Below are 72,089 nucleotides of genomic sequence, written 5' to 3'. Positions count from 1 at the left end.
GTCCTTCCATTGCTTTGAGCAGATCTACTTTTCCACATGGGTTTAGGGAACAGCTGTTCTGTGGCTCCTATGTACATTTTTCTGAAAAAAAACTCAGAAGAGGGAGGTTAGTGGGATGAACTACAATCCCAGTCATTGCAGTTGATCTTGGGGATACAACTTGTTCTCATCTTCTCCCTCCTCTACTATCCTTTATAAATTCACCTCTCCCTCAGCTGTCTACTCAGCGAGTCTTGGTGGCTTACTTGGTAGTGTAACCCATACCTTTATTCTTGAATGGTCTGAAGCCTTGGAAATCAGACCTTTCTCAGTCTGGCATCTCTACACTTGTCCATTCACAGTTAAATTGAGGTAAGGGTACCCAATTGGATCACCTGGGTTCCACATCTAATTCCTCCTGCTGATAAGGGTCAGTTATCCTTTCTAGTATTACAACTCCTCTTCTTGCCTGCTGGTCCTTTGGCACAAAGAATCCAGAGCTCTGACTTGTAGTTCCATGAGCTCTGACTGTAGTTCAGTGGTACCTTTGCTGTGTCCCCTGGAGAGTGTACCCCCTTTGTGAAATAGGACCTACAGTCGTGCAGAGCTCAGAGTTGAGGGAACAGAAAGCATAAAATCCCCTGTTGGTACTGCTACTCCTGCCTCCACTCCTTAGTTCTCAGACCCTTGTGTTCTTATTAGTGAGGACACAACACCATACTGAGGTCTTTAATACATACACTGCATTTCTCAAGATTGTGCCTCATCATTTCAGAGTGTTGTCCCCAAGCTAGTTTTTCAGCTTTGCCTTTAGAAAGCCATTCCAGCACTCAATATGTTGTATACATTTGGTCAATTTACAGAGTCCTGAAATAGCTGTTTTTTACAACTTTGTCGAGTTTTATAATTGCCTTTGGGGAGAAGATTTGCTGAGCTCCTCACTCTACTTTTCCCACATTCTCATTCTCTCTGACAGTCCTTTTATTCCTTCCTCTACTATCTGCTAGGACAACTCAAGTATTTCCTCCTCGTTTAATAATATTGGCAATAACTTTCCCAGGCTTCTAAGATAACCCAATAACATATGTGCCTGCAACTCTGGGTCTTTGGTAAGGTGTTAAATCTTATGTCTTAAGAAAACACTTCCAAGTCAATGAATTCTTGGTTATTCAGTCTTATATCCCAGCTCCCTGGAACAAGCAGCCTCAGAATCCAATGCCAGGAATACTCCTATAGATCCCATAGATATACAGGACTAGTTTTTGCAATTATCTTAGCCTATAGTCACTTTCCTCACTTACCCATTCCAGCACGTCCTTATCTGGGTTATACTGGGATTTAACCTCAGTTATTTGTCTGATAGTCAGGAGAGCAGGTGAGGGCAGCTCCTTAGTGGAGCATCTGTTATTTTGCAAGAAAGAAACCTCTACAGCATGTTCTAGTACAGCAAAAGCACTTGCACTTAAGGAAGGGTGAACCACATCTGAAACCCCATGTGTCCAAGGCAGGGAGCAGCAGAGCTAACATCTGCAGAGACTTAATTCAGATGTTCTATTTGCATAGTTCAGTGTTTCAGGTTTTCCCCACCAGGGCCCTAACTTTTGCATAAATGATCTTATCTTGGCTGAGCATCTCTGACCCTGAACCTTAATTTTTAAATTTTAATTGTTTTTAAAATTTACTTTTCAATTACAGTTGATAAACAGTATTGTGTTAGTTTCAGGTGTACAACATAGTGATTAGACATTTAAACACCTTATAAAATGATCACCCTTATAACTCTAAGAATCTTTAACAGTTCTTTAGTTGTGTTTGCTCTTCACTGCAGGTGATAATGGCCTTTTGTGATCTACCACCTAGGTCTTGTTGTTCTCACACTTAGCTGCTATTAACTGCTTGTTATAGGTCCATAGACTCTCATTAACTCTCCTCAGGGCATCAATTGAACTTATCAGTAACCAGCTAACTCCATTGTTTTCATAGGCATTATTACACCCATAACTCTCAAATGCCTGAATCATCACACCTGCAACAGCATTTCCCTTCACTAGGATGTTTCCCAGGTCAGCACTGGAAAAGCTTTAGCAATTTTGTCACCACTATCTGCCAGAGACTGGGTCGCAAGTGAGCCAGTCCAAAATCTCCATCTTATTGCCTTTCTCAGGACACTCTTGGTACCATTTGTACTGTTCAGGTTCCCAAAAAGCAGTTTCCAAGAAGGGATTAGAAGACTTGCAGAGAGGTTTTAGGAAGAATGCCCATAAGGGAAAAGGTGAAGTTTGCTGGAGGAGGCTGGGAGAGCTGAAAGATCACTGATGCAGATTGACCCGTGTGAAGGAGATGGAGAAGGAAGAATGGGTGAAAAAACCTTTGACTAAGTACAGTTCTTAGGAAGTTTGGGAAGGCCAATGGGGGCAGGGGTCCTTGAAACAAGGCTGGCTGTCAGAGGAGTCCTGCATTTCCCAGCATTGGGCCTGCATTAGTATCCCTGCCTTGTTCAGTCACTGCCTAGGGGAAGCTCATGGAAAATGTGGCTTCAGTGCAAATACGGCAATAGATTTCTGAGCACAGAGAGAGACAAATGCCAGATGATTTCACTTATATGTGGAATCTAAAAAACGAAGTAAACAGAAAAATTCTGATTTTTTTTTTTTTCATTATCTATCAGAGGAATGCAGGTGGCTGGCCACCTACACAATTGAAATTACTTTAGCAAGACCTGGTCTATGTAAAATCACTGTTTTAAATCAAAAGAAAGCAAAGTAATTCTCATGATAATTTTGTTTTAACTTTGTGTATCAGTGACATATTTGTTAATCATATGGTGATTCCCATAGAGGAATAGAAGTGAAAATCAAATATACCTAAAAAAATCAGAAATAACATTTTAAATAAATAGAAAGGAACGGAGACTAGATTGCTCAGTCTGTATAAATAAATACAAATTAAATTCCTGCTGAAAGCCTGGCTTCTTTATTTCATCTGCTGCCTGACCCTACTCAAAGCACCTCCCTCCAAAATTGCCGAGAATCTAAATTCCTGACTCAGGATGACACTTGGAATTTGTTTGGTTGAAAAAAGAGTGGCCACACTTTTCTGATTAAATGATTCATTTATTGTTTCAAGGTGTGATATGGAAGGGGATTACAGGCAATTTTGGAGTGGATTTTATAATTCCACATTTTCTAAATTCCATTTGGCATTTCTTTTAGTGATGCCATATGCGATATCTTCCTTTTTCTTGGTTTTCATCGCTTTGATAGCACTCTCATTTTTCTTTACAACTGCGGAAAAAAACAGAAATTATTGTTAGTATAAATTGAATAAAAGAGCAATAGGTGATAAACTATCTCACTCACTCATTCCTTAAATCTGACAGTTTGAGTTGACTGTCCCTCCCCCTTCCCTTCCCTCACTTTCTGTCCCTTCACTGTACAAGATGAGGTGGCTCAGCCGACGAGAGCTGAAAAATGCCCGAGGTTTGTGCCACCTATAGAAAGGGAGAGTGGTGTGCTAAAACTGGCACGGGCTCTGAAAAGTAAGTAGAGTAAAATGTTTAATTTTAGCATCTAGATGATGGGCGTGCTTAATGCACAGTTCTTTCCATTTCCATGTACATTTGAAAACTTTCATGGTAGGGGAAAAAGAGAAGTGGCCCTGGCCGGTGTGGCTCAGTTGGCTGGAGCACTGTCCTGTCCACCAATAAGTGCAGGGGTAAAGTTTGTGCACAGGCAGAGGGTTGGCCTTGACCTAGAAAGTTCGTCTGTAACAACTGGAGAGAAGGCAGAGGATAGGAGTGCAGGTGCAGGTACACGGGAAGGCGTGTGGGTGGGAATTCGTACAAGTTCTCCTCTGACCCCTTGTGTTTTCTCAGTGAAAGAAGACGCAAGACCGTCACCTGAGTGTGAGGCTGTGGGAAAATACATTAGGAATTTGAGAGGAGAGGAGAATACATGAGATCGTCTTCTAGGAGCGTGGGAGAGAAATGGACTGGGGAAATGGAATACTCCATTGCTGAGGAAACAAGTCCTAGAAATTGAACTGCTGCATCAAAAGCATGTACGTGTTTGTTTCTTTTTTTGATGAATATTGATAATTTACCACTATAACAGTTGGATGCATTTATATTTCTACAAGTAACATATAGCAGTCCCCTTGCATTCACAGTTTCAGTTATCCGTGGTCAACCATGGTCTGAAATTACTAAATGGGAAATTCCAGAAATAAACAATTTATATGTTTTCAATTGTGTGCCATTCTGAGTAGCATGATGAAATCTCACACCCTGCCATTCTGTCCAGCCCAGGATGTGAATCCTCCCTTGTCCAGCATCTATACCGTCTACTGTCTGTTAGTCCCTTAGCAGTCATCTCTGTTATCAGATCAGTTAGGAAGGAGGATTTTGTGTGTCCCAACCACAAAAATGAACTAAAAGGAAGCAGCAATCCCTAAAGAGAATGTTCAGTTTAAGGGCAACAAAGATTATAGTATTTAATTTTTAAGCAAATGCTCATCTAATCATAATAGACAGTGATGATAACCAATACAGAGGCCAAGACAGAATTTTGAAATAATTGTAATCTTACTGAGTGTAAGTATTAACATTGATTTACCTGAGACTCTTAGTGAATATCCACTATCTTGATATCTTCCATTTTTTTCATTTGGTCCTCTTGGTAATCCATTAAATTTTATTGGCACTGCAAGATATTTGTGAATATTTACTGGTTTGAACATTTTAAGAGGGAAATATAATTACCTAGGATACAATTTTACTTTCCCAATGGCTAATGTTACTTTTTAAGCCTATTAATTCTCCAGAGAATTTTCACTTACCGGCATCAGTCCAAGGTAAATAAAGTTGGCATTCCACAAGAAACACAAAAATAAGAAGGCAAAAAAGCCTTGAAATGTTGCCCATTATTTAAATACTTTTAGTCCTTCTGTCCTATGGACCAAAATAAAAGGTGAACTGTAGTCCAGTTATCTGCCCTTTCTCTGTCCTCTGAACTGAGCTGCTCCGCTCCCCTTGGGATTCTGAAGCGGAGCCACTGCTGTGAGGTCAGCACACATGGAACCAGGCCGGCCAATGGGGCGACTAAGAGGGCGGAGGGCGGGCCGGGGGTGCTTAGCGCCCCTGAGGCTTGGTTGCTGCCCTCAGGGAGGCGGCAGTTGAGCAGCAGAATCAGACTGGTACCAGTTACAATGCAGGGTGACACCCAGCACAACAAGCACACAGAGGAGGCAGTAGACTGTGGACAGGAAGGTTTCCCTGAGCAAAAGTCCTGGATTGCACGCCCACTCCCTCACTTACTAGTTGTTGATCTTGATTAAGCGACTTCTCTGAGCCTCAGTTTCCTCATCTGTGAAATGGGAGTAAAGCATAGTACCTCTTTCCCAGGGTTATTGTGCTTAAGTAAGATGATTAGTGTCTTACTAATTAGTAAGATAATTAGTGCTCTTGGCTGTGGCTGTTATACAGGGTGTCCGAAAAAATGAATACACACTTTAACAGCTGATAGCTCAATTTTGAAAATGAACTGTGTGTTAATAAACACTGCCTTTATAGTTATTCCAAGTGTGTGTATACATTTTGTGGATGCCGTACATATGATAATATCTGCATCCACAGTACATCAACCACTCAGCACACCTCTGAGCTCCGGTGTGCTACTCAGAGGCCGAAGCCTACGTGGCTGCCTCCCAGCGTTTCCTTTATATAAGGAGACAAGCTGGGTAACCCTGAAATGTGCAAATGGGAGTGAAACGTGGGTGGCATTCCAGGAGGCTGTTGGCCCTTGACCTGTCCTTGCCCCATCCAGAAGTCCTCGTGGGGCACAGGCCGCTTCCCGCGGCCCCTCTCCCACAGCCTCTCAGCAAACAGTGAGCCCGAAGGCCTTCGATCCCCCACACGCCGGGGGGGGGGGGGGCGGCGTCTGCCTGCCCCGTGGAGGAGCCCCAGAGGCCGCTACCTTCACGGGTGCGGGGTGGGTGACCGGCCTGGAGTCCACCTGCCACCCCCAGGCAGCTGACCACGCAGGCTGTCACTTCAGTCCTGTAACACCTCATTCCTGTCCTCCTCTCATCACTGACCCTGAACGACCTGTGTGAGGCCTTGGTCCTCCCTCTTCCTCTGCCCTGAATTCTCAGGACGACGTCCCGATTCATGTGTCCACATCGGCTTCTCGTGGCCCCTAGGTTGACCCTGCCCTTCGGCCTCTGACCTGGTTTTGGCCTGCCGGCCTCCCCATGGACACGGATGCTTTAATCAGGGTGTAAGTCAGGACCCGTCAGAGAAACAAAGCTGGTAGGAGACGCAGTAAATATGTATATCATATGTATGATGTTGAATATATGTCTTCTACATACCTGTCTTTGTACATTTACATATATGCGATGCCATGTACAATGACAGTGTTTGGCTCACACGACTGTGGAGCTGGGTGAGGCAAGGCTGAGCCCTGCGGAGCGCGTCGGCAGCTGCGAACTCTGGGCAAGCGCTGGCCCTGCAGCCCACAGGCAAAGTCTTCTTCAGAGAAACCGGTTCTGCTCATAAATCACACCCTGCGATTCACCTGCTTAAGATCCCTCAGTAGCTTCCCATTGCAACGAGATGCCAAAGTTTATCAGCAGTTTTAATAGGGCCCTATGTGACCTAACCTTTGTCTACCTTCATATAAAATTACTATTTTATTTTATTTTTAAATGTATTTTTCAGTTACAGTTGACTTTGGTCTTGTCTCCTATTGTTCATCTGTTTGTCTCTGGACATGCCCGGCTCATGCATCCTCAGGACCTTTGCACTGGACATTTTATCGGCCCAGGAAACGCCTCCCCGTAGTTTCTTTCTTTCCTCCTGGGCATTTTGGGTCTCACTTCCAATGTTGGTCTCTGAGTGGCCTTTCCTGACACCCAAAGACGCTCTGTCGTGTTATTGCTCCGTCCCTCTTTGCGGAACTCATCGCTCTCTTACACTCTTACTATTTGTTTGCTCCCTGGCGCTGCTTTGACCTCCCCGTTTCCCCTGTGAGCTCTTTCAGGGCCTGGGCCTAGTCTGTCCTGGTCACTGTTGCCCCACAGCGCCTAGTGCAGCGCTTGGCTTTCCCCTCTCCTTTTTAAAAGATTATCTTGATCGTTGAAAGTGTTACTGATGTGCCCTTCCCCGCACTGACCCTCGTACCCGCACCCACCCCTCCTCCGTGCTTTGCTACAGAGTTTCCAGAAGCACGTTCGAGCATCAGGAGAAACACCACCAGTCTTCCCTGTGCTCTTCAGGCAAAGTCTGGATGATTGTGATGAGTGTGCAGGACCACCTTCTGGAGGACTGGAGGGTCTCCAGGGGCAAATAATGAAAGCAGGGGAAAGTTCTGGAAATCTTACATCTTATGAGGAACAGGTCAGGGCATTTCGGTGTTTAGTCTGTAGAACAGGCTGAAGAGACCCGCCTCAGGCTCGTCACTGGTTCTCATAATTCTCTTGCTCTCCTGCTTCCTCCTTAGTTCCTTGTCATTACTGCTTCTAGTTGGGTTGGAAATAACCTCCAGTTCTGGGTCTTCTCTTCTTATAACAAACGCCTTTGAATTCAGATGGAAATGACACTTTTCTCCAAATTCTCAGCAGAAGAGTGCAGCTTCCTAGGTGACCTTCTGTGATTTGATTTATGCTGGGCTGGCACTGGCAGGTTCCCATGCTAGAGGCTGTGTTCTGACAGAGGCAAATGGCTGGAAAATTCAATTGACTTTCCTTTTATGCAAAGAAAAGTACTGTAGTTAAATGCATTCTGCTCTTAGATTTCCCAAGCATTAGGTTGCAAACATCACATCTCCCCTTTTATCACTTGGTTTTAATCAAGTTAGAGGCATGGAAACATCAACAGCTCAGGATACAGCCTCCGTGGAATGTGCTTCCAATCCTGCCAGTCCTTCCCAGATTCTGGCTCCTATTTTCCTGCTGAGACAGGTCCTGAGGATCGTACCTTGCTGCTGGCGTGGCCAGCGTGGCTCTGTGGTAGAGTCGGTGAGTGCACCTGCTGTGGCTCCTCGGTGCTGTTCTCCTTGTCTCCCAAATGGGGAACCCAAGGATCAGCTGCAGAGTCCCAGGAGTCTCACACAAACAGTACCGTTGACGGCCTGCCTCCAGAGGCCCGGATTTCTTTCTTGAGGGTCCTTCTTAAACAGTTAATTTTACTTCAGATATTGTGTTTAAATTGGATTACATTTAAATCAGGGAATAATTTAGGTCAAGGAAATAGTGGCACTCTAGAACACAATAGAGAACTGTAATTTTCCCTTCCCCTACTGTCCTTGCCCAGAGTCAATATTACAATTTAGCTAGCATTATAAAAGACATTGAAAAGTTGGGCCTGGGAAGTTATTTTTGTTATTTAAAGAGAGTTCCTCATTAATCATTCACTAAATGGTTTTGGCAGCTATTGAAGATTGTTGCCTAGATGCATTGTTTTGCTGAGGGTTACAAAATGGTGATTTTTAAAAATTCACTAATTCCTTCCCTATTTATTACCAGGAAATTTTCTTTAAAAAGGGAGATTCCCCTTATTAGCTACTTGATTATGTTGAAATATAGTCTGCAGAGGAAAGTTAAGACAAATGCTTGAATATTTCTCTTTACCTCCAATTTTCAGGATAAGGGATCAGCTCCCATATCTGTATTCCCACAGGATAACAATAAACCACAGGGAGAAAATGACAGATGACAGGAGCAATGAGTTGTACTATTTTGGAGGAACTGTTTCCATATTATATCTAGTTGGTTTTATAATTGGAAGTTGTACCTTAAGGAAGGAAGCAAGATGAAAAATCCCACGCCTCACCAGAATGAAGGAGGTGGGTGAGAAACTGCCATCTGGCAGCCCCTCACAAGATAGGGAGGTGATAGGAAACAGTATTCACAATATTGATTGTCTCACTCTGTTTCAGGGAAAATCACAGGACATTTCACCAAGACTTACATGAGCTTGCTGTTGAACCTTGACTATGGGACCTACGTGGACATGTGCCAGGTTGTTAGGACACCTAAGCAGAGGCATTCTCCTATAAACAGGAACAAATACTGAAAACTAAGGGAATCTTTTAACTATATTGATGCACAGTAATGAGACATACTTTTTTTTTTTATTACAGTCAAATTATATTAATATGTAATGGGTCAGTTTTCAAATTGTGTTCTTTAGAAATGCTCCGGTAATGGTAAATCAGAATTTTACCACTAGATGGCGTATGACATTCATCATCCAATTGGTCAGCATGGAAAAAGCTCTTTCTGAGATTACAAACCTAATTGTCATTATTTCCAAAATGTACATGAATTTTATTATTTATTTAATTTTTTTATTGATCTTAGAGAGAGGAAGGGAGGGAGAGAGGGAGGGTAGGGGGAGAGAGAGAGAGAGGAAAAGAGAGAGAAGCATCGATGTGAGAAAGATTGATCAGTTGCCTCTTGCGCACACCGTTACTGAGGATGGAACCTGCAACCTGGCTATGTACCCTGACTGGGAATCAAGCCTGCCACCTTTTGGTTCATGGGATGAAGCTCCAATCAACTGAGCCACATTGGCCAGGGCAAAATGTATATGAATTTTAACTTTAAATATAATTATTGTACAATAATTGTTTTTATTAAAGTATGTTCCTTATTGTCTGGATTTTATATCAAAGAATATCACAGTAAACCACTGTGTATACTTAACCAAGATTTACCAATTATTAGCATATTGCCACATTTGTTTTATATATCTATGATTTTTTTCTAAAGCATTTCAGAGTGATTTGTAGACATTATGGCACTTCACCTCTCAGTACTTCAACATGTGTCTCATGAGAACAAGTTCATCATCTTATATTATCATACCTAAAAACTATTACATTGATCTAGTATTATCCAATACCTAATCTATATTCAAATGTTCCAATTGTTCCCGTAATGTTTTTTATAGCTGTTTTACTTTCTATTCAGGATCCAGTCAAAGATCACATATTATATTTGGTATCATCTATTTTTTGTCATATCTTTTTTTAAAATATCTTTTTATTGATTTCAGAGAGAAGAGGGACAGATAGAAATATCAATGATGAGAGTCATTAATTGGCTGCTTCCTGCACGCCCCAACTGGGGCTTAAATCCACAACCCAGGCATGTGTCCTGACCAGGAATTGAACCATGATCTCTGGGTTCATGGGTGGATGCTCAACCACTGAGCCACACTGTCTGAGCTTGCCATATCTTTATTTTTTTTTAAAATATATCTTTATTGATTTCAGAGAGAGGAAAGGAGGGGGAGAGAGAGATAGAAACATCAATGATGAGAGAGTCATTGATCGGCCGCAGCCTGCAACCCGGGCATGTGCCCTGACCAGGAATCAAACCCCAATCTCCTGGATCCTAGGTCCATGCTCAACTGCTGAGCCACGCCCTGCCGGGCTGCCCTATCTTTTTAATCTTCTTTAACCTAGAACAGTTTCCTTGCCCCCCTTTTTGAAATATGACAATTTTATCCAAATATACAAATGCATATATATATATTTACATATTAAAATTTAATATGTAATTCTTTACTTCCTCCACCCACTGGGAGTCCAATATTTTTAGGCAGACAATATAATAATCTTAATTATAAATGTTACAAAAACTGGTGAAATTTTTTAAAAAAGTATGTCTAAATTCAGCAATTCTGTATGTCATATACAATCAAAATCCACATTGAAATTTTAGGGGTAGTTGTTAGATTATGAACTTTTAGAAAGGAAACAAATTGTGTTTTGTTCATTTTTATAATCTCTGTGTCCAGTACAGTATTTTGAATGTGGTAAGACTCAAAATGTGTTTGTGGGCTGAATGAATTGTTCTCTCTCTCTTTTTTATTACAGTGACATATACATAACATGAGATTTATAATTTTAACTATCTTAAGTGTACAGTTTAATGGCATTAAGTACATTTACATTTTTGTATAATGTTCTCTTATAATAACCTAAGGGATATATATTAATTGCAGAAAAGTTATTAAATAATCAAAATGAAAAATGATTTAAACTCCCTTAAAATTCTACCATCCATAGAAAACCCAGACATAATCACTCTTAACATTTTGGTATATACCCTTCCAGATTTCTTTATGTACATTTATTCATATCCAAATAAGTTATACAACTGATTATATTATACATATTGTATAGTAACCTGCTCTGATTTCCTTAATATATAGTCAATATTTTCCATGTTTATAATTATAGATAAATGTGTTTTTTTATTATATGGTTGTATTTCATCCACTGTTTTTCTTGTCATATACCTCCAGTAGCCATGCTGGTGGTTGGAGATCTTGGTCACAGGACTAAGAATACAGATGAATCCCATGCATTCTTTTGTTCTCTTTGAGCACAGTGGGTAACAACACTAGTTTAGGGCCTGGATTTTTAGTTGTGGGGCTATGTGTAATTGGGGGATTGCAGAAGGGGTTGGGCATCTTTTGCTGAGGCTTATCTTTAGGTCAGGGTTCTAATGACAACATTGCAGCAAGGGAAGGGACAAGAACAATGTATGTCATTTGAATGGAATGTCATTTGAAACCAAAATCTTCTGGAGAATTGTTATTGAATGCCTGACTTGCTTTATTACTTACCTGGGGAAAACACATATTGAACAACAAAATGGTAATGTTCCTTATCAGAGACTAGACCTTGTTTGATGGGCAGTAGGACCAGTGTAGAAAAAACACACTGATGAGACTGTTGCTAGGAGACGGGAGAGCCAAAAGCCCATGGCATTGTAGGGGTTCCACTGGAAATCAAGGCAATTTATGTGTGATTTGGATGAGAGGTTTAGCTATTAAAATCTATCTTTGATGAGCATGTACTTTTTAGTGTGTAATACTTAATATGATTTTATGTTTTTGGAGGAATTTTGAGGCTAATCCCAAGGCACTTCATCTCTTTCCATAGAGATTATCCCTTCTTCAGAGCACAACCCATTTTCCAGTGGCTGCAGCAGCTTTTCCCCCACCTTTTCAGTGTGACAACCTCAGTGCTGGTGCAGAGGCAGAGCACAAGCTGCTGGTGAGTAGCTGATAAATCTTTTGTAAAATAGAGATCCAAAATATGCTTTCTAAAGCAAGTGACATGTTTTAATGGAATGGCATACTACAGAACTGTGTAGGAATTTCTGATTCTAATCAGTGACATTGGGAAAATGAGTTAATTTAATTCTAAATATTTCACAGTCAATTTTCTAGTTTAAAGCTTATATCTTAAACGGTGAGTGAGTTGTTGGAAGAAAATATGGAATCTTCCCCCTTGTGATTCTAGTAAGGTATTTCTCAAAATAAGACTTGATGAAGATGTCACAAAAATGAGAAATTGCATTTAGAGAGGTAGTTCTGCTTTATGATGCTTGTATTAGACGTGATAAAATGGGTTGCGATTCAAGATGTTCTCAGATCTTATTTTGTTTCAGAGTGTGGAGAGAGCAGGAGAAAAAAATGTTATTTTACAATGGGGAAAAGGATACCATTCCTTTTTTTAAAACTTTACGAAAATTATGTGACTGAATATCTGTACAGGAGAGAAAATAAGAAGAGCAGCCAGTAATATTCAGATTAATTACTTTGTGTGAAAGATGAATGTGTGTTGTTGAATGGGGAAGATCACAATTTGGTTTTAGGATAAAAAATCATGAAAAAGAAATAAAGAACATTGTGACTGGGCCTTTATTTTGAAAATGATTTGTTTATATTTCTGGGGATCAAGTTGTACAGTAAAGACAGAATATCCTCAGTGTGCCTTTCTTTGAAAAGGGATGTGAGAAGGATGGCAGAGCTTCCTATCAACAAAGCTTTTCTGTATGTTTCTGAAATGTGCCTGAAAATGTACAAGCTTTTGTGTCTCCTTTTACCTGGAAATTGCTTTTGTAGCTCTATTTCTGCAAGAAAAAAGAAAACAATAGTTAAAGTGGTAGTTTTTCGTTTCTTTGAAATTCAGATTGTTTTGACATGTCAACAGAAAGAAAGGAGAAAAAAGATAGGTAAATTTTTGAGTTAGATAACAAAGCAACAATCCAGTAAGAAAAATAAGAATGAAAAAGCTTAAAGAAAATCCACAAGATGGACCATTTTTTCAGGCTGAAAATGTCTGCTGGTAGCATGTTTTTCAGGGGGAAAGGGGGAGAGTGTGTTGAAGGCAAAGGGAGGCAGTGTTGAACAGAGCACTGCGGCAAAGAGAATGACTGACGCATCCAGGGACATGTGACCATTCTCTGGTGTAGTGAAGAAAATTTTCCAGGAGTCCATCTTGTATAAGAAATTCTGTACCTAGTAACATGCGATTAATACCATAATTTGTATGTAGTGCATAGTGAGTTTGTTTTGCTTGATCCTCTGTCAGTGTACATTGGTACATTTAGTCTTTGCTTTTTATTGTCTTCATTCCAAGAGTTTGTTTTCTGTGCTCCCAGTGCTTTTATGACACTCATTAAAGTATCTTGTACAAAATGCTGTGTTTCCCCTTTAATCATAAAAATATCATATAGTTATTGCAGAAAATTTGGAAAAATCTAAAGATGACTATAAAAATTACCTATAATTTCAAAACCTAGAGATAATTACTATTAATTACTGTCAGTGTGTCTTCTTTGAATACATGCAAATGCATAGAAAAATATATTTATATACAAAATGAAAATCATATGTACATGTAGTTTTCAACCTGCTTTAATCTTAAAACAACATATTGGAAGAAATTCCCCATATTTTTAAATATTCCACAAGAATGTGATGTTTTGTGGAGGCATAATTTTCAATCATATAGGTGTCCCATTAATTGTCCAATTATTGTTTGTTTTATATGTGTAATTTTTACAGTTATAAGTTAAGGATTATCTTTCCATATAAATCTCTGTGTACTTTTCTGTTTTTCCCCGTAGGATAAATTTGTAGATGTGGAATTTCTGGATCAAATGGTATGAACCAGTTTGTTTCTTCCCCTGTCCCCAACCACATACATATCACCTAATTTATTTGTCATATGTGATAAAAACATTATTTTCCAGTTGTTTTTTGCCTATGGATTTTTTGTATCACTTATGGTGGGGTTATTTTTGCATGTTACAGTTTTACATTTTTAAATATCCGCAACTATCAAATTGTAGTTTTGTGATTTATTCTTTCCTCTGATGCGTACATTCACCTGTGTTTTTCCCCTAACCATTTCATTGCTTCATTTTCTACAATTAACTCTAATCATGTGGAATTTTTCTGAAGTAGGATCTAATTTTGTTCTTGTCTTTTTTCAAATAGGTCACCAATTGTTTCAGCATCATTCATTGAATAATCCAGCCTTCTTCCATTGATTTGAAATGGCAACAACTGTTCTCTCATTAGGTAGGGTGTAGCCTTCCACAGGTCAGCCATTTTCTCTCTACCTAAGATGGTTACATTCCACAATAGCACTCCTACCTTCTTGCAGCTTTGGAAAGGGTTCTAAAGGGTCATGTTCATGTTTATGCTCTTCAAGAATTCTAGGCACATGCAGTTTTAAGCAGGGTTTTCACACAGGATTTTAAAATTAACTATTTAAAATTTTTATTTTTATCAGATGTTTTTTTACAAATTAAAGTTGAGGAATCTGAATATATAAAATCACTGTTCCAGATGTGCTATTCCTCTTAGACACACCTGAATTCTAATTTTGTGTTCAAAAGAATATCCCTGAGGTTAGTGTTACTCCTAAGGTTCTTCCTTCAACCTCTTTTTCTACTCCTTAGGTACTCAGAGAATTAAAGCTGTCTGGACTCAGTTCCTGAAATTTTCTAGAATGGTATAAGAGGGAAATGTAAGAAGTGTATGAGGAGCAGTATTCTGATCTAGGGATTTAAAGGGGATAGGGTGAGTCCCAATCCATGACACCACTGTCACCATGTCTTATAGATAGGAACACACTCCTATGGTTCATTTCTTCACTGCAGGTGGAAGGCTTAAGTATAGAACATTGAATCTTTTAGTGGAAGATGGGTTAAATGTTGCTCACAAAAATATTTGACTATTAAAATCACATGCCATTCACTGTTGACCACCCCCATCTCCAACACAGCCTTCTTCCTATATTATCTGAACTGGCCTATAACCTTTACTGATTCTAAACGAAAACAAAGGAGCAGGGGTGGGAAGATGGCTTGCCCACCCTTATTACAACAGGCTCCTTTAGCTCATAGCCACGGCCCCAGTCCTTTCTTGACTTGCCGCATTAGGCTGTGATTTGTTTGTGACTAGAGGCTGGTTTCCCTGGCAACGGCAGCATGCCAGCACTTGCGCATTCCCTCCTCTGCAGTGGCAGAATGCAACTGTGAAAGCAAAGGCCGGGTCTTGAGGGCCAGAGTCACTGAAGGAGTTATTCTGCAGTCATGATGTCAGCTTTTCTGGGCTAAACTGCCATCATTATTGTACATAAAGCATTGTATTTTTAAAATTTAATTCAATTTTATTCCTCCCCCCATTGAGCCACTTCCTTTTTCTTCTCCAAAATTACCTGCTCTCAGTATGTCCACCAGTGACCACAAAGTCTTCCCAAAGTTTGAGGTTACTGAAGCCCTCAGGGGGCCAAGGAGATTCATAGTAATGCCAGCACAGGAAACAAACTGCCTGGTTTCAAACCTCCTCCAATTACAATTAATTTGTGTGTACCTCAGTTTCCTCAGATGTAAAATGGGGATAATAATAGCACCTTTAGAACAGTGTTTGGTAATAATAACCACTGTGTAAGTGTTGGCCATTATTATTTATTGATATTGAAGGAGACTTGCCTTGAAACACTTTCACACAAACTCACCCTATAGCACACAGACTCTTCCCATGGCACACAGATGCCAGGGCAAAAACACTTGGCCCATAGCGTACACACATTTCCTGTATTGCTCAGACCCAGAGGCACACATATTTTCCCCAAGGCAAAAAGACTCACCTAAGGGACACAGAATCGCCCTACCATAAAGACTCTACTCATGAAACATAGAGAATCCCGACATCACAGACTGTCCCCATATCACAAGGCCCTTCCCCTGGCACACAAAGTTTCTCTAGAGCACATAGACTGACCCCATAGAACATAGATTCTCTCAAAATCGTGCATATTCTCAAAGCAAAAACACTCACTCCACAGCACACAGACAAGCACTACAGCACACAAATATTCCCTATAGCACACAAACTCTCATTACAAAACATAGACTCTGCCCATGACAAATAGACTTCCTACAGTACAAAGATTGTCCTCACATCGCACAGATTCTCCCCACAGCTGAAAGATTCTCTCCACACAACACAGTGTGTCCCACAAACCTAAGAGCCGCACAGCCCACACCTATAGAAACACTCCTTAAACACGAACTGTCTTCACAGGACACAGGGCCCTCCCTATGGCACACAGGCCCTCCTCACTTCAGTTAGACTGGCTTCAAGATGCACAGCCTTCCCCCAAGATGCAGACTTGCCCTACAGCTTGAGGACTAACCGCATGGCACACAGATTAAACCCATAGCACAGAGACTCTCCACAGCACTCGGACAAGCTCATCCCAGAGCAGAGAGATGCAACAGTATATCTTATAGCACATATATCCTCTCATGATGTACAGGGTTGCATCACAACACACAGACTTTTCCTTCAGTGCATCAATTCACTTCTCAACAAACATAGTTATCATACAATGCACATACTAGCTCCATGGTGCACTTGCCCAACAACATCTAAGCCTTCATCAACCATACAGTTACCACATAATACACACTGTGGCCCTGTAGCAACAAAACATACCCCAAATTCTTCAGGCAAACTGCAATAAATAGGCACACCTCACAATGCACAGCATTATATCACAGCATTCAAATTGGCCCTTCAATGTGCAGACTTGTTTGACAACAGACACACTCATGCCACAGTAACACCAAATCTTTCTCCAAAGTGTTCAGATATTCCCCTGAGGACACAGTCACAGACGTGATCCACAATACTCTCACCTCACAACATAGATGCAACCAATCCCATACATACATACAAACACACTCCACAGCACAACACTCCACCCCTGTAATGCACAGAATTGTGTCACAACACACACTTGCCATACAATTAAACTTCACAAAAACCACACTCCTTATGGTGATTATACAGTGTAAACACATGCTCCAAAATACCTACAAGCATTTGCTCTAGCACTCCTACATTCACCTCAAAGCAAATAGACTGTCCCTGCTCACACTGCTGCCCATAAACAAAATAGGCTGAGCCATGCACAGAACTCCACCAAAATGCATAGATTCTTCCATCAATATGCATACTTGCTCCACAACACACACAAACACCACTGAACACTGAGACTCACTCTAAATATACAGACAAACCCTTTGGGAAATTGACTTTACCTGCCCCAAAACATAGTCACCCCCACAACACTTAAAATTCACAGGCATGCCTGTTAATGCATAGATTTCTTCTGCAATGCACTGAACTGCATCATGACACAGACTTACGATAAAATGGGATACAATGCAATAAACATTACCGTGCAGTGCAAAGAGCTCCATCATAGTTTGCAGACATGCTTTACCATACTGTTGAGCTACAACTCTGGCCTACAACAGATACACAGCTTGTGTAATGGTTAAGGGCAAGGCCTCTGGACCTGTACTACTGGGTTTGAATCCATGTTCCATCCCTTTCTAATTGCATCTCCTTGGGTAAGTATATTTCTCTGTTGTCTAGTTTGCTCATCTGTAAAACAATGATAACAACATTATCTACTCAAAAGGGTTGTTTGTGAATATTAAATGAATTAAGGTATGTTATGTATTTAGTACAGTGCCTGGCACATAAGAACTATTACAATGTTAATATATTACTATCACCCACCACCACCATTACTACTAAGGTTAAAAGGCCCTTCCTCAAATACCTAGAATCATGTGACAGCACAAAGATTCATCACATGATACAAAGACTAGCCCTAGAACATCTAGAGCAACATACAGACACCTCACCATAACACCCACATACCTACAGAACACAAACAGAACCCTAAACAAAATGTCACTCACAATACACCAAACTGTATCACAATTAATAAATTTGCTATAAAAAGCGCAGGCTTGCTCCATAACACCCAGCCACATCCCACCAGACACAGGCTAACAACACAACACAACACAACACAACACACATGCACCCTATAATTCAGCAGTAAGCCCTATATTATATAAACACATCTTACTACACACTAATTTTTGTCACACAATGTGTGGGTATATCTACTATTTACAAACATGCTCCTAAATTCATGCTCCTGAATTTATAACACTTACACCATGATACTGACTCATCCTGCAACACACAAGCTCACCCAATAATTCAGTGGTGCTCTATGATGTGGACTTACCACAATACACAAACTCACCCAAAGGCATATAGATATGCTCTACAGTACATCGGCTTGCTGCAAAACAGCTTAGCATACACAGACATACTCTGTACATTGCATGGGACTACATTATAATAGACTAAACCCTCAACCTAAGGCCTTTCCCCATAAACTAAGGTTTGCCTCAGGAATAGGAAGAATACTCCATGACGCATTACATCTCCCAAGACACCTAGAGGTATGTTAATATGCACAGAGAAGCTTCACAGTGTTCAACATTACATAACGTGCACTCTCACTCCACAGTGTACAAATTCATCCCTCTCTCAAATGCTCATTGGCCTCCAATGCATAGACATGCCCCACAACACAAAAACACTTTCCATGAGCACAAACAGTCTCAAAATACACCGATGTACTCCGCACCTACACACATACACACCTTCTACCCTACAACAAAGGCATTCTACAATGTACCCCTCAATGTAGCAATTAGCCTCAGAATACCTGGAGACCCCTACAACATATACACATTTCCCATAGCCAACATGGTTCCCCAATGACTCACAGAATTGCTTCACAATCTACAAACTTCTTCTATGAAGTACAGATCTAGGCAACAATACCCAGACTCATTCCATAAGGCACAGAGACATGTCATAGTCCAGGGACTAGACTCACAACAAGGAAACATACCTTTCAAAATACTCTTGTAAACACACAAAATTCTATGACAGCTCACAAAATCACATCACCACCCATCTTTTCTTTAAAGCAGAGGCTAGACACGCAACTTACAGTGTTGGCCGCAATAGAAAGTCTTGCCACACAGTTCAAATATTAGCATCTCAACTTCCAAACTTGATATAAAACAATGTCCTTTCAATAAGATCCACCCTGCAATTCACAGATAAGCCCCACAATACTTGGATAAATTTGACAATCCCTAGGTACGCTGCACCCCAATACATGCCACAACATCTAGACATAACCCATGAGGCCCAGAGACATGCCCAAAGACATGCACAGCACACCCCAAAACAAAGGGGAAGTACAGATTGTGCTTAAAAGCTTACACTTAGGATTCAGGTTGCCTGGGTTCCAATCCCACATGTATCATTTACTAATTATGTGACCTTGCAAAGTTTCCTTAACCTTTCTTTGCCTTATTTTCCTCAGCTATAAATTGGGAGTAATAATGGTACTTATTAGAGTTGCTAAGAGGAATAGATGAGTGAATGTCTTACGAAGTATTTAGAACAGTGCCTGGTATAGAATTGTTGTCATCCATGTTAACTGATCTTGTTGTTGTCGTTTCTATGCGTGGAACGGGACCATGATGGTAAGACTCAACCTAAAATAATTAGAATTTACCCCCAACACATAGAGTATACCCCCATAAAGCACAGAATCACACCACAGCTTACACTCTCACAAGCCTTCCCTTACAATTTCCATGTAGACTACACTTAGCTCATAACATCCAGAAGCATGTACCACTTGCCTGTACATTATAGGGCATGCTGAAGTGTTTTCTATCTATATAATGTATAGACAGTGTCTGCAGCACCTAGAGTCATCACAGAACACCTGTGCACACATTGCAATGAATAAACATACCTGCGATACAGAACCATCCGTGCAAAGATTCATTCCATTCAACTAAACGCACCCTATCCTATATATCATGCTCGACAATACACATACCACATATCACATAGGCCACACAACACAAAGAACTTATTTTAAGTTCCCTAGAAACAATCCACAACACATACACGTCTTCAACACATAGGATTGTATCACACCATCGTTATGAAAACCCACAAAAATTACCTGTATACCCCAAATTACCCACAGTGCCCCATAATTCAGGTAATCTACCCATAGGATCCAGATTTGCTCCACAGCACACATACTATTCCCATAGCACATGAATTGGCCCAGTCCCCATAAATATGATCTTTAATGTACAGAGTCATCCAACAAAGCAGACACACCCAACAGCACATATACTGGGCATACAACACACGTATCACCTCCATACAGTGAAGACTTACTTAACCCAAAACATCTAAAATCAACCCAGTAAAAACCTTCATTTCACAATGCCAAGACTTGTCTAAGAAAATACAAGAAAAACCTTGTTATGCACAGACCTGATATAAAACACTTCAGCATGCCTTATAATGTATAGACCCAACTGCACAGTACAGGCTCCTCCCACAAAGTAGAGAATGGCATCACAATACCTGGACATACTTTACAATGGACAGGCATCCCCACAACCCAAAGCCCCCAAGGGAACAGAATTACATCACAATACAAAGGCCCCAAATCCTTCAGTTGTCCTCAAATAGTTCCCAAATAGATATGCAAAACCCATCGCACTCAAATACAGCCTATAACCACAGACTTATAACCAAAGACTTATCTTACAATCTGTAGACAGGCCACAAAATGCATAAACATCTCTTACAACACAACCCTCTGCCTGCATTAACTACCCTCACATCAGAATATCCAGAGTCATCACACTGCTCACAGATTACTCCACAACCCACAAATATGCCACAAAACAAACAGGCATGTCTCTCAAAGTATGGACACAACCACTACCCATAAGCTCACCCCATAATGCAGAAGATACACAATGCTAAGGTATGCCCCACAAAGCCCAGACTGCCACACAATGCACACACTCACCACATAGTTAAGTCGTGCCCCCCAATACAAAGTATAAACCCCAACAAAGATAAACCCCACAATTCATGGACTGGCCTCATAACGCAAGACATACCACATAACACACAGACTCTCCTAACATGCAGGTGTTGGAATCACAATGCACAGACTCACTCTACAAAGCTGATTTGTTCCACAATAGACACAACTGCTCCACAATGAAAACACTAGAACCAACACCCAGGCTCACTGTACAGCATTCCTCCCCCATTTTCCCACCACATAAGAGGCCCCGTAATGCATAGATATGCCCCCCAATACACAGACTTGCCCAACCATACACTGCATAGACATGTGCCACAATCCAGACAGATGCCGGAATACCTCATATGCAATACAAACATGTCTCAAAACAATCATCCACAATGTACAGACTTACTCCACGAAGCACTGGTTTATCCCACTGAGTCTGATCCAGTACCACAATCCTAGACTTGCCCCAAAACACAAAGGCATGTCCTAGGATACGCAGAAATGTGCCACAACATTCAAAATCACCCCATAATGCCCAGATTCACTCCACAATACCCAGAAACTTCATACTGTTAATGCACAGACAGAAATTCACAGCACACAAACTTGCCTCAAAAGTGCATACTTGTACCACAGTGCACAGACATGCCCTACAACAGAGAAGGTGTTTGTGCAAACACCTGGCTTATAAGGAAAACAGAAGCAACAAAGCACCTATACCTGCCATGCATTACAAAGACAAATTCTACAATGTCCATCCACAGCCCACTACACAACAGATTCATCCCACCAATTGTGAGCTCAGGGCACAGCATACAGAATTGCAAAAAAGCCAATGCACAGTCACAAATGCAAACTCAGACTCTTCCCCAAAAGCACAGAATTATATCCCAAAGCATTGATATACCCCACAAAGCACAGTATCAAGTCACAACGGGGAGACACATCTCATGTCACAAGACTCTCTACAGTGCAGAAACATGCTTCAACATACATCTCTTCTCCCATAACACAGTCATCTAAACTTCCTTTACAATTTGTAGATGCAGTGCTAAGACACTGCCCACCATTCAGACCCACACCAAAACACACAAAACCACCCCTGAGCATACAGATTACCACATATTGTATAAGGTCAACTGATGACACATAGATGTGCCACAAAATACTCACAATAGACACAAAACACATACGCACACACATACACACATCTCAGCACTAAGACTGACTCTAAAACACAGTCAATGACAACACTTAACCACCTCTCCCAAGAAGGCATAGAATAGTATCACTCAATCTGTCCTATAACATATGGACTCATCACACAATTAACTCACTTACCCCATGGTGCAAAGATTTGCCTAAGCAGTGCACACAGATGTACTATAACATGTAGAAACACCCTACAATGCAAAAAGTTGCCCCCAAATGTAGACCCCTCACACAACACACAGGATTGCATTGCAGCCCATCAGCTCACTATTCAAGACATAAATTAGCCTAACACACACTTTGCCCCACACTGCACTAGCTCAATAAATACCAGACTTGTACCAAGTTATACATATTTGACCCATAGAGTCTCAAACTCACACTATAACACACAGGCTCTAAAAACAGCTGCCAAATCATGTTAAAACATAAAAACATGTCCCATGGAAACACTCCTTACCAAACCTATGCTTGTCCTGCAATGGATAGAAGACACAGCAGCAATCAAACTCAGCTTACAAGTTTTTGAGTTGTCCCATAATGTACAGAATTGCATCATAATGCACTATGACTAAGAACTCACAGACCTACCCCAGACAACAACGATTCACCCCACCACACACTACATAGTTCCCAAATTTGCACCAAACCCTCACACTCAGCCAAAAATACACAAACTCATGCTGCATGAAGCACAGCATAACACATAGATTTACCCTCACTTAGAATCAATTCACAACTCACCTTTGTCCCCCAATCACAACTTAGACACTCCCAAAACTCTTGTATACATCCCACAATACGCAAAGCATGCACTCCTTAATGAATGGGCCCCTTCATAACATCCAGTCCCATCCTCAAATGCATAGACTCACCCCCTCCCCCACCAGCATAGTCTTCTTATTCAGTAGCTCTAAAACATGACACAGAAAATATTTGCCCAACATTGTGTAGAATTTTACACAACTTCCAAATTCATCCTATAATTCACAGACTTTCACCCCTACACACAGGGTTATCACACAATGCAGACTCATTCACAAAGCAAATAATTAACCTAGAGTACACCACAACCACCAGATATGCCCCCAAATACACAAACATGCAGCACAACACCAAGAAATAATCAACAACATGAGCCTTTCTATGCCCAGCCCTCCCACTACTCCCATACTCGCCTCTTAATATCTAGACCAACTTAGGATGTCACATATGCTCCATGACATAAGACTCCCACCACAGCACATGCAATCACATCACAATGCACAAATTTACCTTACAATGAAAAACTTCTCCAAAAAATGCCATGACTTGCTCCATAAGTCATCCAATATTACTATAACACATAGGTTTACCTCAAAACTTAGTTTACACTGTAATACTACAGATATGTCTCATAATACCTACAATAAACTTACAATAAACAGGCTTGCCCCACAATGCCCAGACTTACCCCATAACACTGAAATATGTCCTATAACACAGAGGTAAGTTCCACAATGCAAAAACCTCCTTATAATGTACAGCCGTACTCTACAACATAAACTCACCCGCTATAGTAAGAATAGACTGCAGGTATCCAGACACACTCCCAAATACAGTCTTGCCACACAACACTAAGACATGTCTTACCTTGCACAAATTAGCTACATAACACCTTCACACAGATAATTTACATAGACAGATGTGCCCTATGACACAAAGGTTTCTACCACAAACACAAAATTGCATTCTGATGTACAGATTCACCCCAAAACACAGAGGCAAATACCCTACAAAGAAAACGTGTTTCCAATGCCCAGAATTGCCCTATGACACACAGGCTTGCCCCACAGGATGAAGGCATGCTCCATATAGCACACTGATGCTCCTCACCAGACATGCTTTACAGCACAGCCTTGCCCCACAAGGCACCCTTGACCCAAAACCTAGACACCATCTATGGTGCACATACTCACCCCCACAACACCTTGGCAAAAACCCAGATGAAAAGATGCATCCTACAATGTACAAAATCTCTTGAAAATACAGACACTCCCACAGTCCCAGAATGGCGACTTCATGCTCAGACTTTCTCCAAATGCAAATTCACTTCAAGACACCTAGAATCAAATCACAACATACAAACTCAACCCATATAACATTCTGCCCAAGATGCACTGACATGCTCCTCAACACAGAGACTCTCCTACATACATAAAATATCATTACAACTTCACATCACCTCACAAAATCAATACGTGACCCACACCATTACAGACAAGCCTCATGATGTACACACTTGCCCCACAGTATTGAGAGACATACCACACAAACACACCCCACAAGACAAACATCATCCAATATAAAGATCCCAAACTCAGGACATACTCAGTTACACACTGGTATACCCCACAACACAGAATTACCCCATAAGGCAGATATGTCTTACAGCACACAGAGTAGTCCCACAGCACAAACACAAGTTCTCCCACACCCAGACTTGCCCCTAATAACCTACACTCTCTTGACAACACCGGGACACACCCAATACCACATACAGAATTAGCCTATATAATACAGGTTTGTCCCATAATGAAGAACATTGGACCACAACCTCCAGAAATGCCATACTGTGTACAGACATAACTCTACACCTAACAGACTTCCCCCTTTTAAAAAACTCACGTAGATTTCCCATAAGGCACAGCCATACCCTACAATGCAAAGATTGCCCCTATGACACAATGATTTACTATAGAACCTCTAGAATCAACCCATGACACATAGTCTCATCCCATTACTCCAAGATGTATCCTACAATATAGAGACTGCAATGTGTAGACCACAATACCTAGACATGCCCTACAATGTGAGGACATGTTCTACAACCCATAGATTTCCCTCGCAGTATACCCCAAAAATTCACAGTCATAAAATTCACAACATTCAAAATCACTCCCACAAAGCACAGTCACTCCAAACCAGATACTCAGGACCCACAAGGCCCATAATTCATAGAGATAATTCACAATGCACAGCTTTAGCTGCTCACAGCCCCTAGCTGTGCCTCCCTTAAATGTTGAGAACAGCCTCACAGTGCACACACAAGTCATACTAGTCATAATCTGACACCACAAGAAACTCATTCATAGGACCTATAATTTACTAACACATCATACAACCCATATATTTGCCCCACAACACCTAGACCCACCTTCATAGGCTCACCCCACAACAAAACTCATCACCCCAAAACACAGACTCAACCCACAATTCAAAGAAACTTCCCTTGTAACAAAAAAATTTTCTCTACCACACTCAGATTCACTTCACCTCACCTGACTCACCCCACAACACCTAACCTTACACCACTACACAGAGACATGCTGCCTAACCTAGAAACTAGCCCAGAAGACTGGGACACCCTCCCCATGGTTCTCATAGACTCATACTACCACATACACAGAGAGACATAACCCACAACACACATATTCACCCTGCATCGTACAGTCTTGACCCAAAATTTACAGACATCCTTAATAATACCAAGGATTGCTTCATAATACTCAGAAAACCTACAACACCAAGAAAAGCAGCACAATATATATGCTCACACTAGAACATTTAGTTTCACTTCTGGAGGCCCACACTCACTCTATCACATTTAATCCTGCCTCCTAGGGAAGAAGGTAGAAGTAACTTTGGAGTCTTTTGTAATAGGCAAGCCCAAGGAAGCTGAAGGTGGGGGGAGGCAGCATGTGGGCCCTGGCTAGGGCCCGACATGGGAAGGAAGATAGGTACATGCCAGCGTTTCCAACAATGGCAGTGGAGTTTGAAGATCTGAGCGGACATTGGTTTTTTGTTTTCAGATTATAAAAAGCCTATGTTATTAGACCATGGTTACCATCTTCAGTAATCAACATTTTTCAAAGGAGGCTGTCTCTTAATGTTTATTTTCCTGGCTACTTCAAGAGTAGGAAAAAAATCTTGAGTCCCTTCTGGTTGGTTGTATTATAGAAAAGGAGATATAGAAATGATAAGAAAAGTCTTTCCAGAAGAAAGTGCTCATATCTACATACACACATATTCATCATAGCCAAGTACATACACAACAGAATACATACATACACACACACATGTAGTATCACAGATGTTCATACGGACTTAGACCTACAGGTGTGTCTTAATCCTACACACTATACATTCTTAAAGCTACAACCAAAGACATTTATTTTCACAAATACAAACATAAAACCCAGAATCCTAACAGGAGCAATTTCATGTATACACATATACACACAAATGCCCACAGTTCTGTGTGTAGACTCAGAGCAACATACAGTCACAGATATTCACCCCACACTTGTACAGACCCAGAGAAGCACACAGAGGCATATATATGCCATCAAGACAATGTGTTTATGTATTCATAACCTCAAAGATGAAAAAACACAAATACATGCATACACACATACAAACATACAAACACACACAGATGCTTCTGAAGGCTCATGAGACACATTCTGAGATACCCCCAGATGTTTATGCAGAAATGTAGATAAGTATACACAAACCCACACAGGCACATGTGTGTTTATATATGTGCACACATACCCATAGGCATGCATAGAGTCATTCATATGCAGACACAGGTATATGTGTTTTTACTAATTGGCAGAAACACACAAACACTGAAACAAATTCATTCATAGGTAGATACATGTGTTTTAAACATGTGCTTAGTGGCATTTTCATGCTCACAGAGTCACATTCATATACACACAGAGGCATAGTTGTTACTAAAGCACACATGCATAAGCTTGCTCATGCCTGTATATGAAACCTGTATTCATGCTCACAATGAGCACATGTAAATGTGCATGTGTGTATGTATGAAATGCACATGAGCACATATGAGAATATTCATGCATGTGGGTGTACATAGAAAAATGTATAAGCACAAAAGTGTGCATACATATATGTACTTGTACATGGAGACATATACATGCACATACAGACAAAACAGAGATGGATCCATAAAGAGATCTCTACATGTATATACCATTGAAGACAGTGGTATATACATTAGAGAGATATGCTTTCATATATAGTGAGATATGCATTACAGATACATTAGATGATAGGTAGATAGATGATAGATAGATATAGATAGATAGATGATAGATAGATAGATAGATAGATAGATAGATAGATAGATAGATAGATAGATAGATAGATGATAGATAGATAGATAGATAGATAGATAGATAGATAGATAGATGATAGATGATAGATAGATAGATAGATAGATAGATAGATAGATAGATAGATAGATGATAGATGATGATAGATAGATGATAGATAGATAGATGATAGATGATGGTAGATTAGATAGATAGATAGATGATAGATATAGATAGATAGATAGATAGATAGATAGATAGATAGATAGATAGATAGATAGATGATAGATAGATGATAGATAGATGATAGATAGATGATGATAGATGATAGATATAGATAGATAGATAGATAGATGATAGATGATAGATAGATAGATAGATAGATTAGATAGATAGATAGATAGATAGATAGATAGATAGATAGATAGATAGATAGATAGATAGATTAGATAGATAGATAGATAGATAGATAGATGATAGATAGATAGATAGATAGATAGATGATAGATAGATATAGATAGATGATAGATAGATAGATAGCTATAGATAATAGATGATAGATAGATAGACTTAGCAGAGATGCTTTCATATGAAGAAGCATATAGCCACACATATAGGCACAGGCCTAAAGATCTACATAAATATATGCACAGGCAAACATTAGCACTCACACAAAGACTCACTTAGAAGCTCAAGAGAAGCATGCAAAGTTACATACATGCAGAGAAAATCAGGTAAATTCACAGAAACACAGGCACGTGCACACAGAGAGGTACCCATACCCATATAGACTCACAAAGAGATGGGCATAGAAGTTTGTGCAGATGTATGTAGAAACATATACAGATTTATACACATACAGGCATTCTACATGGATGTACAGGTAAACATGGAGATACACAAACATGTATGTGAACACCTAGGCATACAGATACACACAGAAGCATGGATGTCTATTGACCTGTGCATGCAGACATAGAAATATGGGCACCCACACTAGCAGAGCCCAACACACCTTCACTGACACATACTTCTACAAACATTTGTGTGCATAGTCATATATATGTATGCAAACATAGATGACCATATATACGACAGAGGCATGCACAAACGCAGGGACAGAGACATACCCGTACACACAGGCATAGAAAATTCTCATGCATATACAGTTGTCACATGCACTCAACATAAACATCTGCACATGGACACACAGATGCAGTCACCTAGAGAGTCATCCAAAGAAATTCATTCTCACCTGGCCGATGTTGCTCAGTGGTTGGGTGTCGACCTATGAACCAGGAGGTCAGAGTTCGATTCTCAGTCAGGGCACATGCCCAGGTTGCAGGTTTGATCCCCAGTAGGGGGCATGCAGGAGGCAGCCGATCAATGACTCTCTCATCGTTATTTTTTCTATCTCTCTCCCTTTCCCTTCCTCTCTCTGAAATCAATATATATTTAAAAAAAATAAATTTATTCTCATGCAGACAGATTTATGCAGACATACACATGTCCCCATAGACATGCAGATGGGTCACACAGACATACATATGCAGACAGAGGTGGATGAACAGATGATTGGACAGCAAGGCATACAATGTGAATATAGAAGCACCTAGACACAGATAAAGGGGCTTACAAACAAGAACATATAGGTACACTTAGACACATAGACTCACACTCACACACACACATACATATATTATGTATATATTATGTACACACACACATAGACATACAAAGACCCATCTTACAAATGAATATTTGCAAGCAGTAAACTTAAGGGCTAAATGTGTCCACACAGACATAGATGCTATGGACTCATGCAGAGCTAAATACACAGGAATAGAGGTACAGTCCCATAGACATATATGTGCACATAGACATGGATACTGCACCCCCAAAAGACAAGATTCCACCACTTAGATGGTGACACACTCCAAACTGCCCTTAAAGGCACATGCACACAGAGCTCCATAAATGCACTTGCACATACAGACACATACGGGGGTGGGCAAAAGTAGGTCTGCAGTTGTTCATATGGAAAATAATACAATAATTAATAATACAAGAATAAACTGTAAACCTACTTTTTCCCACCCCTGTAAATGCACATGCAGATGTACATGCAGATGCCAGATGTACCCCCCCACACACGTACACAACATCTTCACTATATGAAAGTAAGAAACATATACATATATCTGCAGAAAATACAGACCTAAAACACACTAAAAAATACAAACATATTCAAAGGGACTCAAATGCATAGATGCACAGATATGCGCCCTCACATGTCAACATATGCACAATTGGCATGCAAGAGCGCACACACACCACTGAAATATCACGCAATGGCTATTGAATTTGAAAACGAATGAAAGCAATCTTGTGTTTACATCCCAGCTCCAGCACTTACAAGCTCAATGATTTGGGACCATCCTTTTGCTTTCTTACCTGTAAAATGGGGGTAATATTAGCACTTGCCTCTTAGAGCTTTTTGAAGATTCAGTGAAATGAAGGGCTTAGCCTCCTGTTTGGAATGTCAGAGATGCTGCTGCTGCTATTGCTTCTTGGTTTTGCTAGAGCTCAAGTTCTTAGCTGGATAAGGTTTGGGGTTTGTGGTCAAAGTGAATGTTTATATCATAGATGTATTAATTGATACAATTATTTGCAAATGGTATTAATGAAGAATAGATTAACTTCATAGACAAGGCCACTTCTGAAATTTTCGGAGATCATTGGGGCTTGTTACTGTCTCTGGCAAATGGAAAGACCTAAAATAAATACTTTCTGTTGTTGTTTGTTGTGATTGTCATTGTAGTTTGTATTCTTTTCCTTTTTGCAGGAGGAGATGGAAGAGCGAGTGAGCCAGTGGAAGACAGGAAAGAGGGCTTCCCTCCTTGTGCACATTTGCCACCTAGTGACCATATTGAGTAAGTACAGTATTTGTGGATTGCTCAGAAATATTCCTAAAATTTTACCTATTGCAAAATTGCATAACCTCCCTGCCGAATAAGCTAGTGTATGCTATAGTGGTTTTGGCTACATTCAGAAACTAAAAATAGTTACATCATAAAAAGGAACCTTTCTTTCTAAATGTTATGCCTTCCTGACCCCCCGCTCAGTTTTTCTCTGGATTTATTGAGACTATGTTCTAGAGCAGTGGTCTTCATACATTCTAATTATAGGCCACCTAAAATAATTTTCAGAACCTATGTATCCCATTGTACATCTTTAAGTTAGCATCTGAAATTTATTATCATAAATTTAATTGTAGTTATTATTTCCAGCATATTATAAACACTTGTGCTTTTAAATAATGCCTTTTGAGACACTGTTTTTAATCCAATGTACTTATGAATGCGATTTAATCACATTTTTGCATGATCCAATAAATTAAAAATACCATAGTAATTTGATACTCATCATTTAAAAGCAAAGAAATGAAGAAAAAAACATAAACAGGCAAAAATTTTACATGGTTTTATTATCTCCTTGAAATTGCCATTCCATTAAACTTCCCATACATAATTTATCCTAGCATAATGTATTTTTATGTTTAAAGGTCTTTTGTTTTCACCACCCCATAAATCTCTGCAAGAAGTATATATGGTTTGAAACACATTTTCCTATAACTCTAAGCCTCTATTAATATTTTATCATTAAATCACTAGTAGTATACAGTTGATCAGACCAGCATAAAATATTATACATTTTGATAAGTAATTATTTAAAATGAAAACTAGAATTTGATTGTAAATGCATCCCGTAAGTGCATATGATTGTTTATTTTGCCCCCAATTAGTTCACTACTCTGAGGATGACTTTTACTTTACTTCTAATGAGACAGAGGGCAGTATAATTTTTTCCTTATTTTTTTCACTTTTATAGATATAAGGATTCAGAAAACTTTGTTCCCATACATAAGGAGAAGGGGATGGAATGAGTGCCCAAGTCATGGGTCAAAAATCACACAGTGACCTGTCAACAAAAATAATTTTAATGATTTAAATTATTTAATTAAAAATTAATTTTTAACAGACATATTCATTAGGCCTATCTTTTATAGCATGAAAGTAAAGAAGCCCCAATTTACAAAAGGATTTGTTGATTAATCATTTATTTCTGAGTTTCTGGGAAGTTTGCCAAAATGACCTTTTCAAGATTTAGAAAATGACTATTATAACTGTCATACTTTCATTTTGAGGCATTATTTTTAATCTAATATACTTACAAAAGGCTGAGAAAATCAAAATACTTAAATTGATGTGTCTTAGCCAATATAATAATTTTGTTAAAATTTAAATTCATTATATCCTTTAAATATAAAACTTTGAGGCCACAGGTTTAGATCATCAATTTCATAAGAAATATTTATAATATAACTTAATTGGCAGAGGCAATATTTATATCAAGATAATCAGCCAAATCCTCTTCACCTTCAGAAAAACTCTCACTTCATGTTTCAATGTAAAAAATGAATTAATATGCATTCTGAGGAGCATTATTAAAACCATGGAGAAATCAATTAGGGGATACCTCTGTTAAATATTTTATTAACAAACTAAATAAAAGATTAAATGATGAGATTTATATCCGCTTCAAAATAAATTAATAAATTGAATAATAATTTTGTTTCTCATGTAATTTTAAACTAAACAATGTAATATGTAGCTAACATTATAATTCATGTATGAAACAAAGAATCTGATGGCAGGCATAGTTTCCTTTGGTAAACAAATATGCATATGTTTTTAGAACTCTATTGCTGGGTTTCTGGAAATAATTAAGAAACATGTACAGGGGTGGGCAAAAGTAAGTTTACAGTTGTAATACAAATAAATAATACAATAATTTATAAATAATAATACAAGAATAAACTGTGTTTAACATGCTCACAACTGTAAACCTACTTTTGCCCACCCCTATATAAAAATTTTAAAATTCATTAATGTAATTAGACCACAGGATCAAACTCTTCAACCATATTTATGAAAGAGAAAAACATATATATATATATCTAAGAAATAATGGGTCTAGCAACCATCGTATTTTATTTTTGATAGCGGGAGGTAGAAAATATGACTATTTATAAAATAAAATAAGAATTAACCTTATTTGGAAAAGATATTTTAAGATAACAATCTGAGAAAACAGATTTTAACTAGTTTAAGGAATGATGTGCCTTATCTGAAAGAAATCACATATAATTTCTATGCGTAAATTTTGTCTGTGTAAAAACACTTTGCAGTACAGGAAAACATTCCAGTTGTATTTAACGGAATCAGAATCAACATTGTATAGTGCTATCAGTTAGGAGGTGCTTTTCTTTTCAGTGAGTGAGAGATTTAAGTGATTAGTATCTAGAATAGCTGCAAAATAATCCTTGAATTGAAGCAAGTGGGGAAAAAGTGGCTCTTAAGCAGATGAATTTAGACGAGAATACATATGCAGCTTGAGAGCCGGAGAGTGGGCTCCCTGCGAGCTCGCCCCGCTGCATGCTTCTCGGGGGGAATCCCGCGCAGGAGCGAGGCCGAAGGCCACCGTTCCAGACTGTCTTCAGCGCGATCGCTCCAGAGCAGTACATAGTCATGGCTGGGGCAACCCACTTACTGTAGTTCACAGTCACAATGCAGTGCAAGTAGCTGCCACTCTTGAATTTCTGCGAAATGCTTCTATGTCTGATTGTGCTCGAGCAAAATATTCTGGAAGGAATTATTTTATTTTGCTGATAAATGTATGGACCGACTTGGCCTACACTGTCCAACACGGGAGCCAGTAGCCACAAGTTGGCTATTGAGCACTCGAAATGCGACTGTGTGAACTGGGGCATATTGTAAATGTAAAATAACAATACACTCCGGATTTCAAAGACACGTTGAAATGATGATATTTTGGATATGTTGAGTTAGATAACATATGTTATTAATATTGATTTCACCCGCTTTTTTAACTTTTTAAAATGTTGCGACATAAAAAATAAAATTACATATGTGGCTTACATTATATGTATCATATGATGGTGCTGCTCCAGAGCTTATATCAGATTCTCTAACTTCATCTGGAAACATAGCCATGGGAAAGAAATGATTTTTCCACTACCCTGTTTTCTGATGTAGCCAGTACCTTTTACTAGTGTTTGGGTTTCGGGTTGGGAATCTCTAGTTGTAAGCTGGAATAAGTAAAAAACAAAAACAAAAATCCTCCAGCACTGTATTAAAGATATTTAAAAATTTGTCTTTTGTTAGTATCTAGAACATTTCCAAATATGAACTTTGGATGGCTTCTCAATGGATACAAGTGAAGCTTTTCAAACTCTTCATCACATACAAAAGCATCTCAAATGTGATGAAACATTTTTTTATGTAATTACTTTTTTATGTAACACTAAGAAAGCAAAAAAAACTTCCAAATAAACTATGATGTAATGCTGTCATATCCATAGAATTTTAATTTTATACTTACTGAAAGAGCATTTTGGCTTATTTATTTGTATATTATTATCATATGTATGATACTACAATAGCCACCACCAAGTTTGAGTGTATAATGGCGGTGACAGCTCCCTTTCAAATGCCTCCTGGCTGACATTGATTGTAAAATTCCATTGATTCAAAGGTGCTTTCTGATTTCAGAGATGTGAAAATGTGAAGAAAATAAGCATCTTAGAATTAGTTAGATACGGTAAGTCATTTGTCAAGAAAAAAGGACCATAGAGTGCAGAAAGCCAAACTCCAAGATATCAAACAGCCTAGTGAAAACACTTTTCCGTGTATTATTATATTTACAAAAAACAAACGTGGTTCTCATAAGTTTATCGTAGTGCACTTAAATAACTGCATCATATATTTCATCTTAATTATATGGTGGTTTCCTTAATGTTCTTTTATTTCTTTTCTGGCTTGGAAGTGGGAGGGCTAGGGAAGAATCATGATGGGTAGGGCTATGGCTGGGACAGACTGGATCTCTCCAGACTGAAAATGTCTAGTATGTCTGTTGTGAGAACCACTTGGCACGGCCTTGTGTGAGGCTGTGCCTTCAATGGCGCTGTTTATGCTTCGCAAGTGGGCTAACAGAGGGAGCCTTTCTCCTTGTCATGGCTTAGTTTAGTTTTAACATATTCAATGTATCCTTTCTTAACTGAAGGGCCGAAGAGTGGGAGGAATGGTGATTGAGCTGCTTTCCTAGTTTTTGTTTTATACAGTATTCAAGAAGGTCAGCAAAATGAATCAAAACTCTGCAAGAAGTACATTAAGTCAAGAATCAATGAAAAAATAAATTTGTCATCCAGGAATTGTGGCACATCTCTGATTCTAATGATACCCTTGGTGATAGACAAATTTACTAGAGGCAACAAAGCCAAAAGTTCTCAAGAAACGAGAAGAATCAGAGATCCAATAACATGTTTCCTCCCTTGTCTCTGCCACTAAACATTACATCAAAACTTAACTGTCTCTCAGGGGCTCGGAAGCGGGGCTAGCTTCACGGGCTTGTGATCTGTATAGTCTCATGGGGCCCTGTGCTTAGAAGGTCTCTTCTGCTGTCATGGTGCTGAAATTCTTAATTTTTGTAAGAGAGGCCACATTTTCTTTTGTCATTGGGCCCCACAGATTATGTAAATTATCCTGTTCAAAATGAGATACTTGCCAGAGAATTATTAACTGAAGCTGCAAGATTAAATTAGAAGCATTGATTTTCTAATGCTGTGCACTGAATTCGTAAGCTACTATTGCTGTTGGTGCTGTTAGGAATAATAGTCGTAGAAGTAGTAATAGGAGCAGAAGTATTACTCAACAGCACTTTATACTGACTCCCCCATCTATTCATATGATTTGGGGCATCTTCTGTGTCTCTATTTTCTCATCTGTTAAATGGCAGTGACATTACACCCACCCTCCTTAATTCCAGATAAGGCTAATTGGAATCAGATTGAAATGATCATGGAAATACTTGTAATCTGTAAAGGACGAAACAGATAAATATATATATTTTTTATTTCCCCACCCAGCATAGAGTTTGGGTGGCAATCACTCGCCCCTGGGGTCCTGGGGGCCTTAGCTGGGCTCAGTAATGAGGCTGCTCTGGCCTGTGACTGTAGAGCAGGCGTCCCAGGAGGTCCTGGAGCCAGAAAATTAGTGCTCCTGAAATCTCAAGAGCCTGACCAGCACATCTCAGTGCTGTCAAAAATGCTGAGGCAGGGCACTGGGAAATCACAGATATGCAGACAGGACTGGAGGCTTGAGGAGAGAGGAGAGGAAGTGCAGCTCGAAAACATCTTCCGAGTTCCCAGGGCAGAGTCACATGGGCTTTTTCTAGGGCACCTGCAGCTTCATCCAGTGTTGGGGAGGGAATTGTCAAGGGTGCCAGACACCTCTGATTGCCACAGAAGTTTTCTTATAGCCTAGAATGGAATTGTCTTCAGAGCTGCCATTATTTCACTAAGAAAAGGAAACTTTTGTCTCCATTGAAGAAACTCATTTCTTTGGATGTAAAAGAGAAAAGAGGCACAATGGAAATTCTGAAGAAGTCAGCGAATACCACGTGGCTTTTAAGTGTGCAAGAATGTCTGTCATTGATTTCCTGAGAGTCTTATTTAAACAATTGCAGGGTTTGCTGTAAGGCAATAGACAGAGGTGAAAGTAGCACTCCAATGAGGTCACAGAAAACGCCATTTGAAATATCTTGGTAATGTCCCCTGTCACTGATGGGACATGGTAACCAACAGTTTGCCTTCTTTCACATATCAGAGATCGCTGAAGACTTTATTTCTTGTATGTGACAGAAGTGAAGAGATGTGGTCTTTCAGGAATGAGTGTCCAGGAGAAGGCTTTTGGTTATCTGTTTAAAATAAAACAGTATGTTTAATTGCATATTTCTATTAGGAAATAGCAGGGTTACAGTGTCCTGTCAGAATGCAGGGGTGAAGTGGCTGGGATGTATTTGTGTTAGTGGAGGAGAGAGGGCCTCATCTCCCCCAGTTGCTAGTGGGGGTGGATTTCTTGAGATATCCCGAGAAAAGGATTTCCTGAGACTTGCATGGAGGGTGCGGTACAGTAAAAAGCTTTATTTCTGTGGAATTACATCCCTGGGTTTCCAAAGTCCCATTTCCCTTTGTCCTGCCATAGATGAAGTGTAGCTGGGGCTTCAGTAGAGCTGGGATCAGAGCCAGTGCCCAGAGCTTCCTTTACGTTGGAGCCAGGTCCAGCCGAGCATCAGGCCAGCTTAATTTGTGTTTCCAGCTGCAGTTCATTAGTCCATTGTGTGTGGGGTCCACATGGCTGTGGGCCATATGTGTGCATGCAAGGAAACCAAGAGCAAGCCAAACACACAAGAGAGGGCAATAAGAGCAACAGGAGAGAACTCCTTTGTTCAGGAGATTATGCATTCCCAAATTCCCGTGCGCTTGCAGTGGCCACGCTCATTCTGGCAAACCATCTCTGTCCCCAGGTTTGACTGATGGGCACCTTCCCTTTGTCACCCTAACTTTACTGGGTATGTGACCATTTTTCCTTTGTTGTATCCCTTCCCCCAGTGTTTTGCAGGGAACAGGACAATGGTTCCCTGGGGAATGCAAAGTTGCAGCTTCCTGGTAAAGCTGCCCAAATGACATGCCTATAATGTCTGGCTTCCCCCTTTGCTCCCTTTCTATTATTAATCACTAACTAATTACAACAGTATCACTTGCATTATTTTGATTTTTTGTGTGCCTGAGTTTGCGCACTAGGTTCATCCTGCAGCAAGGGCTGCGGACGTGGTAAACCAGTAGCAGGGAGCCAACGTCTGGTCTGCGATTGGTTCAGATCTGGGACTACCAGCTGCTTAGCAACTTGGCTTGGGAATGACAAGTCCAGTCCATGACAACCTATATCCGGATTGATTGGGCAACTGCCTTGGTACTAAAGCGGGTTTGAGCATACCACTGAGCATCTGCACTTTGAGAGGCTTTCATCACAAGGGAGCCTGCAAAGAGGAGCTGGCTATTGCACACAGAGGTCTGGGTGCAGGTGCAATGATGCCTGTGTGAGAGGATGAGGAGGGGGAGGGTCTGTTGGGGGGGCCTTGTAAACTGGCTGGATGGGGGCTCCCTGTATAGGTGCATCTGTAACTGCCTTAGGTGCAGCTTTGCTCAGGTTGGAATCAGAGTTTTTTAGAGCTACCTGCCTGAAATCCCTACTGTGTTCCCAGACCAACCAAGAGAGGCCACATTTGATGAATATTCTAGGGTCAGTGCACTGTATTCAGCCCCAAAGGAGAACTTTTTTTGGTCTTGTTTTGTTTTGTTTTGTTTTGTTTTGTTTTGTTTCCAAAGAAGAACTTTGGCTCAGCCTCTTTAACGTGCTTGTCAGGGTTCCTGATCTGGAAGTGTAGGATCTCCTTGCTTTGTCTCCTCTCATTTCTTTAGGCTTTTCTCTCTTTCTTTGCATTGCCACCGCCTTTGCAAAATGTGCCCCTTCCTCAATTTGACTGCTCAAATTCATCCCATTCTTCAAGGCTCACCTCAAATATATTCCTACCGTCCCTTCCACCATAAGCAAGAAACAAAATCTGCGGTGATCTCCAGTATTCCTAGCTCTGCATACTCAGTGGCAAGTCCTAACCATTTAATCAGCTCCAAGGTCAAGAGGAGAACAAGGCCCTAGACTTTCTTGTGGCAAAAGGCTTCTCTGTGTCCAACAACAGTCCTTCACTGTGTTCTTTTGCACCAACTACCGGGCACAGTCATTTGCTTCTATCTTCCCAATATGGCTCATAAAATAGTGCCAGATTAACTGGGCTCTGTGCAAGCCCCATAATGAAGATTCTCTTGCTTTCTCTATGCAAATGTTTCAAAATCTTGTAAATGTATCATCGATTGGGAAATCTGTCTTCCACGTTTTTGGAAAAATTCACTCCCAACTCCTATTAATTAATATACAATTGGACAAGCAAAACTGCATTACTTTTCTGGGTAAATGAGGATTTTCTGACCACTGCGTAATTAAAGCATAACAGTGACAAGGCATAGGGAAGCCAACATTGAATGATGCAGAACTGTTTCTGGATAATTCCAACAGAAATCACTGAAGAGAATAATTAAAGGAACAAAAGGACCCAAACATATTGACCCCAGCTCTCTCTAGCACACAATTGCATATTAGGAAAGCACATGTTGATAGTTACTAAGCATCTTTTTTTTTTTTTTTTTTTGAAAGACTTTTTAGTTACCACACACTCCTGAATATCAGGCAGATAGCTATTAGTGTTTAAGTGAACTTTACTCTTGTTTCCTTAAAAAACAAATGAGAGACTAAAGAGGTTTCTGTAACCAACCAGTGGCCTTTAACACCCCAGGTACCCTTTTGTTTAATACAAGTCTGTTAATGAGGATTCTGATCAGTGCTACCAGATGTGCAGATTGTTCCAGAAATCAATCACTCTATTCAACTGGGAACCACCTGAGTTAATTGGACCCTTTAGCCGCCTCATTTTTTGTGTGTCTGCTGAAACTGACAGTTGAGGAGATATCAAATAAGCTGTGCAAAGCCTGCATTAGAGAAAATACTTCTAGCCCTGCTTGTTCAGTACAGAATATATACTGTACATGTAAAATGTACACTAAATTTCCAAGACTTAGTACTGTACAGAAAAAAATAATAAAATATTCTATTTTAAAATATTGATTACATGTTGAAATGATAATAGTTTGGGTATATTTGGCTATATAAAATGTTACAAAATTAATTTACCTGTTACTTTTCATTTTTTTTCCATGTGTTATCCAAAAAATTTAAAATTATATCCATGACTTATATTATATTTCTATTGGACCGTCTTGGTCTAGAGAGTTACTCCTACTGCATGTGATATCAGTTTCAGTTACTTAGAAACCTCCCAAGGCTGAAGCCATTGAACCTTGCGGGTCTATCTTGGATGAACTTAAGAATCACATCAGGATCTTTTAAAAAATACTGATCCTTTCCTCCCTATGATTCTCATTCACCTGATTCAACTCATAGTGACCTTCTTTCTGAGCTTTGAATTTCTTCCATAAAGCCATACGGTGTGATCATAAAAAAAAATAATAATAAGACTCTGTTATGTGAAATACAGAAACATGTGTAGCCCCAGCTTGAACAGCTGCAAGGGGATGCAGCACTGAAACAGACTTAGTTCAGACCCTCAACTAGTTCTTAAGAGCAAAAGGAGGGCCTTCTCCTTAGCTATTTGGTTGCTTAAAATCAATCAAACAGGAAAAAGGAACTGGAATTAATTCTATCTTAGCTGCTGCTGCTTATTTGAGTTTCTGAGAGTCAGCTTATTGCATTCCATCTGGCCTCCCAGGGAGGTACTTGGTATTGTTTAGTATGTTTTCAGAGAGAAAAATGGGGCTCAAAGACTGTGACTGTCACCTTGGTTAACATAATTTCTTCTACCAAATATTTAGTTTTTTATTTAGTTTTAGTTTTTGTGGGGGGATTTTTTCAGACTCTTAAAGGGTTTAAGGAAGGAAGCATAGAAAAGGTAGTTTGATTGGAGTTGGACTGCCTGCTAGAATGAAGTAAGCAGCCATCGAGTTCATGTCGATTCCTAGTAGCATAAGGTGCATTTGCAGCCTGACCCTCAAATTCTGAGAGTCACCCTCTCTGATGTCTGTCATCCCTATGTGCTCACTAGATCCACAGTTACTTGTGCCTGGGCCTAGCATGGGCCTTAGCTACAGAAGAAGCTGCTCTTCCCCTGACAGAGCTATAGGTGCCTGCCCAACCTCTATGAATTACTAAGGTTGGAGTCCTGCTAATGAATTTTGAATAGGTTTGCAAAATAACTAAAACACCTAGGTTTTAAAATCAGACTAAATGGAATTGTATCCTGGTATACTGGGAAGTCACAGAGCTTCCTGGCTGTAGCAGTGCTTCAAAAATTTATACTGAGTTACTGTGATCTTGAACAGCCAAATTTGGTGCCACCTACAGTGGTGATAATATCTTGTCAAGGCAGTGGAACGTTAGTAAGAGAAAAGTTCCAGTAAATAGTCCTATGTGTCCACAGTGCCCTGAGGCTTTATCAATCCTCTGTTTAAGATTTTTGATTAAATACCACTTCCCCAAGTTAAAGATTAAACTAAAGGTGTCTATGTTGTCTGAGTTATTTTGGAGTGGCTCTGCCACTTACTATCTCTGTGACTTTGGACAAATGACTGCTCTAAGTTCCACTCGTAAAATGGGAATTACAATAGTACCTACCTTATATTCTTGTAAAGATTTAATGAGTTATTCCACATATCTTCAGAACCTTGCACAGTGACATGCCCAGAACAGCAGCAGATGAAAGGTTTCTTGAATGAATTCATAAATATTAATCTTGCAGTGCAAGTGCATGCTTACAGAAATGCCTTGTTTTTGGATCAATTTGAAAGTGCCAATGTTTAGTATGAAAGCTAATTGCTAAGGCTTAATTAATATTTCTATCAAATATTTAGACTTGGTATATCTCTATTTCCTTGGCATTTTCATAAAATATATGCTAGACATAGATGGAGAGCTAGAGAAATCATCTTCTACAAATTTGCTTTGAGTCTTACATTGGCCAGAGTACGCATTTTACATTGCAGAGATATTTTAAGGGATCAAATGCTCTCAAATGCAAAAGTGATAAGTACAGGTAATTTATAGCCAAATGTAAATAAATCCTACTAAATAAGGAGCTATTGAAATGGACAAGCATAGTTGCATTGGTAATTAGTAATTATATATCATTGAAACATATACATTTAAGTACTTGACTAAAAGAGTAGAATTCTCTGAACTGTGTGTATAACCTCTCCCTTCTGACGGCTGTCAGTCTTTGAGCTGAAATTTTAATATGAAAGTGTAGCTATTTGCAAGTAATACTAAAGTGTACCCATTGGGGGCATATTCGCAAGAAAGAAGCACAGCCTGAGCACAATGATCTGCAGTGCTGTGGAAACTGTTTTTTCTGTCACAGACCCTTTGTGCATTTTTGGATACACTTGACAAGCACAACTGCATTCAGCAGGTGGCCTATGATTTAGTATATTCCCGTTGTGTGCCCAAGTGTAGATTCAGCAGATGGATGTCGTTGTAGACATGATTCTTTCTTATGGTTTGTCCTTGGTCATCACTAAGCACACAGGCTGTTACAGATCTTAGTAAATCCTGGATGAGCCCACAAATCTCCCTTCTCAAATGAGCTTCAACACAGGGAGCTAAAAGTCCCCTTTGCAGATTCACAACAATCCCTGTAAGTTCCTGAGACACAGGGAAATTAAAATGGATCTCTTTGAGACCTCTGTGTCTTACACTCTCAAAGCTCTATGCAAATATCATTTTATCGGCCTAAAAGTAATGGAATCATATTGCATTGGAAAAATGTTGTTATCATATGCCTTAATCAAAAAAGGATTTAAAACTGGCTGGTGACAGGTACTCTGCCAGTAATCAAACAGTCCTCCAAGGATTAAGCCTTAAGTGTCTCCTGCCCAATTTATGCACTTTCCGTCAGAAAATAGGTCTTAATTCATACCCTGTTTTTAATAAACATTAATTAAATATATACCAAGAAAAAATTATGTTTGTCTCCTCATAATTTTTTTCTTGAGAAGGGATATTTTGGATGGCTCATAATTGTTTAAAAAGAGTATCCTTGGATGTTTCCTAAAATAAATGTACTTGTGGGAAACAGAGGCTTTCAAATCGTTCATAGAGTAGAGCTAGAAATGTAGAAAGGAGGAAATATAAGTTCAGAGGGGTTAAGTTCCACAAACAGAACATGGCATTTGGGTTTGATCCCACCTGTATGACCTTGAATAAGCCTGTGTTCAGACTCAGTTTCTTCATCTGAAAAATACAGCACAGACGATTTGCTCATAATACAGCATTGTGCTGAGGGAGGAGTAATTAAAACACTATATGAGAAAATGCTTTGTAAATGGCGAAGGGATATTCAAGTGTAAGGAATTGCTATGGTTATCATCACCATTCATGATTCTCCAGCCTATAACTAGTCAGTTTGTCTGAATAAATAAGTAAATACATGCATACATAAAGCACTTCTATCTCCCCCCACTAGGTGGCAGGCTAGTCACTTGATAAAGTACTGACTGTCAGGGATCTAACACCAGAGCAATATTCCAGTCTGTGAGGCAGTGCAGCAAGGGACAAGGGGGTGAATAAGAAATTGGGAAAAACAGAGACATCCTGAAATATTCAAATAAATCTCAAACACCATTGTTTTTCAGTTTACCGAGATTTTTGTATCTATGTGAATATGGTCTCTCTTTTTTTTGACAATAAAGGTCAGCCAAGCAATTTCTGCAAATAATGAAAATGTTCAGCTCACTTAGAGTTATAGCTAACAGACTGCATGATTATTTATACCACTCGACAGGTAACGTTTTCATATACATCAGGGGTCAACAAACTGCTTTCATAGAGGGCCAGAGAGTAAACATTTCCAGCTTTGCGGGCTGATCTCTGTTGCATTGGCTTAATTTGACATTAAGCAAGTGAGTGGGCATGTGGCTGGGTTACAATAAGACTTTGTGGACACTGAAATTTGAAATTCATATAACTGACTTGCCACAAAATATTGTTCTTTTGATTCTATTTGACCATGTAAACATGTAAAAACCATTCCTAGCTCAAAGACCATACAAAAAATGGCCACAGAACTGATTTGGCCCTCAGGGGGTATTGTGCAGATCCCTGGATTAAAAGCCTTACTAATATTAACTATCAGATTGACAATGTTCTCTGTTAGTATAAATGTTTTTTTATTGCTTTCATAATTAATATTTCAATGTGTCTGTTATTTTACATATATAAACTATTCAGAATCCTTGTGATAGTTTTGCCTACCTCTCAGTATAAACTTGTGTCTTGTTTGTTGGCCTATAAACAAAGAATTCAAGTAATTTTTGCATTGTTCCTAGTTGCCAGAAAAAAAAAAGACACTGAGTTAAATTTGAATTTTAACTAAAGAATTTTTAAAGTATATATAGCATAGGACATATTTATATTATAAAGGTATTCCTCATTTATCTGGAATTCAGTTTTAATTGCATGATCTATGTTTTTATTTGCCAAATGTGGCATTTGTTCTTGTACTTCAAGACTGCCTGTTACTCATTTACTAAGCACTTAAAGATAACCAGAGATCTGCAGACAGGGCTCCTGAAGCACAATATGCGCTTAGAGGTTTGGGGGAAATATGCATCTGCAGGTCCTGGTTGCTTTCAGTGCCCGTCACACGTTCCAACAAGTGTGTGGCATAAACAGCCATGTTTGACATCCATTTTCCAGGGGTGTTTTCCTGAGCTGTGGCTCTCACTTGGACAAGCCATTTTTAAGTTGTTTTGTAAGCAGCCCAAAGCAACCTGTAGACCGGGACTTGGAAACAGCCTCCGAGAAATGTGAGGTATCTTGAAGGGGTTTAGTGGGAACAACAAATTCAATCCTCACCGCACCCCTCACCTCGGGGCCCCAAGAGGGTGTGCTATGGGGTCCCCCGTTTGCAGGCCGATTCCTACCGCAAAGCCCCCGCTCTCTAGGCCCTCTGCAGAGCCCTGATGGGGGTTTCAGGGGCGCGCAGGCAGCCTCCGCAGAGCTCGCTTCACCGCGCCTTCTTTGTGTGCGTGCTTGTTGGGGTGCGCTGCTGGCACTGAACGTTGACACAGATCTCATTCGCCCGGTGAACTTTCCCGCAAGACAAGGCGTGCCAAATCCTCCCCCCGTCTGATGTGCGTTCCAGCTTTAAAGCTGAGCGACTGTCCCCCGACCGAGTGACCAACGGCGCCTGGCGGAGTCTCTTACCGCTTTCGCCTGGAGACGGTTAATCGGAAGAGCCTCTAGGCCGCGCTGCCGGGACCGAGTGGGGCGCGGGCCGGGGGGCTGCGGGGTGCAACTGAGGAAGTGTCCCCACGGCCGCTCGGAAGTGACAGCGGCGCAGGGAGTGGGCGGCGGCGAACAATGGGCCGCGCTGGCGGTGGGCGGGCGCGGGGCCGCGCGGGGCAGGTCTGCGGAGCCGCGGGGGGCGCGCCGCCGGCACCCGCCGCCTCCTCCGGCCCGCGGGGAGCACACTGCGCCTCGGCGGCGGGCACAGGAGATTGCGGGGCCTGGAGCAGCCAGAAGCAGGTAAGCAGACGTCCTGTTTGTATCCCGCTTGAACCCAGCCGGCTTCCTTGTCCACCAGCCTCTGCTCCCAGGCAGCCCGGCAGCCGGAGCGCGACTCCCTACCCTCAGCCTCCCGGTCCTGCGAAGGCCCATTTTGATGCACACACCCCCCCCCCCGCGCCTTTTCGGGGTGCCTTTTACTCTTCTATCTGCAAAATCATGCCCATCGCCCTCACTCAAATCATCAGGGCCGGGACAAGGGTACATCTAGTGAGGCACTGGCCTCGGGAGCAAAATTGAAGGGAGCACCAAGATATTCAGTAATCGATAAAATTTTTAAATGAGATAGCTCGGAAATTCAAAGTTAATGCAAAAACTTCCAGGGTGAACAAAATACGAAAATGTTAAAGACATGATCCAACCCACAGCTTGATCACCTCGCAAATCAACTGTGAAGTGATGACCTCCTCTCTCCGCGGCCCCAAGTCCTGTACCTCTGCTACCTGTTATTTGGCCTTCTGTGGCAATGAGCTGGCTTTGCCTTGTATGCATGACTCCCCGGCTATGTGAATCTGCAAAGGGGACTTTACCACCTGCGCCTCAGCGAACACAGCCCACGGCTTTGCTCATGGAGGCCCTAAGGACGTTATAGATTTTGCAGGTCACCGAAGGTAAGAATTCATCCCAGGGCCCCGGATTGTAAAGCGAGGCGTGGCAGTCACCAAAACCTCACCGAAGTAAGGCACAGGAGAAAGCTGTGGTCTCTTAATTAGCGCTTATTCAGAAGTGGGTTGAATAAAGGTGCTTTAAAGTAACCACGAAAGCAAGGAAGGGCCTTTGAAATTGTTTTTGCAGAAAGAGGGGTGCCTGTGCACTTGGGAACCCCCATTCTTCTGTAGCATTTCTTGGAATTGCAATCCAGTCTGAATTTAAAATAATGCTAGCACCTTTGATGAGGATCACACTCCTCAATTTACAGCGCATCTCCCCCTATCGTACTTCATTTAACTCCCAGCGGGAGGCCACTAGGCTTGGCGCAGGCTAAAAGCTGCTTTCAGTTGTCCTCACGAGGAGCCATTGTATGCTGAATGCTATTGTTTGCTACCCTTAGGGTTAGGAGAGAGCAAATGACATCTAGCTCCTGGCTTAGGCGATGGCCTGATTGTAGTTCAAGTTGGGACCTGGCCAGCCTAGGTCTTTGATTTCTGGATTCCTTAAAGTGTTGCCTAACTAAATGCTTCATTTTGTCTTACACAGGCTACTGAAAATGAGAAAAGAGAAAGAGTAAATGCAGATCAGGAAACTATTGTTACAATTAATGTCCCTTTTAAAATCTTTGGAAGCTTTGGGGGGTAGCCAGCCCCTCAAAAGATAAGAGGAAAATGGCATTTGTCAAAACGCTTGCCCAATTCCTGGCCTGATAAGATGAATTTGATTCCCTGGAGGAGCGATGAAGTCAACATTATGGTTAACGTGATAGAGGAAGAAATTGGGGGAGTGCGGACATTGCACGCCCGTCAGGAGGGGTGCATTTCAGACGAGCTTGGCTTTTGCGTTCCTTCCGTCTGGGGATTAGCTGTTTCGTGCTGTTGCCAGCAGAGGGCACTGTTGCAGCGTAGACTCCGCTTTGACTTCTTAGAGGGAGAATTTGCAGAGCTGTAAAAATACATGGATCCAGTAAGAAATATGCACAATTTCCTATGGAATTTGTGAAAAATAGATTATTATAAATAATTTTTGAATGTCTATTTGATTAGTGACCCATCGAACCATAGAAGGAAATGAAGATGTTTCATGACTGTCTTTGTTACCAAAAATTAAATTGCAAGAACAAAAGAGCAATGTGATAATATCAGCATGATATCCCTAAATTACTCAGGACACAAATAGTTAGGACTTTTCCCCTTAGTAATGTTTGTGTCGAGACCTAGTAACAAGGAATACACTTGACTTATCCTAAATACCTGCTTTTTTATTCATTACAAACATAAACACTTTCATTAATATCAAGACATTTAAACATAACTCCATCTCACCAAAGAAATCCAGCATCTGAGGCCCTCTATGATTTGTCTCAACAGACAATGAACGCAATCCTGTTTGTACGCACAAATCCTCACAGGGTTTAGCATTAAAAAACAAAAAAAAAACCCTCACCTTTTTCTTGATTGAAATGCTGGCAGAAAAACATCTTGAGGGCCTCCTGCCTTTGAACACTTGAGCAGTGTTAGCCACAACTCATGACCGCGGAGCTCCACCAGCTAGGCTTTGTTTCTCATTGGAGAGGATGCCGGGCATCTTAGACCCGCAAGGACTGGAAGAGCGATGTTATACTCTCAACCCAGTAGGTAAATGCATTTTGGAAAACCACCTTGAAAAGAGGTGCACTTAATTAGACCGTCATTTCTTATCCTAGCAGCTGCAAGTTTCCCTAGTTGCAGAACTGAAAGGTAACATAGGAAGTCTATTTCAGAGATTTTATTCTTTATACTAACTTGGCTCCAGAAACTTACAAAAGTGACATATTCTTAGCAAGGTCAGAGAACACAGGATGAAACTCTGACCCAAAGTGAATGTTATGGGTGGAAGTATATTCTATCATTTGAAATTTTGTTTAGTGAAGTTTCACCCACAATTATCAGTTTTTATGCTCTTGTTCGCTCCTTATTTCTTTCATAAATTTCCATGTCCTGTATGGTATAGAAAATAGTTACTAGCATTATGAGGTTGAACTGTCTCCAGGTTCAAATAATCTGGTTTCAGGTAAAATTGCTATAAATATTTTGTTCAAATTTGGTAGAGAAAAAGAAAACTTGGAAATTGAGGCTCTTACCTTTAAAATGGTATTGGAATTTAGGCTTCATAATGTTTTAGTATTCTATTGAGTTAAAGCTAGGAAAATATTTCTTTTAAAATTATTTCCCTCCAATGATCAGTTTTTATTTAGTTGTAGCTCTTCACCTTGTATTTAACCTGAAAAGGCACTGATACATATGTGATAGGGCCTAAAATGTAGCCATGAAACATGAGATTATTCCTTCATGCACTCATGTATGCACACACACAATTTTTTTTTTTTGAGAATGTTCAAACCTACAGAGAAATAGAAAGAATAGTGCAATGAATGCTCACCCACAAACCACCTGAATTTAACAATTGTTAACATTTTTTCATAAAATAAATTATTCATTACATAATTATGTGTATGTGCTTCAGCTTTCCCTCCAAAAAGTGAATATTTGCCTATCTATATTACCACAGTTTGAGTATTATCTCTAATAGAGTCAACAGTAATCATCTAATCTCATCTAACAGCCAACTCATTTTCACTTTCTTCTTTCAGTTGTGCCAAACTGTGACTATTTATTAGTTATTAGTGAAACCATTATCATAAGATCAGAGACATGAGAACATGGTACAATCACTTACTTGATATAAGTCAGGAATATAGATTGGTAGCAGAACATAATTTAAGCCAGAAAATGTGTAGTAATTATTTATTCATTTGGAAACACTTCTCTCCCCAGGTTACACTGGCTCCTGGAGAAATTGAGTGATCAACCAGAATCAACTTGAGCCCCCAATCTGGTCATCATAGGGCTCTGACGCCGCCATAACTTCTGTGTCTCTAGTGCAGAGGGGAAAATACCATCGAGAGAGGCCTTCAGACACTCCTGTAGATGGATAGTCAGTTATTCCCACACCATTTATTGAGTAGTCCATTCTTTCCTCAATACCTTGAAATCATACCACAGAACTATAAAAATAATGAATGAAAATAGGTGGACATAATTTTGTCATGTTAAGGAGGGGAAAGATTTTCAAAGCAAGGTATGAAACATTTGACTACATAAATATTTGAAACCTTTTATGGCAAAAGACAAAATAAATAAAATTAAAACGTAAATGACAGGCTTGGAGAAAATGTTTGCAAGAGAGAATGAAAAAGAAGAGTTCCCTAATATGCTGATAGTGTCCATAAATCAGTAAGAAAAAAATTTAAAAGTGGGCAAAAGACATGAACGGGCAGCTTAAAGATGAAGAAATGGAAATGGTTCACCATATGGAAGCATGATTAAAGAAATGAAAATTAAAACAAAAATGAGCTACCTTGTTATTTACCTTCTGCTTGGCACAGATCACAACGGTTGATAATATTTGTGTGGGCGAGCATATGGGGGAAAAGGGCTCTCGTCACTGTCAGTGAGCATGAAAATTGGCTCAGCCTTTGCAAGGGCGATTTGGCCTGTATTATTAGCCCACATTTCTGTAGCCTCTCTAGCTTATAATCTACTTATGCAGACTGCCTGTTTCTGACTTAATTTCCTCTTTTTGTGTCTGCTTCCTTCTAGATGGTGATATTTGTGCTTCTCATCTCAGCCTGGTCGCCTGACCTTGACTCCAGAATTCTGTGATCCCTCCACAACTGCAAGTCATTCTCATACAAAACTTGAGTTTACCTAGTCTGCACCTTTGAGAGTTTGGGAACAGTATGCAAGTTCAAGTCGCCATCATGTTGTCTTGCTGAATATCTCATGTAACAAGATCAATATTTTTGTTTCTTGCTTCTACCCTTGTTCTTCTGTCTGTTGCTCCCTCTACAGCTGTCAGTCACACACGTGGAGTCTTGCAAAAGCTGTTTGCCCTTTTTATATGTCCTGTGAATGTTGTCATTTGCTTCTCGTATATTACAAATTAGTGTTGTGTACCACTTAGTGATATAAAGCATTCAATAATTGTAAATTTGCATAAGTTTGGGTAAGAATAGCATCCAATCAAAAGGCAAAAAGGTAGATGATAGAAACAGATTCGAGACAAGTGAAGAGGGCAGGAAAGGTGATGTCTATTGCAAAAATAAAATGAGAGTTTTTGAAATGCTTGATAACAGTGGAACCAAGACCTCTGTAGGGCATGTTTTTTTGGTGTTAGTGAATCTACAATTCATACAAGGAAGAAAAATGAGAAAGCTGTTAGGGCTAGTGAGTTGAAGGGCACACAGAAATAATTTAAAAAATCACACATAACTCGAAATGCCAAAATAGAGAAAATGGAAAGAGACTTATATTTCTAGCTTCTAAAATAGAGAAGGCTGAACAGGCCTCTTTCTGTATATATAATCCACCAGCAGACATCACAAAAGTGCAAGTTTAAATTTCAGTCTGGATGAAAAGTTATAATATTCATCATGAATAATGGGTGGTTGAGTAGGTTTAAGAAATGCTATGGTCTGTATGAAAAAAAATGGCTAGCAGAGGAAGGAGATCATGAAGCTGCTGCAGAATATCCTGAATCCCTGGAGAAACTGAGGCTATTTGCCTGAAAAGGCATCCAGTGTGAGTGTATTACAGATGGCCCCCATTTGTAGCAGTTTTAATGTGTTCCAGCATGGCCGGGCTTCAGACGTGGGCTAAGCCACGTCCCAGCCATGTGCATTTGTTTACTCTCAGTGACTGATAAATACACACATTTACTAGACCTATTCAGTATAAATTTAAAATTACAGTAATACATATAGAAAACTTTTCTGTGAAATTAAGCTTTTCATACACACTTAATTTTAAATATACAAATGTGTCTACATAAGTAAAAACAGATAAACTAACTAATTTGTCAATTTTTTAACATATGCATTCGGAAAACCTACTTTATTACATAAAGGACTTTTGGCTTTAACGGGCACACCCTTGCCCAAATTAGTCCATTATATCAAGGTTCTACTGTACTGGTTTTTAAAGTGTTTTGTTCCTGAGGTTAAACAATATTTATACCAAAAAATCTTGAATTCAAAGTGTTGCTGATTCTGGACGTTGCTTCCACTGACAAAAGTGCAATAGTAAGTGCTGATCCTTGTGTTAAAGTCATCTCCATCTCCCCCAGTGCAACAGGACTCCTTCAACCCATGCATCTGGGAGAGCTAAAAATGTTTCTGATATACTGTACTCGGGATATGTCTGACTGCCTTGCAGACCTTATGAGAGAGACACCAGAACTTCCTGTGAAAGAAGCTTGGCAAAATTTCTCCATTTGTAACGCTTTAATGATAGAAGAACCAGCGAGAAAAATAAAATGATCAACCCCTAATGGAGCTTGGCAGAAACTTTGGAATGAGGTTGTAACTGATTCTGAAAGTTTCCTTCCAGTGGTAGAAGAAATTGAAAATATTTTAGCATCTGCAAAGCCTTTAGGTGGTGAAAAGTTTGAAGACATTGAATTAAGTGTCATTGCCCAACTGTTAGAGTCCCACCCTCAGAAGATAGTTGAGAAATATTTCAGAGATGTGATCACACTGAAAGTTGATAAAAGAGGTAAGCAAAAGTTATCATGCAAAACTGGAAGAACATTGAAGTAACCACTCTGTAAATCGAAATGCCGTGATGATTCATAAGAAAGAGATCCTACGGTGGAATATTTGCTGACCTTCAGGTAAGGCTTAAATAATTACCCATAACCCTGTAAAGCAGTCATATGAAACTTTCAAACAAATGTCAATAAGTCTTTTCTCTCTGCTTGCTTCAACAGGGAGAAGAGGCTGGACTCTCTGGCCGTGTCATACAAACCCATTCTGCAAGCAGCAGGCAGAAAAGCTGTGCACAGATAGCTGACCTTTGGGGTTCAGACTCCGACCAGGCCTGGTGGGGTGGCGATCCGTGTGCCAGAGGATGAAAGTGGAGCAGAAGGCAGAGCTTGCTTATCTCCAGACAAAATCCAATTTTCTCAATTTTTTTCCTATCACTACTGTGATGACCAGCATTTTCATGGATGCATGATTGTCCTCACCTTGAGATCAGAGGGAAATAGAAATTAATTGCCTAATAATCACTATTGCTAATGTAAATTTAGTAAAATGCCATCAAGATTCACTTTTACCTAGTGTTTTATTTCTGTGAACAAACCAATTTTCTGAGCTTTGATAATACTCCTTTCCCTGCCCCAATTTTCCCCCCAAAGCTCATAAATTCCTCCAACACAAATTCCCCTTCAATGAGGGTTTTAGGAGTCGATTCCAATACCTAGGGAGGGGGCTACTCTATTTGGCTGGACAATTTGATTTTGTACTCTTGATCCTGAAATTTATTTTAGTTCTCTTTAAGCCCAACTATCTCAATAGAAAGTATTGAAACCTTTTCCTTTTAACTAGTTTGATATAAATTAATTTGTTTTTCAGCAACTGTATAAGGTTGATCCGGAAAGGCAGTATATTTAAAATGGATTCCTGGATTGGCTTTGGTACCTAATTGGGGAGGAGATGCGGCTCGAGTTTATTGCCAACAATCTCTCTTCTCACATCTCATCTTCTCAGTGATTTGAACAGTTAAATATCCTCCAAAAAAGATATTGATGCTTCCTCTTCCCTAAAGGTGGTGGAAATCCAATACCCCCCTGCCCCCTTCCCCGACGTGGAGTCTGAATTATAGGCGGCCTATATCTGAGTTTGCAGTGATCAGGGGAAAGGGGGGGAAATGTGAACGTTAAAAGGGCTCACTTACCTGGTTACAGTTGGATGGGGACCATTCCTCAAAAGAGAAAGATGAGAGTAGAAAACCCATTATAATGTTCTTTGGAGCTAGTGACTTGTCACAGTGCTGAGAAGCTTACATTCTGCTCTAAGCCACAGTGATTCTCAACACTAACTGCACATAAAAACCATGACAGGGAGCTTTGGAAAAAATACAGGTTTCTGGGTCCTGCCTCTAGGTATGCTGAATCATGAATGGGGACAGCATCTGTATATTTTGAAAGTTTCTCAAGTGATTTTTTTAATGTAGTCATGATGGCAAGCCACTGCTCTAAATCTAAACAAAATTATTATATAAAATATAATACAAATGGTATGGACCCGGGAGCTAGGAAACCTTGATTTCAAGTTTCTGCTCTACCGCTAGGTCAATGGATGGTCTTAGTCAAATCACACTCCTCTTGCCTCATCTGTCAGATGAGAGAATAGGACCACTTGGTCTCTAAAGCCCATTCATTGAAATTGCTGCCTTGGCAAGTTTTTTCTCTTAATTTGACCAGAATTAGAGAAATCAAATTTTAAATTAAACCAGAAACTGTGAATATAGAATAATGCAGTGGGCCCTGGTGGCGTGGCTCAGTGGTTGGAGCGTCAGCCATAGACCAAAGGGTCTTGGGTTCGATTTCTGGTCAAGGGCACGTACCTGGGTTGTGCCTGGGTTATAGGCTGGATCCCCGGCCTCGGTTGGGGTGCATGCAGGAGGCAACCAATCAATGTCTCCCTCTCACATCGATGTTTCTCTCTTTCTCTCCCTCTTCTACTCTCTCTGAAAAGCAATGGAAAAATATCCTCTGGTGAGGATTAAAAATAATCTAAGAAGTCTACTTAGCGGGGGTCTACTTAGAGGGTAAATGATAGGCCATTTTAATATGATTAAATTGAATATGTCAGCAGAACTTACAGGAGGATGTGAAAGTTGGGATAGACTATGTGGTAGAAATAGAAGTTAGTGATGACAACGCTGCCATGGAAATAGGTGTTTCTTTTTTTTAAAGTTGAGAATAGTCCTCAAAATTGAAAAGTTAAAATTTCTTCTATTATATTTTACATACAGTTTGAGAGGAAAGAATCTGTTGTTAAATGGTTCAGGTAAAATTTTGTGTTCAATATTATGAAGTACATGGCATTTTCCTCCTTTCCACACATATTTAACAACTGGCAGAAAGACAAAGTGGGCGGGGAGGGAGAAAGGGCAGTCCAAGTTGCTGAAATTTGTAGAAAATATTAGAAAACTGGCATTACATTTTAAAAGAGTCTCTTTGTTTGTTTAAAATCTCTTAAATTCAAAATGTAGAGAAAGCTCTTTAAACTGGACATTGGATTACATAGCTCCCACCACCTGAATGCTAATAAAGGGCGTTTACAGTGTATATAGTCTAAAAGAGTGTGTGAATTATGTTTGTGTTGTGAAATACATTGATCACTGAACTTTACATAGTACTATTACCTTTTAATAGCCTTTGAAATCAGTGTGTTCTGGTTGTTTATCTAAGAATTCAGAAATATGATGTGCTATGAGCAAAGTGTATGTATTTGGAAACCATAAAATCAAAGAGAAACTAGATGAAAGGATAGTGTATTTCATTAGCATGAACAACAAATACTAAGGAATTAAATGTGAGCCTAGTAGGCTTGAGACATCACACTTCATCTTTCTGGCATTATAACATATAGCCTAAGATATAATTAACCCATCGTAACAAACACCTAACGTTGGCTCTTGATTAATTGGCAGTGGTATGATGGGTGCAATAAAGAGAAGAACATGGCTGGCTTCTTGTGTGCCCTGGGCTGAGGACTCCCTCTTTTTTTGGGGGGGGGGTGCTTAGTCCTGGCAGGATAACTCTTGGGGCATGAGAAGCCAGCACGAGACCTAAGGCTTTGGAATCAGAAAGACTTGTTTTCAATGCTGTCCTTGCCGATTACTAACTTTGTGACTGTGAGCATGTTTTTTTAACCATTTTAGACATGGGTTTCTAATCTGTAAAACGGGGTAAAAAATACCTGCATTATAGGCTTGCTATGAGATTATATGAAATGCTTAGTACAGTGCCTGGCATATAGTAAGTACTCAATAAATTGTTGCTATTATTATTATTATAACAAATGAGCATTATAGAACTACATGATAGTTTATTCCTGTCTTTGAAAAATTTTAATATTTTGATATTTTATCAAATTTGCCTTGAAATAAGGTATGCATGATGGTTTTAAGAAGAGATAAGGAATAAAAAAATGATTTTAATAGTTGTCTTTGTTTGCTTCTGAGAGATACCTAAAATAATAACTCCTTTGTCTTTATGTTACTCTTTGACCTGTGGTGATTCCATATGCTGTATTTATAATGTGGTTGTCATTGCATGATACTTATTTATCTAGAGAGTAAAGGTAACTACTGTTTTCACATCTAGGGGATTCCTATTCTCCAGAAAATAATCCATCAACTTGGTTCCACTTTTAAGATAATTAAGTCACTTTTGTGTTGATAGGAGCTAAAGGTAAAACTATGTAAGACCTATGTTGCTTAAACCACAAGTTATTAGCTAAGCTGCCTTTGAGAGAATTGTATGTCTAAATAATCTTCCTAGAGGAAAATCCCTCATAACTATCTTCTGAACTTCTTTGTATTTTGTGTATTCTGTGGTGGCATCCAAGAAATTTAAAATGGTGGTATTCAGAATGCAGAGCATTCACTGTAACTCTAATGCTGTGTCGGCTGAACCACAGAACTGTCACTACCTTAATCCAAGCCCTTGCTATCACTTAACCTGGATGATTGAAGTAGCCTCATAACTCACATCCCAACCCTTTAAGTGTTTTAACTAGGAGCCTTTTCTGTTCTAGTATATATATCTAATAGTCTTTGGTATTTAGCAACTTGCTAATTTACTAGCTTCCCTTGTGCACGATTCTGATTCTGTTTTCCTTGTTCAAAAATCTTCAGTGGCTGCCCATTGTCTATACAGTGGTGGGCAAAAGTAGGTTTACAGTTAGTTGTATGGAAAAAGACATGAAGATTAATTAAATAATAATATAAGAATAAACTCTGTTTTGCGTACTCACAACTGTAAACCTACTTTTCCCCTCCCCTATATATTCCACTACTTAACCTTTAAATCATTACCCAGTTCCAACGTACCTTAGTCAGGTTTGTCTGCCACTGTTCTCTTTCATGCAGTACATGTGATAGTCCCTGTCTTCCTCAGCCCTATCTGGCTAAGTACTAAGGATCTTCAGCCTACAGGTCAACTCTGATCTCTTCAACTTGTCACTTAAGCTCTGGTGGATAAGATCAGAAATTTAGATTTATTACCAACCTGTAGTCTCCTTCTTGTTCTCCTCCATCATTGCAGATACTTAACATTATCTCTTGATTAATTGGTAGTGATATAATGACAAGAACTTAGAGTTGGGGTTTGCCACTGGCTTCTTGTCTGTCCTGAGATGGCTATTCTCGTTCTTTGGGAGAGTGGCACTTAGTCCTGGCAAGATGACCTCAATTTGTAGGGGTGAGTTTCTTTAATTTTCTTCTTAAGCTTCCAGCCTACTAAATTAGGTCATCCTCACTGAACCCTAGCCCCTTTGTCTGGGGCCCTGAATGCTACCCACTTAATTTTGGCTCTGAATATGAATCACCTTGTTTGGGCCCCTGAATATTTAAGTGGAAATCTAAATCCCATTCTTAGGTCCCGGCCAGCCTCATCTCCTGAGTATCATCACATACATAGTATGTTTATTTACCAGTGGGCTTCACATTGTTCTATGCATTCTCCTGCATGTGAATGCTAGCCTGGAATGTACTTAAGTTTACCATACCCTAGATTTGGCATCTAGATCTGGGTCTGGCAAACTGAAACCTTTGGGCCAAACATTGGCAATATCTTTCAGTCTAGCCCCCCCCCTTTTTCCCAAGCCATGCCCACTCATTTATGTATTGTCTATAGCTGCACTACAATGGCAGAGTTGAGAAGTTACAACACAAACTGTACAGCTTGCAAAACTTTAAATACTTACTATCCGATCCTTTATAGGAAATGTTTGCTGACCCCTTGTCTTAAGCCAAGTAGATATTGCTTAAGCCAAGCCTTAATATTGCTTATTCTTTGATAATTTCTCATTCCCATCCTGTCAACCAGTACAGACCCAGAAGGCCAGCTAATAGAGACTAAGATATGTTCCAGCCCATTCAAACTACTTGTTTTAACTTGAATTTCCCTGCTTCCTCTTTGTCATCTTTCTAGAATGGCCTTTCCCTGTGCTTTTTAGTGAAAGAAATGCCATAGTCATAAAGTCTATTACAATAGCCTTATGATATGTTTTTAAATGTAATATCAGATTCTAATATGAAAGTTTTTCAACATTGTCAATATCTTTCAACATGACCTTCTAATATCTCTAAGATTAGTCTTTTCAATTCTTCATTGTCTCTAACATCAGGTATTCTGAGCTCCAGAGCTCCTAACATCTCCAATTGCCAGATCTTCTAAATGTTACGTCCATATCTTTCACTCTTTCGCCTGCAACACCTCTAATGCAAATGTTTTCTAATCTTCTCAGTATCAGGGTCATTAAAAGTCTAGGTCTCCTAGTATCTCCAACAATCACCCTTCAAGTTCTCGGTCTTGTCTTTCAGAATGCAGAGTTCTAACTTCCAATTTTACTATGTTTCCAGTTCTCCATTACCTTGTATATACCAGTCTTCTAGAGCTCATATATTTCATTGTGTCAAAGTCCAGCACTTACATCATTCAGTTCCCACAACTTTTAGTGTCTCCTAAATTCTGATTTTATAATGTCTCGTTTCTCCAATACCCAAGTTTTTTGATATCTCCATGAACCTGGTCTTTCACTATTCAGGTTGTTCAAATATCCCTAATATTGAAGTGATTGGGTTTCTTAACATCCTGACCTCTTAAAGTCTAGGTCTCTTAATATCCAGGGCTTCCAACATCTTTGACCTGCAGCATCATGAAAATTACATCTTTCAAATTCTATGTCTTTTAACATGAATATGTCAATATTCAGGTTTTCCAGTGTCTTCCAATATCCAGGGTTTGTGAATTTAGAATTTCTAAATGTCTAGATCTTCTGTTGTCAATATCTTCCAATGTTTAGGGCACCCAAGGTCCAGGACTTGCAATGTCTCTAGTGCTCAGGGCTTCCAATATCCATGAATTTCAATATTCAGGGCTTCCAAGGTTTCCAATATCTAGAATAACCAATGTCCTCAAAATCCAAGGCTTCCAATGTCTCCAATATCCTGTGCTTCCAATGTCTCCAATGTCCAGGGCTTCCAATGGCGCCAGTGTCAAGGTCTTCCAACAACTCCAGGTCTTCCAGCAACTCCAAGTCTTCCAACTAATTACAAGTCTTCCAACAACATCAAGGTCTTCCAGCTAATCCCAGTCTTCCAGAAAATCCATGTCTTCCAGACAATCCACGTCTTCCGGACAAACCACGTCTTCCAGACAATCCATGCCTTCCAGCAAATCCAGTCTTCCAGCAATTGTAGGTCTTCCACAAAGTCCATATCTTCCAGGAAAATCCACGTCTTCCAGAAATCCATGTCTTCCAATGATTTCAAGGTCTTCCAGACAATCCACTACTTCCACCAATATCAAGGTCTTCCAGCTAATCCACATCTTCCGGAAAAATTTAGGTCTTCCAACCAATCCATGTCTTCCACCAAATCCAGTCTTCTGGTCAATCCACGTCTTCCAGACAAAATCTATGTCTTCCACTAAATCCAGGTCTTCTGATAAAGCCACGTCTTCCAGAAAATTCATGTCTTCCACTTAATCTTCGTCTTCTGCAAATCTATGTCTCCCTTGAGATCTACGTCTTCCCGTAACCTCCAGGTCTTCCAGCAAATCTACATCTTCCAAACAATCAAGATCTTCCGGACAATTCGGGTCTTCCTGAAAATCCATGTCTTCCAGGAAATCCATATCTTCCAATCAGTTCCAGGTCTTCCAAACTATCTACGTCTTCCATCAAATCCATGGCTTCCAGAAAATCAATGGCTTCCAGCAAATCCTTGTCTTCCAACAAAGCTGTGTCTTCCATCAAATTCATGTCTTCCAGCATACTCACGTCTTCCAACAAAGCCACGTCTTCCAGAAAATCCATGTCTTCCAACAAAGCCACGTCTTCCAGAAAATCCACGTCTTCCAACAAAACCACGTCTTCCAACCAAGTCACGTCTTCCAACAAAGCCACGTCTTCCAGAAAATCTACGTCTTCCAACTAAGCCATGTCTTCGAGAAAATTCATGTCTTCCTACACTTCCAGGTCTTCCAGCATCTCCAGGGCTTCCAGCATCTGCTTGTCTTCCAGCATCTCCATGTCTTCCAGAATCTCCACATCTTCCAGCATCTCCACGTCTTCCAACATCTCCACGTCTTCCGACAACTACCTAGTCTTCCAACAATGGGCTCAAATTCCACGTCTTCCGTCTCCCGTGTACCGGTCTTCCAACATTCAGGTCTTCCAGTGTCTACGATATCCAGGTATTCTAACATGTTCCATAGTTCATGTCTTCCAACCTTTCCCCAGGTCCAGACTTTTTCTAAATTAGCCTTTCCAAGCCTGAGCCTTTCCATGTTCAGATCTTTCCACAGACAAGTCTCCCAACTCAAATATTCCTGCTTCTAGTGGAACTAGCTTCAGAAAATTTAAAATGGCATCCCTTTTTATAGACCAGATCTTATGGATTGACTTACTAAAGCCTAATAGTGGTTTTTGCTATTAGAGAATGTGTATTTATTCTTTACAATTTTAAAATATAACATTCATAGAACAGCTTCTATAGAAAAAAACACAGATATGGGATTGCTGTGATAAATATTGCTACTTTACTATTGCTTATAACTTTTATGTGGTCAACTATGCTTAGGTGCAAATGAAATTCTTATTTTAATGAGTAGAACTAAAGACTTTATTATTTTAGCTAAAGTTAATATACAGTGGAAAACATACAGTGTATTTATCCATTTTTATAACATCAATTTTTGTTTGGTCTTATGTGACTAATAATAATAATAATAACACTTAACAAACATAGTATTTGCTATATCCAGGCACTATTCTAAGGTCCTTACATGCATCAACTCATTTAATCCTTGCAAGAACCCATTGAGGTAGATACTATCATCCCTGTTTTACAGATGAGGAAACTGGCACACATAGGTGAAGTAACTTTTCCAAAGGACACAACTAATAAGTGATTGAGCTAGGATTTGAAGCCAACTAGCCTATTTCAAGAGTCCATGATTTTAACTACCATACTATAATATCTGCTGTTGAAAATCAAGATGAGATTTATGAGATCCAAAGCTTGATTGCTCCCATTTTATGTGTAGACTATTATAAAATCTTATATACAAATGGTCTTACTGTATCTTGTCACTATCAAAACCTATTTGTTTATATTCACAGATCTCATTCATGAACTAGCTACTGTCATTTCCTTGCTCATGTATATGGTTCTAGGCACAAACACTTCCTCATACTATTTTCAATTTGGGTAGAAATAATATAAGAGAGCATGAGTTCAAGTACCCTTTGCTTTAGAATCATATTTGTAACTCCATGCTTTGAGTACTGGTGCATGGAATTTAACTGTCTCATCCACTTTACTTCCTTATCTCTGACTGTTCTCCAGTTTGCACCTTACTATCTAGACCACTTACCATTAGTTTGTTTCTGACCTCCAGGATCCACCTGCTTCAAATATCACTGATCTCTTGGATTCTTACCACTGCTTGTGTCCCACTAACGGTAACTAAAACTCCTTAACTCCCAGCATGCTGACCTAGAGAACTAACTACTTGGTTCTCCAAGTCTCAGCTCCTATCAGGTACTTCCAGCAACATTGCTACCTCTGGTTGACATGACAAGCATTAAAGCCACATAGTGAAATTTTAATTAGTCAAGAAGTCTCTAAGGATTTAGAATTATCTACATGGTAATATAAATTAATAATAATAATAATATCTTACAAATGTCTAATGATTTAGTTTACAAAGTGCTGTCACTTCATTCATCCAGCCACTCATTCAACAAACATTTATTGAGCACCAACTGTATGCCAGGCATATTTTAATGGAACTTAAAGTTATCTGGGGGAAACAGACAGTGTTCAAATAATTGAACAATTATTTTTAAGTTTTGTAAGGCCATGAAGGAAAAGTAAGTATAGGATGCTGAGGAAGTAACATTTATGCTGACCAAAGGACCTAGATTCTCATTTATCACAATAACCTTGTGACTTAGATAAGATGGATGTTTTTACCTAATCAGAGGTTAAGCAGCAAGTTCTAAAGATGGGCATGGGATCAATGTATTTTGACTTATTTTTTTCCCTATTATTCCATGCTGCCTTAAAATATATAGTAAGTACAGTTTTGACAATATATGTCAAGGGATATAAAATTTTTTGTACTCTGACTTAGTATTGTCACTTCAATGAATATACTTAAGGGAATTATCTAAAATGTGGATAATTCATTCACAAAGATGTTCCTTACATAGTTATCTGGTATAGTTAAAAACAGAAAAACCTAAGGGCCTAACTTTAAGGGCATAATTAAGGGAGTGTGCTCTTTCCATATTATGGAACATTATTCCATTAAAAAAGCTATGGTCTGTTTAAATTATATAATATTAAGCAAAAATCAGCATGCAGGATTATATAAAGTATGATTGCAATTATTTTAAATATATAATCAGAGACAAATGACAGAAATAAACCCATTGGAGATTGTGAACGTATCATCTCTAGGTGGATAAGATAATGTGTGATTTTCGTTTACTTCTTTATGTTCTTTTTTCTTCCAAAGTCCTTACAATGTGGAAGTGTTTTATATTCATGAAAAAATGTAAATGGTTGTGCATAAAATCATTATTTATTCATCTTATTACACATGTAATCAAGTTTTATGGTTTAAAATGCTTTAAAATATAAGTAAGCAAAGTGAAAAACTTAAAACCTCAAATAAACTCAATATTCAGAGATAGTGCTGTAAAAATTTTGGTGTATGTGCTTCCATACTGTTTCACAGGTATGTTTGTTTAATTTTACAAAATAGTATTATACTGCCATTTAACCTAGTTTTCCCACTTAATAAGTTGTAAACATCTTTCTATGTCAGTAACTGTGCATCTATATTATAATTTTAATATATTTACTTTGTTAAGTTCTTTTTTTTAATTGTAAAAACTGCTGTGAGCCCTACTTGGTTTGGCCCAGTGGTTAGAGTGTCGGCCCCTGGACTGAAGGGTCCCGGGTTCAATTCTGGCCAAGGGTACGTACTTCAGTTGCAGGCTCAATCCCTGGCCCCAGTTGGGGGGAGGGCTGGAGGCAACCAATTGATGTTTGTGTCTCTCTCTCCCTCTCCCTCCTTCCCTCCTTCCCTCCCTCCCTCCCTTCCTCCCTCCCTCTACTCTCTCCGAAAAGCAATGGAAAAAAATATCCTCCAGTGAGGATTAAAAAACAAAAACAAAAACAAAGCCCTGCTGTGATGAGGACATATGTTGTGCAAGTTGTGCAGAACACAAACTGCCTCATCCTAGATGGTGGCCCTGTACATGATTGTGTGCAAATTTATTCAGATATTATTGAGAATAAAGTCTTAAAAGGAGAGTTGCTTATCTAAAGGATATATACAACATAAAGCTAATCCCAGCATAAAAATTATAAGCAATGGAGATGTCCAACAATTGTGGTGGGTAAATAAAATTATATTGTAAATATATGATGGAATACTATGCAGCCATTTAAGTTTATACCACAAAAGAATAATTATTGAAATGGGAATATGTTCACAAGATCTTATTAATGAGAGGACAGGTCACATGAATGTATATAGTATTAAAATTTTGTAGAAAGGAAGCTATAAAAACGCCCTCAAAAATAACCCAAAAAAAAAAAATTAAAATGTTCATAGTAAATGTCCCAAAAGGAAAATGTATAAATTGTGATATATTTACACAATGGAATATTATACAGCAGTGAAATGAATACACTACAGCTAAACAATAATAATATGAATGGATTTTACTTCTATAATGTTAAATTAAAATATCAAGTCCCAGAAGACTATATATCACTGGATATCCTTTATATTATTCAAAAACAAGTAAAACTAATAACTGTATTATTTAGGCATACATATATATTTGGGATTAAAATATTTTATTAACAAGCCAATTTAAAAATTCAGGATAAGGTCATTGGGGTTGAGGAAAGGGAGTTGGAATAAGAGGATGATAGAAGTGGATTGAAGTTATTGTCAATATTCTAGTGCTCAGGTTCAATGGGTGAGTGAGCTAGTGTTCATTATGTAATTAAAAGCATATTTTTAACTACTTAATAATTGTGTGATTATTATGAAAATTAAATAAAAGAAGTTAATGCCTGGCCGGTGTGGCTCAGGGGTTGAGCATCGACCTATGATCCAGGAGATCATGGTTCGATTCTTGGTCAGGGCACATGCCTGGGTTGGGGGCTCAGGAGGCAGCTGATCAATGACTCTCCCTCATCACTGATGTTTCTATCCCTCTCTCTCCCTTCTTCTCTCTGAAATCAATAAAAAAAATATTTTTAAAAAAGAGAACAAGTTAATGGATAAAAATAAAAGAGGACCATGCATGAATCAGTGAGACAATGTGTATGATCTGTGGCAGCATGCATGGGTTATTCAGAATCCAGTTTTGTACACTTCTCCGGGTGTTGGGAATACATGTACTTTTTATGCTCTTGTGGCTTTTTATTCTCTATACTAATTGAAAAACAAGCCCAAAATTACATATAATAAGATCTCAACTATCTCAAATATGTAAAAAATGCATAACAGGGACTGAAAAGAAAGTGTTGACATGTTAATAATAATTTCCTCTGTATAGTGAGATTTCATATAGCTCTTTAATGTTTCCTTATAGTTTTTTTTAAAATCCCAGTGTCATAGAGTGAGATTATGTTGTTGTTGTTTTGTTACAAAAGTAACACATGCTTATTATAAAAGTAAAAAAGGCCGTAGTATATGAAAGAACAAATGCAAATATGCTTCTCCCAGGCCCACTGCCCAGAGACAGGCATGATGATTTGTTTGCTCTGTACCTTCCAAGGACTTTTTCTGTTTATGTGCATGTGCTCTTGTGTGTGTTACAAAATGAAGCCATCCTGTATATACAGCAGGTCCTCTGCTAATGTTTTGTTCACTGTTGCTCTGTTAAAGTTGATGAGGGGAAAAATCAATCCCTGGATGGGGCCACTGTCTGTGTGGTTTGCAAGCTCTCCCCATGCCTGCGTAGATTTTCTGTAGGGACTCCGGTGCCTTCCCACATCCCCAGATGTGCACAATAGATGCAGTGGCATGCCCACGGTGTCCCAGTCTGAGTGGGGGTCTGTGTGAGTGCCCCCGTGCTGGAAGGGAGTCCTGTCCCAGGGGGGCCCTGCCTTGTGCCCTGAGCTGCCAGGAGAGGCTGCAGTCACCTGTGACACTGAACTGGAATAAGAAGGTTGGAAAAATCATTCTGTGATTTGTTTTTATTCATTTTTCTTAAATGTATATATAACTGACATTTATTTCAGTGTTTGATATTAGAAGTGTTTGGTTCTTTAGAAGTTTGGTGATGTTTTTGTGACCAGAAATATGCCCTAGGCACTTAATTCTTGTTTCTATCCATTAGCTTATGGTAAAATTGGTTTCATTATACATTGCTTCCCTTAAAGTCACAGCTCCCAAGAACCTCTCTGTGAAGGTAAGTGAGGACTTAACTGTACTATTCTACAACTTTGCTGTCCTGTAACAGCCCATAGAATTCCATAGTAGGGTGTACTATATAATTTATTCAATTCTTTCCACATGATAGATCTCTGGGTTAACAGTTTTTTAATACACATAATGCTATACAAAGCATTCTTTTAAATCTATCTTTTGCATGCTTAGAAGTATTTTTTATAGGCTAGTAGCTTAGAAACATAACTGCTAGATTAAAGGGTTTGAGTTCAGTTGCCTTCTTGGCATGATTATTCTTTTTAATTTTGTCAACATTTTGGATGAAAAATCCAATCTCATTCCTTTAAGTTATTTTCCCTACCCACTAGGAAAGTTAAGCACTTTTTAATATATTTATTAGCTATTTGTATTCTGTTGGAGATTGATGAACACATCTCCTTTGCCTATTTTTCTTTTGAGTGATTTATCTTTTTTTCATTGTTGATATGTAGTTCTCTAGATTAGAGATGGCATCCTTTTGTCTGTTATATATTACAAATATCTGTCATTTCTCTCTTTTTTTCTTCCTTTTTTTAATTGTTTTTTTTAGAGAGAGAGGAAGAGAGAGGGAGAGAGAGGGAAACATCCACATGAGAGTGAAACATGGATTGGTTGCCTCCTGCATGCACCCTGACCAGGGATCGAACCCTCAGCCTCGGTATGTGGCCTGACCAGGAATCGAACCCACAACCTTTTGGTATATGGGGCAATGCTCCAACCAACTAATTAGGTAGGCTTCTATACCCCAAGATTATAAAAATATTGTTCAATACTTTTTCTAATATTTGATATATTTTATTGCTTAGTGCTTTAATCCATATGGAAGTGTGTGTGTGTGGGGGGGGTGGAAAGTAATTAACCTAGGTTAATTTTTTTCAGAAGGCATAGCTTTCCTAATTTATTTATTGTATGGAATGATATTTACACTAATTTGGAATTCTCTTTTCATCATGAACTATATAGGCTTGCTTGTTTCTTTTCTGTTTAATTTTTGTCTATTACTGACCTAATACCTGACTGCTTTAATTCCTGGAGCATTATAATATGTTTTGAAATCTGATGGGGCTGCTCTCCATTCTTTTTATTCTCAAAATTTATTTGGCTATTTTTCTACATTTTCTTTTTCCAGATGAATTATAGAATTAACTCTCAACTTCAGTAAAAAGAAAAAAATCCCTGGAAGTGCCTCGGAACTTTTGAGTAACCTGTCAAGAACTGGCATCTTTACAATAGTTTTGCATTTATCTTGTATCCAGGCATTATATTAAACTCTGTTCCTAGCTCTGTGTTTTTCCACCAGTTAATTATCTTTAATTCCTAGCTACACAATCCTGTCTGTTATAAATAAGGAAATGTTTGTTTTTTCATTGTAAATGTTTGTTTCTAATTTGGTTTTCCTTTTGGCACATTGGTAGAGATCTTGTGACTTCCAGGAGAATGCAGATTTATATTGATTAATAAAGAACAGGCCTCCTCTTCTTGTTTTTGACTTTAATAGAAATATCTCATTGTTTCACTCTAAAATATGATGATTAGCATTGTTTCTGATACCCTTTTACAAGTTATGGAAAAGCCCTTCTATTCCTGATTCCTGATTGTCTTACAGTTCTGTCTGGAACACACAGAGAATGTTACTGAATGTCTTCTGGAATTTGCCAAGGTGTTAATATGGTTATTCTTTTTAATCCTTAGTGTAGTTCATTACACTGATAGGTTTCCTAATGTTGAACTACTTTGGCATTCGTGGAATAAGACTGACTCGGGAGTGGTGTTTTGTCTATATCAATGTTTCATTTAGGATATAAAACTCTATAGTAACAAGTTCCTAGAGCAGCGCCCCTTACCCTTTTCACATCATGACACACTGGGGTAAATTAAATGGACAAGATTGCTCAGGACAGAGACAACTGGCTTCCCAGGCTCTGCCTGTGGGACCCCAAAGCCTTAGAGGCTATAGTATTACACATACAACCCACCCACAGGACGCCAGTGTGCCAGGCACACTTGTTGGGAAACTCTCATTTATTGTTTTCCTTTGTGTGATACCCTTTTCCTGATTTAATATGAGGATTGTATTAATCTTATGAATGAACTTAATTTTTTTTCTTATTTTACAGTCTAAATAACTTAGACACAAGCTATTCCCTTGAACACTTGGCAACACTCACCCGTAAAACCATTTTGTCCTAGTGCTTGTTTGGGGAGTGGGAGGGTAGAAATGTAAACTTTCTTTCAATTTCTTTGATTATTAGTCTATCCAAGTTTTCCACCTCTCCTTGAGTCAATTTTGTCAATTTGTCTGTAAAAACTCTCCCATTTCATCTGGATTTTTAAATGTATTGATTGTAAGTTACATGTAATAAATTCTAATGTGTATGAATTTGCACATATATGGCTATATCTTTTTTATTCTTTTCCTTAATAGGACTATTTACATATTTTATTTTCAGTTAACTATTAAAAAGCAAATGTTTTTTAAAATACCACTTACTGCTTTTGTGAAAACCTTTTTTCTAGTCATTGGTTCTGTTTGATCTCTTTCTAGATTTAGGTGAATGCTTATTTTATTTTTAGTCTTTCTTATTTTTCTATTTAATGCATTTAAATCATAAATTTTCCTCAGAATACATTTGAATGTGTTTCATAGTTTTCACATGAGGTGTTATAATAGTAATTCTTTTGGTACCTTATCTGTAGTTCATTTTCCTTTTTAATCTAAGAGGTATTTAGAAGTGTATTTATGTCTTTCAACATGGTTAGGTTTTAGTTGATGTTTGGTTGTCTATCCTCGTTTTCCTTATTACTAATTATACTCTCATGGATGGAGTATGTTTTCTGCATGAATTATACATTTTGGAATATTGTCTTTGTGTCCTAATGTAAAAATGTTCTATAAATATTCTATGGGCAATTGAAGAAAATGTGTATTTTCTTTTTGTTTGAGTAATATTATATCATATTTCTACATATTAAGTCACACTTGTTCATTGTTACTCAGATTTTCCCTATTATATTAATGTAAATTTTCTGATAAAATTATGTAAAATCTCACACTGTTGTTTTATCACAGTCTGCTATTTCTTTTTTCTTTCTATTTATTTGTGAGGAGATCTTGAGCAAATTCCTCAACCACTCCATGCTACAGCTTTTTGCCTCTGTAAACTGAGGATCAGAGCACCTACTCCATAGCCTGCGAGGATAAACTAAGTATACTATGTACACAAGGCACTTAGAACATAGTCTAAACATAATATGTATTCTTTATTAATGCTCAATAGCATGTATACCAATACCTTATTAGTAAGATGAAAACATGAATGTAAACTTTATTTTGGGGGCAGGGGAAGAAGAATAAAAGCACAGGCACTGACTGATCAGTATACAAGCAGAATGCACTAGACACAAATCAAAGTCTGGACAGTTATCAGAGCCTGTCTTAACACCAACACTGATAAAACCAACCTCCCTGTGCGCCACACTGAGGCCAGAGGGTACCTGGGTGGGAAGCTCCCAAGTGTGTTGGCTCTATGTGTTGTGACGGACCCATAATGCGAGAGATAATTAGCGTGCCACCAGACCAATGGGCAGAGGACACCTAATATATGAATGCTCCACTATAAACACTTATGCCTAATAACTGACCTTTAGGGGACTTGTGGCCTCATCTTAGGATATAACAATATAAACTAGGGTCAATTATCTGACACCTGAACTACCAATGGGGAAAATCATTAATCATCACATTCTAATAACAGAGCAAATCTGCCTTCCTGAAAACCAGCAAATTCTAATGTAACCCCATTTCCCATAACTTCTGGTATGAGAGGAACTTTAAATTTTAGTAGTCTTTCAGATCTTTTCCCACGCCTGAAACTTATATGCTCATATTAACCATTGTCACTCCAATAATTTTTTAAAATTTATCTTTATTGTTGAAATATTATAAATGGTCTCTTTTTCCCCCGTTGATCCCCTCCCCCCTGCACCCCTTCTCTCAGGCCTTCACCACACTGCTGTCTGTGTCCATGAGTTATGCATATATGCATATAAATTCTTATGTTAATCTCTCCCGACCTACCCACCCATCCCTACCTTCCCTCTGAGATGCGTCAGCCTGTTCCATGCTTTTATGTCTCTGGATCTATTTTGGTCATCAGTTTATTTTGTTCATTAGATTCCACATATGAGTAAGATCATGTAATATTTGTCTTTCTCTCACTGGCTTATTTCTCTTAGCATAATACTCTCCAGGTCCCACCATGCTGTCCCATAGCATAAGAGATCCTTTTCTACAGCTGCATAGTATTCCATGGTATAAATGTCTGAGAGGATGCATGATATGATTTCTGTCTTCTTGAACGTGTAAAGATTTGTTTTGTGTCCTAACATGTGGTCTATCTTTGAGAATATCCCATGTGCACTTGAGGAGAATGGCAATTCTGCAGCTTTGGGGTGAAATGTTCTGTAAATGTCAATTAAATTCATTTGATCTAGTGTGTCATTTAGAGTCACTGTTTCTTTGTTAATTTTTTGTCTGGAAGATCTACCCATTGAATTCAGTGGGGTGTTAAATTCCCCTACTATTAATGTATTGCTGTCAATCTCCCCTTAAAGTCCTCCAGAAGGTGTGTTGTTGTTTTATTCCAGCCTCTGTGAGTCTTTTGTTCTGAGGTGGGTCTCCTGTGGGACAGCATATGTTTGGTTCTTGTTTTCTTATCCATTCAGCTACCCTATGTCTTTTGATTGTAGCATTTAATCCATTTATATTTAAGGTTATTATTGATAGGTACTTATCGATTACCATTTTATTTCTTTATGCCTATGCTTCTCATTCTCTCTATTTCAACATCTTATTACAGCAGTCCCTTTAACATTCTTTGCATTGCTGGTTTGGTGGTGATAAACTCCTTTATTCTTTTTTTTTTTTTCTTTTCTGGAAAGCTCTTTAATGAGAAATCAGCTGACAGCCTTATGGGAGCTCCTTTGTAGGTAACAGATTGCTTTTCTCTTGTGTCCTTTAAGATTCTCTCTTTGTCTTGAATTTTTGGCATTTTAATTATGATGTGTGTGGGTATGGCCTCTTTGGGTTCCTCTTGCTTGGGACTCTCTGTGTCTCGCTCTGTTGTGTGACAATTTCCTTGACCAGGTTGGGGAAATTTTCTGCCATTATTTCTTCAAACATGTTTCTAACCCTTGCTTACTTTCTACTTCTTCTGGTACTGCTATGATGCAAATATTGTTTGTTTTGTAAACATATTGTTATGTTTCATGTTGTCCCACAGCTCCCTTAAACTGTCCTCTTGTTTTTTAATTGTTTTTTCTTTTTGGTTCTCTGTTTAGATTCCTCATATAAGTGAGATCATGTGGTACTTGTCTTTCTCTAACTGGCTTATTTCACTTAGCATAACATTGCAATGTTATTTAAAATAGCCAAGATCTGGATGCAGCCCAAGTGCCCATTAGTAGATGAGTGGATAAAGAAGCTGTGGTACATTTACACAATAGAATACTGCTCAGTTGTAAAAACAAAAAACAAAAAAAACAAAAAGGAAATCTTACTTTTGGAGACAGCATACCTGGGCAATGATGTTTTAAATATGGTATCAAAAGCACTGAAAACAAAAGTAAAACTAGACAAATGGGATTACATTAAACTATAAAGATTCTACACAGCAAAGAAGACAATCAATGGATCCCCAGTCTGGGCTCATGCAGGAGGCAACCAATCGATGTTTCACTCTCACATCAATCCCTCCCCCCCCCTTCTCTCTCTAAAATCAATAAAAAAGCATGTCCTCCAGTGGAGGATTTTTAAAAAAGCAACTGTAGAAGCATGCAAGACCTCTTAAGACATAGTTTGTAACTAACACAATGTTACGTTTACCACATTCTATCATTCAAAGCAAGTCACCAAGTCAGATCCAAGGGATGGGGAAGTAGATTCCACTCTTCAACGGAAGGAGCTTCAAAGTCACATTGCAAAGTCTAATGGATACAGGGAAGCAAATAATTGTGGCCATTCTTAAAAGCAGTATACCATAGGGTGACATTTTTCAGTATTTCACTTCAAAACAATAGCCTTCAGTGTGGGGAAGAGTATGTTCTCTTACTCTTTTAATTATGCTTTCCCATCTCTCCTTTCTCTTCTTCACCATTTAAAACTTCTATTAGACCAGACATTGACTCAGCTACTATATCTATTCTCCATACCTCACAACTTTTCTTTCTTAGCTTTCCTCTTTCTCCCTACACACCTTCCCAATATATTCTAAAATTGTACTGTAATATGATCTTCCAGACATGTAATATGATTTCCTGCTGTGTTCCTTCTGATATTTATGCCTTCTTTTGAGCAAGTATTTTATTTTTTTAATTTAGCAATTATATTTGTAATGTTCATAAATTGTTTCCTTTATAATTATACCTTTTATTTTCAACAGTAGCTTACTCTATTATTTATTGATACAAAATCCTCTTGAATCTCTCTGAGGATTTTTTCCTAAACACTTCTTCTGTTTCCTGCATCAACCCTTTGGAGTTATTTCCTCTATTCAGCTCAGAGTCACTATTTCATGCTGTTCATTTTCTTCAGGTAATGGGCAATTACTTTTCAGTGGGCCTCTTCTGAGCTGCTAAACTTAATTATCAATGATCATAATATGAATACTATCCCTGTTGTTACTCTGGATCACATGACATCGACTTATCTATTTGAGAAACAATTTTATAGTAAATCAGTGCTTGTAACTTAGAATATTATAATTTGGAGTACCTGCTTTTGTGGCTTTCAAAAAGAGACTTCTGTATAAACACTGTTTGATTTTTGTCTTCTTGGCATCTTAATGCGTATGGCAGGGCTTTCTTGATTGGCAGACATAGAGGCCTCTTGCTAACCTCTGCTATAGATTCTCTGAAGCATATTTATGAGATGAGTTTCCCCCGATTGCCAAAATGAAGCTTATGTATTTCAAATAGCCAATATTTTGAGTCAGACTATTCTAAACATACACTAAAATTTTGTTGAAAATTCATGCAGCCGTTTTCATGTGTTAGTGATAAGTGATGATAAAAATATTCAACACAGCATTGTTTATAATTTCAAGTAATTGAAAACCTATTTGAAAACATTTTGGCATATTATGTAGCATATATAGCATATGTTCTGATATATATATGCAGTGAAAGGATGCACCATTATACTGTGAATTTGCTAAACATGTAACTTTTTAAAAAATGTCATATGGGGTTAGCTGGTAGTAGAGTTATGTGGAATTTTTGTTTCTTATACATTTTGAATTGAGAGGAAGAAATGTTACTTAAAAAACAAATTATGCAATATTAGCTCAACAGTATGAAAATGCATAGAAAAAATGTGATAAAAGGTGCCAAAATATTAACAGTGGTTATCTCAGGGTTATGGATGGTTTTAAAAATATTTTCTGTATTCTTCACATTTCTTTAATTAATATATAATATTTCCTTAGCAGAAGATAAATAATAAACAGTTGAATAAAAATAAATTTCACAAGATGAACAAAAACATAGAACATATGTATTGTGTTTATATTGTGCAAGTTATGAGTTTATCATTATAATGTTGGTGTCCTAAATCATTTAAATAAGGGATGGTTGAAAAACGATGGCTTTGCTAAAACATATTGGAGATTAAATTCAGAAGATAAATAGGCTGTATCCATATTCTGGCCCCAGGTCAATGTTGTCTTTTCTCTCCTCTGAACTCTTGAGGACTTATTTTTCATTAAGGACATGTCCTTTACTCTAGTATTCCCTACTAAGTGGTTTTATGGTGGGAAAGGGCTCCATGTCTTAAAAGTCACTGTATTGTTTATAATGCCTAGTGCAAAATTGTCATTAAATATATATGTGGTGGTTGATGAAGAAAACTGCCATAGTTTATTTTATGACACTGAGTAGACTAGTTATTTGACACAGTAAACTTGTTCTTTTACTGTTATGGAGGCTTAGATAATAATAGATAGCATGAAGAAATCAACACATATGAAGGTTATGTACCTTGCCCAAGGTCACACAGCTTGTAAGTGAGAGGGCTGGAATTTGTACTCAGGTTGCCTTGCTCTGAAGCTTTGGGTGTTTACTAATTATACTGTGTCAAATGGCCTGACAGATTTGGCTTCTGCAATAAAAATAAAACAAAACAATAAGCTCAGATA

General features: G+C 38.9%; 2 long non-coding RNA genes across 4 annotated transcripts; one reads left to right on the top strand and one right to left on the bottom strand.

Moving 5' to 3' along the window:
- Positions 1–11,995: 11,995 nt before the first annotated feature.
- On the top strand, positions 11,996–71,423 carry LOC308550766. 3 transcript variants are annotated; one of them, XR_013997961.1, is made up of 7 exons: positions 11,996–12,050; positions 13,912–13,947; positions 14,285–14,368; positions 30,336–30,423; positions 45,030–45,272; positions 48,954–51,024; positions 51,121–55,060. It is a non-coding gene; the product is annotated as an uncharacterized lncRNA (long non-coding RNA). The 3 variants fall into 3 exon arrangements; XR_013997960.1 differs by lacking the exon at positions 45,030–45,272; XR_013997959.1 differs by lacking the exons at positions 11,996–12,050; positions 13,912–13,947; positions 14,285–14,368; ... (1 more) ...; positions 45,030–45,272; positions 51,121–55,060 and adding exons at positions 44,537–44,622; positions 57,406–71,423 and having other exon boundaries at positions 48,954–49,138.
- LOC308550767 lies at positions 35,467–44,378 on the bottom strand. The gene is made up of 2 exons (XR_013997962.1): positions 44,302–44,378; positions 35,467–36,328 (listed from the first exon to the last, which is right to left on the bottom strand). It is a non-coding gene; the product is annotated as an uncharacterized lncRNA (long non-coding RNA).
- Positions 71,424–72,089: the final 666 nt, after the last annotated feature.

This window comes from Miniopterus schreibersii, assembly GCF_964146895.1.
Source record: "Miniopterus schreibersii genome assembly, chromosome: X".
Classification (NCBI taxonomy): domain Eukaryota; kingdom Metazoa; phylum Chordata; class Mammalia; order Chiroptera; family Miniopteridae; genus Miniopterus; species Miniopterus schreibersii.
Note: the sequence above shows the minus strand (reverse complement) of the source record. Positions and strands in the feature narration are given on the sequence as shown.